Source organism: Anopheles marshallii, chromosome X (genome assembly GCF_943734725.1).
Source record: "Anopheles marshallii chromosome X, idAnoMarsDA_429_01, whole genome shotgun sequence".
Classification (NCBI taxonomy): domain Eukaryota; kingdom Metazoa; phylum Arthropoda; class Insecta; order Diptera; family Culicidae; genus Anopheles; species Anopheles marshallii.
In genome coordinates, this window is record NC_071325.1 from 17013416 (window position 1) to 17085504 (window position 72089).

The 72089-nt window shown below is 40.7% G+C and overlaps 2 protein-coding genes across 2 annotated transcripts; both read right to left on the reverse strand.

The window, feature by feature from the left end:
* Positions 1-1178: 1178 nt before the first annotated feature.
* Positions 1179-2168, reverse strand: LOC128712414 (uncharacterized). The gene has a single exon (XM_053807310.1). It carries the CDS (start codon positions 2166-2168, stop codon positions 1179-1181), a length of 990 nt encoding a protein of 329 aa, XP_053663285.1.
* A 69-nt stretch (positions 2169-2237) lies between these two features.
* Positions 2238-29972, reverse strand: LOC128710933 (uncharacterized; the record flags this gene model as incomplete). Its single annotated transcript, XM_053805800.1, has 4 exons — positions 29822-29972; positions 2917-3409; positions 2535-2842; positions 2238-2437 (listed from the first exon to the last, which is right to left on the reverse strand). Coding segments are annotated over exons 1-4 (1152 nt in total), but the record flags the coding sequence as incomplete, so codon positions are not given.
* Positions 29973-72089: the final 42117 nt, after the last annotated feature.

Sequence of the window (72089 nt, forward strand, 5' to 3'; positions counted from 1 at the left end):
TGCAACTATACACATAGTACCAGAAGTACGCTGTTGAACTGCTTGGAACAAAACTGTGTACCGCAAAGAAATTCAAGATAAATTTGATAACCCGAATAATTCTGCTAGGAAACAAAACATATTATACACTTAAATGTTTTTACTTGAAGAACGACTATTAATTGTTAGTTTTGAAGACATCCGCGTATTATACATCTATGTATATCAACAATCGCGTACTACGGGAACATACTGTATACACAACACACAACTGTATTTGTCTAAACAAGAATGTTTGCATCAAAATTCAATAGAACCAAGCGTAAAAAAGATTTTTTTATTTACGACTTTTATAAATATAATTTAAATAGTTTGTTAAAACGAAGAAATAAAAATTAATTAAAATAAATATCGATAATCATTGATTATTATTTAATTCATCGTCGGATCCATCAACCTTCACGACATAAACACACCGACATGTCACTTGAGCGACGATTGACAGCCACAGCGGCAGCGACCGCAGAAGGCCCGAAAACGTTAGCTACTTGTAGCTGTCCCTACGTCAATGAACCCCGTTGAAGAACAAAGGAAAATCGCTGGCTGTCAAATGTAGCTGGCTACTTGTAGCTAGCGTGTCCGGCTACCTTAAGGCGAAATTTTTGACAGGTGTACCGCTGTATTGGAACCGCTGTACAGTGAGTGAGCGAGAGTAGGAGAAAGAGAAGCAACGATGTGACGATGGATTATAAAACGTGGAATTTGGGTAATAAAAGGGGAAGTTGCGATCACGTAGCGGCAGCAAGACGTTCGTTGTCCAGTTGTCGTTATTTCATCATCCAGATCCGAAAACTACTCCTTTACATATATATATATATATATATATATATATATATATATATATATTCAGTTCGCAGGAACAGGAAGTTCTGCACACAACATTCCCGATATTTTGCACGACACGATGGCCTTCAAACGACAAAACTTATATATATATATATATATATAATAATATATATATATATATATATATATATATATATATATATATATATATATATACGAAAATTTTAGCGTGAACAACCTATCGGAAAAGTTTTTATTAATTTGTTAGCGATTTAGTTGAAATAGTATGGATGAATTAGTAGGCAGGAATGGAGGAATTAGTTGAAAAAGTTAGTAAGTTAATAGAAGGGTGATTAGTCAAGAATAAAAGTATGAAGAAGAGGAAAGAAGGCTATAGTATTATGAGCAGGACGTAGAAGAGGTTGTTTGGGATGAGGGCTAAGGCATTGGGTAGGTAACCGGACTGCCACCAGCTTGCACCTGATTTCAGTCCATGACACTTCCACCATTCGTGACGGAGCATTCTCTTGCACTTCATATATGTGCAAATCAGCAGACGACAATGCAGGAGAAGCATTGCCGTCCGCTGATACGTTGAAATGCTCCGCCACTGACACAAACCGGACTCCAACTACGGAGATGGGAAGCGCAGAAGATTTCTTTGCTTCCAAAAATTGAACAATGCCGTTGTCTTTGGTTAAAAACCATTGATCTCTAAAAGTTGGCATTAAGGCAAAATCGGCGGTCACGTGTACACCGGCTCCATTTGCCTTTAATCTAGGATATTGTGGAGCAATTACGTTAACAGCCCGATAGACGCGTGCAAGTTCGTCTGACCGGGCTGCCACTTGCTGCACACATTTGGTGCCCGAACGGACCCAGCGTTTAATCAATTGTAAATGATTTTCGAAGGGATACGCTGAGAACCCATCGAGCGGTCCATACAACGCAACCTCTCCATACACGTACTGGAGATTGTGGATATTGCTCGTCAAGTAGGCACGACCATATATCGAGCCAAATTCCTTCACAAATAAGCGAAGGAATTTGTCTGCTAGAGGCCAAAGGCGCTGGTGTGCCAATGAAGAAAATATTGTCACACCGCAGAAGTAGAGCAGGAAGTGACGATATGTGCGATAATTCATAAAGTCCTTCATGACCAAAATACTAACATAATGTAGAAAGGACCGCAATTCGGTTCCCTTCCAAAAGGCGACATGTTTGAGGTGCCGCATACGCCGATGCACCTTCGAAGGAAGTTGTATGCTTAACAAAAATTGCGATACTACTTCCTTTGTTCGGGTCCACTTTTCACAAACCCCCGGATAATCCCCATCCATCATACCCCGCAAAAGTTTCCGGGTTCCAGCGAATTCAATAAGATGTAGACGATCGCAGGAGACAACACCTTTGACCATATCAAAATTGTCTAAGTATTCAAATGGGGATCGCCAAGACTTATTATGGTCCACACATACTCTACTACGAAACCCTGCGTCCGTCCGCAGGGGAGCATCGATCGTATCAAAAATCATTTTTTTACGATCGGCTAAGTATTCGCCAACAGCAGAACACTTCAAACAACCGTGATATCCGTTGTAGCTCGTTGTTGCTGAAAAAGAAAACGAAAAATTCATTTATAGTTTATCTTATTATTACTGTGTTATAAATATTACATCAAAGTAGTAAAAGAATTTAAAAAATCTTACCCTTTAAAAGTGCTCGAGCTGGCGAATCAGCGATAAAAGCACGAACTCTAAACTGCACCGTTTTATCGCCGATTACCAAGCCTTCCCGCTGAATCAGATTCAGCTCATCTATTAACGGCCGAAGAAACGGGATGATGCTTCCCGGCTTTGATGGGCCGCTAAATGTAGCAACCACCATCACCGGCAGCTTTGGCAACTCTACCATTCTCACCAGTATTGGCCACAGCTCGGTTGGCCCACTATGGTGAAGTGGTAGCCCGTCGATTGACACGTCCAATGAAAAAGGTGTCACTCCGGGATTGACGTTCCTGTAATAAAATCACATACGGAAACGAAAATGAGTTTTCTACATTATGCACAAATTGGATCATGAAATACTTACTGCAAATGCTGGGTCAGGACCGGCTTAAGACCTCCATACCAAAAATCATCACCAGGGATGGGAGTGACAATCTTCCCAACCCCAGTGGGTGTCTTCACAAGCGTCCGCGCATCTTTGGGAAGATCTAAATTCAGCTTCTTCCGTAGGATCGCCAGCATCATGTTGACCGTCGAACGGGGGAGCTGATGCGATACAGCAAGGTATCTCAGACAGTCAATTAAAGACATGTCATCGAATATGTCGAACGCATCGTCCCAACCGACCGCGTCTTCTTCAAAATCGGCACAGTCGTCCCCGTCCGAATGAATGTCCTCCTGGACGGTATCTATACTAATGTTAGTAGAGTTATTAGACCCACCACCATTAATAAAATTAGAATAATTAAATATATCCATTAAGTCCCGTCCTCCGTGGTCTGCGTCGCTGATTCCTGGTTGTGGTCCTTCGCTGGTTGCTGCGCTGGTGCCAGATATGGGTAATGCTTCGATAAAATCTAAAAAAAAGAACATGAAATATTCAATCTCGTTACAATACTATCTTATATATAGTAGAAAGTAACATATGACTACGCGTACGCGTTTTTCATTCCGTTCATTCCACGCTTGCACTCGCGATTACAATATCCGGGTGTGGCAGGTAAGGTACGACTACATAAGTTTCCTTTTACGGTAACAATGCACTATAAATACATTTTCTCTTTAATTTATTTGTACGAAAACTAAATCGGTTTCCATTAAGACGCCAAAGCGCTTTGTAGCCGTTAGCCTCAGATTTTTAATTTGTTCACGGTGTCTTACTGATTAAATTATTTTGTTAAGAGATAGAGCGTAGGTTTTTAGAAGTTCTGTTTGCACTGTTCACTACATTATAGCCATCTTAATGCCATCAAAGCATTTAAGTTCGGGTTTTACATAAGCACATTAAATTATCGTAGATTTATTAAGCACATTACTTTAAAATTATTTATTATTAATCAATCGAATAAAACTCACATTTCCATTAATTTTATTCAATATTATTATTTAAAATTAATTAACATACTTTGTGATGGGTAATATATGTCGTAAAGATAACATCATTTTTTTTCCTTTTTGAAATTGTAACCACGATGGAGCCATTTATGGATTTCCTTGTGTAGTCCTGGATTTTCACTCTTGCGTGCATTCCGGCCTTTTTTATAACGTGATTTGGAACCGGACCTCCTATGTAAGAAAGCCGCAACCGCTGAACCACCTACGTAACATTATACTATCACATAGCTGTGTTTTTTCAATTTTGGAACTGTAATTTTGAGGTCTTGGCATGCTATTTCTAACATGTTGAACTTAAAGGTAGCACGATAGTCACAACGCTACGTACGGGATTACAGTACGGACGGAAATTAGTGATACTATCGTACAAAGACGGGCGCCACTACTATCTAAACCAGTGGTCTCCAACCTATGGTCCGCAGACTACTTATGATCCGTGGCATTAGTAAAAGTGGTCCGCGAAAGAAATTCTTGTTCCTTGAACCGATCACTATCACTTATACGCCATGCCAAACAAATTTGTTTGGTGGATTTAATTCACATATATTTATTCTACTGAGCAATTAATCGTAAGGTAATATGAGCCACGATAAATATATAATTATAATGCAACATCATCACCATCATTATCAACACCTTTAACGAGACTTTATAAACTGCAATAGAATAAAGACTACAGGTTGGCAGCACGGCTGCGTTGACAGGTCAACGCATAATGTGAAGCAAACCGCTCTCTTTGTGCCTAACCTTTGTCGTGTACGCATGTGCGTTCTTTTCTTTCTACATAATTGGCGCAGCCGGTAGTCGTTTGGTTTTAAAACGGAATTAAAACAGTGCAAGTGAAGAGAAGTGAAAATCTCACAATAAGTGTATCCGGAATTTGTTCCGTCTCCTAGCGATTTTTCAAAACTAGGGCGATTTGTGATACCGCCGTTCCACATCCAGACGTCAACGACCTCACGTACGTATCACAAGTGTACCACGAGGTAAGGTAAACTTTTATTAACGCTTTTTATGAGCGTACAAAAGTGAACAAAGAGCCGAACAGATCAACTGTTCGCTCCTTATGTGGAGAAAAAACAAGTCAGAAGCGACTATTTCCGACAATTCTTCAGAAGAATTATCTCTGGGATCATTGTCATACGAGCCAATCACTTTACTTTTCGAAAACCTGACGCTAGATAGCAAAATGGCAGATGTAAAAGAGCTCACCGAACAGATAAAAAACCTGACTGGTGTGATTAGCCAGATAGGTGAAAAATTAGAGCAACATGAGGTGTTGTTAAATAACATCACACCTGCTCTAAATACAGAACACTCTAGGACAAATTTAGCACAATTTAGTGATTTCGGAAGCATGTTTAAAATTCCCGATCCTATTAAAATGCTACCTGCATTCAATGGTAATAAAAAACAATTACCTTGTTGGTTAAATACAGCAGAAGAAACGCTTGGCATTTTTGAAAATGTTGTGCCACCACACATTTTTCGAATGTACTTCACCGCTGTAGTTAGTAAAATAGAAGGACACGCAAAGGACATATTGTGCGTGAATGGAAACCCCTCGAACTTTAGCGAAGTTCGAGAAATACTGACCGAAGCATTGGGTGATAAGAAAGAACTTTCATCATACAATTGTCAATTGTGGCATAATCGCATGGAAGGTAGTATTGAGGAACACTATTAAAAAAACAAAGCAAATCGTGTTCAATATAAAATCCTTAGCAAAACAAAATGCAAAGTACAACGCTCACTGGGACACAATAAATGAGTTCATAGACGAATACAGTCTAGCGGCGTACATAAGTGGATTAAAAACCCCGTATTTTGGGTACGCACAAGCTGCTCGCCCTAAAAGTATTGAGGAAGCACATGCTTTCCTCTGCAAGTTTACTTCTAAAGAAAGTAATAGGAATTTTTATACAGCTACAGGTTCAATCAGAACCAATAACACTTCAAATGATAAAACGATAAAAACACATGGTTTACCAAACTTTAAATCTAGTATGAATACAAACAAAACAGAACCAATGGAAGTTGAATCAACTAAGAGCAGATCAACTCGCCACAAAGGAATACTTCATAACAATGAAATAATTTCCAACTCAGAAGACGAAGAACTGTTAGTAAATTTTTGGGAGGGTCACGAGAATCCCGAACCAAACTAGTTAATTACATTCCATACATCGAGTGTAAAAATTCGATATCTGGTAAAATTATAAAATTATTGATAGATTCAGGTGCAAACAAAAACCTCTTGAGACCAGGTATCATTAAAATGAACCTAAAATCAAATACATCAGAGATAAACAACATCAATGGTTCTTTCAAAATCAATAAACAGGGTAAAGCAAACTTATTAGGAAATAACTTACCTACACAGACATATCACGAATTACAGTTCCATAAATTTTTTGATGGACTTATTGGGGCCGAATACATGGCAAAAACAGGAGCAAAAATTGATTTTGAAAATGAGAAAGTTTTTTTCAGAGATTGTGCTCTCTCGTTTCATAAATACCATCCTCCAGATCATGTGTACCACCACATTGTAACCATTAATACACTATGTAATGGTGATTGGTTCGTTCCGTGCCATCAAAAGCTGACTGATGGAATAATAATCGAACCAGGATTATATCGTTCAAGTAAAAATAAATCGGTTATTAGAATAATCAGCAAATCTTCAAAGCCCCCCCATGATTTAGGTCGGTTTGGTTTGAACGTCAACAATTTCGAAACAATATCTCCAATCCCTCTGAGTTCAGATGAAAAACTTGAATTGAAAGATATTAGGAAAATTATACGCTATGATCACTTATCAGAGCTTGAAATAGTCCAACTTTTGAAAATAATACATGAAAATCAAGAAGTATTGTTACGAACAAATGAAAACTTAACAGCATCTAATGTAGTAAAACACAAAATCATAACAAAAGATGAAGAACCCACATACACAAAGAGCTATAAATACCCACATCATTTGAAAACCGACGTAGAAGAACAAATTAAAGAAATGTTAGATAGTGGCATTATTTCCCCATCTTGTAGTCCATACTCATCCCCCATATGGGTGGTGCCAAAAAAAATGGATGCCTCAGGAATAAAAAAAGTTAGAGTAGTAATAGACTACCGCAAATTGAACGATAAAACAATTAACGACAAATATCCCATGCCGCAAATCGAAGAAATTTTGGACAATCTGGGAAAATCGACGTATTTCTCAACATTAGATTTAAAATCAGGGTTTCATCAAATCGAGATGGACCCTGCACATCGGGAAAAAACAGCCTTCAGTACCACGGATGGACATTATGAATTTAATAGAATGCCATTCGGGCTTAAAAACGCTCCAGCAACCTTTCAGCGAGCAATGAATAGCGTTCTGAACGAACTAATAGGGAATATTTGCTTCGTTTACTTGGACGACATAATTGTAATTGGTAAAGACCTACCAACTCATTTAAAAAATGTATCGAAAGTCCTACAACGTTTAGCTAAGTTCAACCTAAAAATTCAATTAGACAAATGCGAATTTTTACGAAGAGAAACAGAATTTTTAGGACACGTAATAACATGTGAAGGTATCAAACCAAACCCGGATAAGATAAAAAAAATACTGGATTGGAAAATTCCAACAACTAAAAAGGAAATTAAACAATTCCTCGGTTTAGCAGGGTACTACCGAAGATTTATTAGGGACTTTTCGAAAATCACCAAACCTCTAGCAAGGTATTTGAAAAAGGAATCAATAATTGATTTTGAAAATAAAGAATATAAAAAAATGTTTCGAAGAGCTTAAAATGATTATTTCATCAGACCAAGTATTAGCATACCCGGATTTCACACAAGCATTCATTTTGACGACAGATGCTAGTGATTTTGCCCTAGGAGCAGTTCTGTCTCAAATACAAGATGGAAAAGAAAAACCAATAGCATTCGGCAGTAGAACTCTAAACGAAACAGAAATAAGATACTCAACCACAGAAAAAGAAGCGTTGGCCATTGTATGGGCCGTGGAAAAGTACAAGCCTTACCTATACGGCAGAAAATTTACACTGATTACCGACCACAAACCATTAATATTCATCAAATCGTCCAATAAGAACTCTAAAATATTGCGTTGGCGATTGGAATTAGAAAATTACGAGTACGAAGTTAAATACAGAGAGGGAAAAACAAATGTCGTAGCTGACGCGCTCAGTAGAAAACAACACGAACAAATTCAGGTCAATTACTTTGTTCACATTACAAAAAAGCCGATCAACTACTATCGAAATCAAATTATTTTCAAAATCTCAAATAACACAACACAGAACAACGCAACAATTGTGAAGGAAAAGCCGTTCGCAAATTTTAACAGAGTTACTGTAACTCAATGCGGCTTTAACGAGATTGACATAGTGAGACATTTAGAAAACTTTCACAACGGCAGACAAACTGCAATTAAGGCCCCAGAACCCCTTACGCAATTGTTACAAGATGTGTTAAAAAACAATTTCGCGGTTAAAGGTCACTTCGTAATGACAAAAACGATAGTAGAGGATATATTAGATCAAGAAAGACAAGACCTTCTGATATCGATCGAACACAATAGAGCTCATCGTGGGATTTCGGAAGTTGAACAAAAGCTCAGGCGTGCTTATTTTTTCCCAAACATGCAAAAGCAAGTAAAGCATTTTATTAATGGTTGTGAAACATGTAACGTACATAAATATGAACGCAAACCATACAACATAAAAATATCTCCCCGACCAGTGACAAGTAAACCGTTAGAACGAATACACATGGACATTTATATCATTAATAATCACAGTTTTTTGTCACTAATAGACTCTTTCTCAAAACATTTACAAATGCTGCACATCAAAAACAAAAACATAATACAAGTTCAGAGAAAGCTAAGTCATTATTTCGCTCAGTACGGTATACCAAAAGAAATAATCACCGATCAGGAAACAACCTTTCGATCCGCGCAACTAAGAAACTATTTAGCATCGATGAATATCGCATTGAAATACGCCTCATGCTCAGAATCTAACGGTCAAATAGAGAAGACACATTGTACAATAACGGAAATCTACAACACGAACAAACACAAATATGAACGATGCGATACAAAATCAATTGTAAGAATAGCAGTTGCATTATATAACGACACTATTCATTCCGCTACTAAGTTTACACCTAACGAGCTAACGTTTAATCAGATAAACCATAACCCGGCACAAATATTGGAATATTCAAACGAACTCTTTTTGAAGGCAAAAAGAAATTTAGATACCACGGTAAAACGACAGTTAGTCGAAAATGTGAATAAAAAAGCAGCTCCAACTTTAAACGAAGAAACAGAAGTTTTCGTAATCCCTAATATTAGGACGAAAACACAACCACGGGCAAATAAAACAAGAGCAAAAAACATTAAGGAAAAGACATTTGAAAATATAAGAGGAATCAAGCGTCATAAATGCAAAATCAAAAGATTAAAAGGCTGATGGAAACAAGTGAGTTTTGGTGATTTTTTTTTAGCTAGGGAATAGATAGGATTAATATTAAGATTTCAATATTGTAACGTTATATGAAAAAAAAAAACAAAAACGCACATAAGAGACGACCGAGGACGTTCGTCTTCTCCCCTCGTGGAGAAATTATAATGCAACATCATCACCATCATTATCAACACCTTTAACGAGACTTTATAAACTGCAATAGAATAAAGACTACAGGTTGGCAGCACGGCTGCGTTGACAGGTCAACGCATAACGTGAAGCGAACCGCTCTCTTTGTGCCTAACCTTTGTCGTGTACGCATGTGCGTTCTTTTCTTTCTACATAATTATATGTTGAATGAAAGTCGTCCGCGGTACTTGTAAGAATTAGTTATAAAATAATAATTGAAATCTACAATAATGACCATAATTACACGGAATAGGATAACATTGCATGATATATACACCTTAAAATAGGACAACACTAGCAACCTTGACAATCGATCTAGAGCAAAGATAATGAACTATAGGATTAATCATGAATTGTAAATGGATTAAAAAGGGACAGATGAATAGACAGTTGCAAACCGGACAGCGGGAACATTAGACGCTTTGAGCACTCATATCACAACCAGTTTCGTGAATATTCCACACATTTTTTTGTCAAAATTCGTTTTTATTATTCAACATAGTTCCCTTCAAGAGTGATACAACGATTATAACGACCTTCCAATTTTTTGATACCATTTTGGTAGTACTCCTTCGGTTTTGCCTCAAAATAGGCCTCAGTTTCGGCGACCACCACCATTTCCACCGACCACCACCACAATTTCCCATGGAGACTTGTTTTCGTCAAACATTATGCCGGGCACCTCCAGCGGTACAATCTGCCGCTCCGTCTGCAGTAGGAACTTGCAAGGGAAGGATTGGTGGTATCTATCCAGTGAATTGACGCCGAAGATTCTGAGCCATATTCCATCAGCCAGTCCGGGCATGTCCGATTCCGCCACAAGCACACGGTGGCATTAAATGAATTTGCGTAACAGGAGACAGGTTTCCCGCTTAATTCGAGGTATACGAGCGTACATGCGGCCATGTACAGTTATGGCATTGTCCCGTATTTTCGACAAAAATCTGGCGCGGTGATCGACAGTGCGCGCTTGTGGAAGTTGATATGCGGATACCCATCATCCAGAATAATCGTGGCGATGGATGATACCCATCATCCAGAATAATCGTGAGGTCGCCAAATATGAATTACCACCATTGTACAACCAACCACCAAATAGAGCGACACGTACGCCGAACGGCCAACCCGGAACAATCATTTATACATTTCACTGGTTTTGAAAGAAACACGAAAAACACAACGTAGGGATCGATCGCGAACATTTGATCCTGGTCACGGCACCAAATGTTCGCGATCGATCCCTACGTTGTGTTTTTAGTGTTTCTTTCAAAACCATTATTCGTGTGGAGTATAAATAGGACCTATTTAGGACGTCCTAAAAAGGTCCCGTTTTATTCCGAAATGGCTGCGAAAAGACCGCTTGGGTAGTTCTAGAGCGCCAACCGAGTTTTTTGTATGCGTTTTGACGTTTCCAGGCTTATCCGCTTACAGCTCGCCATACAAATGGCAAGCCAAGTTAAGCCTAGGAAAGAAGGATTAGATTGGTTTCTCAAGGAAAGTACCCAAGTACCCAAAATCCAAACTCGACAAATGTCAAAACAAAGATTTTTGCTAGCTGGAATGAGCCAGGTTAGGCCAAGTTTCCCGTGTGTGAAAAGGTAAACAAATTTTTTTTAACGAAAAGAATTAAAAAAAGACTATTTTAATAATCAGACTTGTATATTATTTCAAATACATTGAAATTAAAATCCAATTACTTAACTTAAATCGATTTTTCTCAAATTTTAGTTTCACAAAAATGATCCCTTGTGTCATTCTTTATGTCAAAATGCTATGTCCGTTAAGAATCTGTACAGAATGATACAGCCCGGTACCTGGATTATTTGACAGATACAGTTCATACCCGAACTAGTTGTCGGATTGTCGTTCAATGCCGTTTGTACATTGCCCGCTTGCGGTGGAGAATTTGGGGCTCCAGATTTGAGTCATTCAGAGTGATATCTGCTATTACTACAACTGGTTCACTCGTCGGGGGCTCTGGCGGCTCCAGATTTGAGACATACAGACTGATATCTGCTATTAGTACAACTGGTTCTCTCGTCGACAGGCTGAGTAGCGGTTCCGTGGACGGCTGCGACAGATCGACGATTTCCCACGGAGACTTATTTTCGTCAAACATCATGCCGGGCACTTGCAGCGGTACAATCTGCCACTCCGTCTGCAGTAGGAACTTGCAAGGGGAGGATTGGTGGCATCTATCCAGTGAATTGACGCCGAAGATTCTGAGCCATATTCCATCAGCCAGTCCGGGCATGTCCGATTCCGCCACGAGCACACGGTGGCAGTAAATGAATTTGCGTAACAGGAGGCAGGTTTCCCGCTTAATTCGAGGTATACGAGCGTACATGCGGCCATGTACAGTTATGGCATTGTCCCGTATTTTCGACAAAAATCTGGCGCGGTGATCGACAGTGCGCGCTTGTGGAAGTTGATATGCGACCCATCATCCAGAATAATCGTGAGGTCGCCAAATATGAATTACCACCATTGTACAACCAACCACCAAATAGAGCGACACGTACGCCGAACGGCCAACCCGGAACAATCATTTATACATTACACTGGTTTTGAAAGAAACACGAAAAACACAACGTAGGGATCGATCGCGAACATTTGATCCTGGTCACGGCACCAAATGTTCGCGATCGATCAATACGTTGTGTTTTTAGTGTTTCTTTCAAAACCATTATTCGTGTGGAGTGTAAATAGGACCTATTTAGGACGTCCTAAAAAGGTCCCGTTTTATTCCGAAATGGCTGCGAAAAGACCGCTTGGGTAGTTCTAGAGCGCCAACCGAGTTTTTTGTATGCGTTTTGACGTTTCCAGGCTTATCCGCTTACAGCTCGCCATACAAATGGCAAGCCAAGTTAAGCCTAGGAAAGAAGGATTAGATTGGTTTCTCAAGGAAAGTACCCAAGTACCCAAAACCCAAACTCGACAAATGTCAAAACAAAGAATTTTGCTAGCTGGAATGAGCCAGGTTAGGCCAAGTTTCCCGTGTGCGAAAAGGTAAACAAATTTTTTTTAACGAAAAGAACTAAAAAAAGACTATTTTAATAATCAGACTTGTATATTATTTCAAATACATTGAAATTAAAATCCAATTACTTAACTTAAATCGATTTTTCTCAAATTTTAGTTTCACAAAAATGATCCCTTGTGTCATTCTTTATGTCAAAATGCTATGTCCGTTACGAATCTGTACAGAATGATACAGCCCGGTACCTGGATTATTTGACAGATACAGTTCATACCCGAACTAGTTGTCGGATTGTCGTTCAATGCCGTTTGTACATTGCCCGCTTGCGGTGGAGAATTTGGGACTCCAGATTTGAGTCATTCAGAGTGATATCTGCTATTACTACAACTGGTTCACTCGTCGGGGGCTCTGGGGGCTCCAGATTTGAGACATACAGACTGATATCTGCTATTAGTACAACTGGTTCTCTCGTCGACAGGCTGAGTAGCGGTTCCGTGGACGGCTGCGACAAATCGACGATTTCCCACGGAGACTTATTTTCGTCAAACATCATGCCGGGCACTTCCAGCGGTACAATCTGCCACTCCGTCTGCAGTAGGAACTTGCAAGGGGAGGATTGGTGGCATCTATCCAGTGAATTGACGCCGAAGATTCTGAGGCATATTCCATCAGCCAGTCCGGGCATGTCCGATTCCGCCACGAGCACACGGTGGCAGTAAATGAATTTGCGTAACAGGAGGCAGGTTTCCCGCTTAATTCGAGGTATACGAGCGTACATGCGGCCATGTACAGTTATGGCATTGTCCCGTATTTTCGACAAAAATCTGGCGCGGTGATCGACAGTGCGCGCTTGTGGAAGTTGATATGCGACCCATCATCCAGAATAATCGTGAGGTCGCCAAATATGAATTACCACCATTGTACAACCAACCACCAAATAGAGCGACACGTACGCCGAACGGCCAACCCGGAACAATCATTTATACATTACACTGGTTTTGAAAGAAACACGAAAAACACAACGTAGGGATCGATCGCGAACATTTGATCCTGGTCACGGCACCAAATGTTCGCGATCGATCAATACGTTGTGTTTTTAGTGTTTCTTTCAAAACCATTATTCGTGTGGAGTGTAAATAGGACCTATTTAGGACGTCCTAAAAAGGTCCCGTTTTATTCCGAAATGGCTGCGAAAAGACCGCTTGGGTAGTTCTAGAGCGCCAACCGAGTTTTTTGTATGCGTTTTGACGTTTCCAGGCTTATCCGCTTACAGCTCGCCATACAAATGGCAAGCCAAGTTAAGCCTAGGAAAGAAGGATTAGATTGGTTTCTCAAGGAAAGTACCCAAGTACCCAAAACCCAAACTCGACAAATGTCAAAACAAAGAATTTTGCTAGCTGGAATGAGCCAGGTTAGGCCAAGTTTCCCGTGTGCGAAAAGGTAAACAAATTTTTTTTAACGAAAAGAACTAAAAAAAGACTATTTTAATAATCAGACTTGTATATTATTTCAAATACATTGAAATTAAAATCCAATTACTTAACTTAAATCGATTTTTCTCAAATTTTAGTTTCACAAAAATGATCCCTTGTGTCATTCTTTATGTCAAAATGCTATGTCCGTTACGAATCTGTACAGAATGATACAGCCCGGTACCTGGATTATTTGACAGATACAGTTCATACCCGAACTAGTTGTCGGATTGTCGTTCAATGCCGTTTGTACATTGCCCGCTTGCGGTGGAGAATTTGGGACTCCAGATTTGAGTCATTCAGAGTGATATCTGCTATTACTACAACTGGTTCACTCGTCGGGGGCTCTGGGGGCTCCAGATTTGAGACATACAGACTGATATCTGCTATTAGTACAACTGGTTCTCTCGTCGACAGGCTGAGTAGCGGTTCCGTGGACGGCTGCGACAAATCGACGATTTCCCACGGAGACTTATTTTCGTCAAACATCATGCCGGGCACTTCCAGCGGTACAATCTGCCACTCCGTCTGCAGTAGGAACTTGCACGGGGAGGATTGGTGGCATCTATCCAGTGAATTGACGCCGAAGATTCTGAGGCATATTCCATCAGCCAGTCCGGGCATGTCCGATTCCGCCACGAGCACACGGTGGCAGTAAATGAATTTGCGTAACAGGAGGCAGGTTTCCCGCTTAATTCGAGGTATACGAGCGTACATGCGGCCATGTACAGTTATGGCATTGTCCCGTATTTTCGACAAAAATCTGGCGCGGTGATCGACAGTGCGCGCTTGTGGAAGTTGATATGCGACCCATCATCCAGAATAATCGTGAGGTCGCCAAATATGAATTACCACCATTGTACAACCAACCACCAAATAGAGCGACACGTACGCCGAACGGCCAACCCGGAACAATCATTTATACATTACACTGGTTTTGAAAGAAACACGAAAAACACAACGTAGGGATCGATCGCGAACATTTGATCCTGGTCACGGCACCAAATGTTCGCGATCGATCAATACGTTGTGTTTTTAGTGTTTCTTTCAAAACCATTATTCGTGTGGAGTGTAAATAGGACCTATTTAGGACGTCCTAAAAAGGTCCCGTTTTATTCAGAAATGGCTGCGAAAAGACCGCTTGGGTAGTTCTAGAGCGCCAACCGAGTTTTTTGTATGCGTTTTGACGTTTCCAGTCTTATCCGCTTACAGCTCGCCATACAAATGGCAAGCCAAGTTAAGCCTAGGAAAGAAGGATTAGATTGGTTTCTCAAGGAAAGTACCCAAGTACCCAAAACCCAAACTCGACAAATGTCAAAACAAAGAATTTTGCTAGCTGGCCTGAGCCAGGTTAGGCCAAGTTTCCCGTGTGCGAAAAGGTAAACAAATTTTTTTTAACGAAAAGAACTAAAAAAAGACTATTTTAATAATCAGACTTGTATATTATTTCAAATACATTGAAATTAAAATCCAATTACTTAACTTAAATCGATTTTTCTCAAATTTTAGTTTCACAAAAATGATCCCTTGTGTCATTCTTTATGTCAAAATGCTATGTCCGTTACGAATCTGTACAGAATGATACAGCCCGGTACCTGGATTATTTGACAGATACAGTTCATACCCGAACTAGTTGTCGGATTGTCGTTCAATGCCGTTTGTACATTGCCCGCTTGCGGTGGAGAATTTGGGACTCCAGATTTGAGTCATTCAGAGTGATATCTGCTATTACTACAACTGGTTCACTCGTCGGGGGCTCTGGGGGCTCCAGATTTGAGACATACAGACTGATATCTGCTATTAGTACAACTGGTTCTCTCGTCGACAGGCTGAGTAGCGGTTCCGTGGACGGCTGCGACAGATCGACGATTTCCCACGGAGACTTATTTTCGTCAAACATCATGCCGGGCACCTCCACCCAGTAAGAAAACGTGAACGATTTTATCTTTAAGCGTCGCTTAAATCGATGTTCCTTAGCGGTATAATTTCAGTCATTAAGCAGCGCTGCCCAACAGCATACAACATTTTAATCGGCGATGCTTAGCGGCAACCGTCAGCCTTAAGGATCGCTTCTTCGGCGCTGCTTAATTGAAAAGTAGAACTGAAAGCATCCAAAAATATAATTGAGAGAAAACAGAAAAATAATCTCTCTCACACTAGCAATTCTAAAAATAGAATTGAGAGAAAATGAAAAAAAAAATATTTTCTCTCTCTTATTGTATTTCCTTCCTTCTCTATCTCATTACCAGTATTTATCGATGCCGTCTTTCTCGATTCTCTTAGCATTTCTGTCTTGTTGGTGGTTATTTTTTCCCTCCTCATCCTTCGCTCTTGTTCCTAATCTTTTAACATTCGCAATTTTAGTTGTATCTTTTCGGTAATCGAACTCAGGTAGCAATTATCTCTACTGAAATTGGCTAACTTCCTAACCGTTTGAGCTGTTTGTCTGTGTTGGTATCCTCTCGTTACAATCCCAAGTAAAGCAATGATTGTATTTTCAATCGGTCAACCACTCAGCAATGTATTTTATGACCATTTATATCCGTGTGCGCGATGGACAAATGTGTTACTAGTTTGTGTGTTTTTTGACACGGCGGCGAACGTGTTGCAACAAGATGCAGACAATGCAGTTATTAGTGCTACTTGTGTTTGCTTATAAGCAAGCCTTTTTTCCTACGGTCAGTCTGTGTTCGCATTACCTGAAGAGCAGACGCGGTTTTAACAATGCCTTTTGCGGTGGTTCAAACTATCTCTGCCAATGGCAAAAAGGAAATTTCGGTGGTTCCAGAAGGATGGTTGTTAGATGCCACAAAATCTAACACAACTCTGTTGTGGCCTAATGTGAAGAACGGTCCATCAATCAACAAAATGTTGAAAGACGGAGAAAGCGTAGCGTCTACTTCTTGGAACAAAATGCTTTGTGTCGTAAAGCGCCGGCACATAGGTTCTTCGTTTTTGGCAGATGAGCTCGCAGAAGGAATGAGCGGTGAATCTTCATCCCAGGTTGAAAATGTCAAAACGAACAAATTCAAAAAACCATCGGCAAAACAGAAAATGGAAACGTACCAAAATCTGCTTATTGATGAAGGTATGTAAATGTACATCACCATGTAAACAACTCTACAAGTGATTTACCAATTGCCTTTCTGTTATAGAAAATTGTGAGCATTTATCCGCAAGCTATTCTTCGTCTAGGAATGAGGAAGCGTACGATACAGAGCTGTCGCGCAGAATTCTAATTGAAAACGAAACCACGTTTATTGAAGACGGTATGTCGTTCACATGTTTATACATTTGTTTACAACTATACTAATACTAAATTTGTTTGTTACAGATATGAACAACACCAGCAACGTTGTACCGCTAACCATGTTAGAATGCGTGAATTGCAAAGGAATAGAAAAGGAGGTGCAGGATATAAAGGCTCAAAATGAACAAAACGCAAAAAAAACTCGACACAATACTTACAAGTATGCAAATTTTACTTGATAATATCGGACCATAACGAAAAGAACAACAACGACTAAATGCAGAAGAACAAATGAATTTCACTCCACTCGAAGATCGCGTTCAACTAGAATTATTTGATGAAAATTTAAACAACCCAGAATATCAGGATAAAGTATTGTGCTAACTTAAATCGAACATCACGGAAGCGCGAAGTGAGAATAGGATGACCGAAGCAATAGACCTCTTGTTTTCTGAACAATTGTTCGCCGAAATAAGTTGGACAGGAATTGGAAAAACTGGACCGAAGATAGCGATGATGCGACATACAAGAATAACAAAACTGTTCGAAATAGTAGGAACGACTGATTTAGTGAGTGTTAATAGAGCATCAGTAGCAGAATTTTTCATGAAGAAATTGAAAAATGCTCCCAAAAGACTGCTTGCGAAGGGACTGCGAAAAATTACATCGCATTTCATCAAAGCTCCAAAGCTGGAATGAATATTTTCAAACAAAAACTCAATTCAGCTATATGTAATTTTAGTGAATTGATAAAGTTGCATGAATATTAACTAGTTACATGAAATAAAGTTAGTTACCCAAAGTTACACGAAATATTACAATTTGTATTTGTTGTTTTATTTCTCTATATGTCAAAAAATGATTGAGTACAATGAATTTGGTTTCAGGCGTGCTTATACCTATATGTTTTTATTTTTTGAAAAATGAGTGTAACAACGGAACAAATACTATTTCACCTGCCTTTGATGTTGGTACAGCAACAAGTTTACATTTAACATTTTCACTTTTAAATTTGTAATGTTTTACGGACAGATTTGACGTTTGCGTCTTATAAATGTGTAAGACGGAAGATTTGAAAGGATAAGAAAACCAGTCGGTGTTGAATTCCATTTTTCTTCCATAAATTAACGGTAAAGATGGTGTTTCTTCAGCAGTAGAATACTGCACTATGGTATTATCGGTACATAAAAACCAACCATCGCGATTGCCTTCTATTAACGTGCATGTCCTACTCAAGTGTAGTAACGTCTCATCTTGTTTTTTCTTTATCGATGGTTTGAATAGCTCTTGTTTCGACGACATCATCAGATAATTTTGTAGTTCTGTAATACGATTCATGGCTTGTTCAAGTTGATTTTTACCACCTCGAATAATTCTTTTTAAAAATTGAAGATGGTTCTCGAAAGGATATGTGGAAATCGAGCTAAGGACACCAAATCTCATCACGTCATCCAAAACATGTAGCAAATTATGCACATTACTGGTAATATACCTTTCGTGGTAGATGTTTTTAAATTCATCAACAAAATTATCAAGCATCTTACCTGCTACGTGCCAATTTTGCTCTTTCTTTGCAAATTTGCTCCTCTGTGAATTTCAGAAGGAAGCTTAATTGTACTGAGACCGTCTGAAACTTGTTTGCACTGTCGCATAGACCATTTTGTACATCCTAAATCTAGCAAATGTAATGGGTCAGATGTAACTACATCATAGATGTAGATGATGTGTATCGAAATTTGGAATGTCGATTAATGGCGTTATAACTTTATGGTATTTTCCGTAAACACCCTTACGAAATTCTTTATCAGTTCTCTTGGAAGCAGAAACTCCTTTAAAAATTACCGTGCGAGACTCATAGTTATATTCTCCTTCGCAATTGCATTTCATGCAACCATTCTTAGCATTGTAGTTAACCACTCCTAAAATTAAAACAAAAGAAAAGTTTGTGAAAACATCTGTTTTCAAATCCACTTACTTATTAGTTTATAGTAATCATTGTATATTACCTTTAATGAATGATCTAGCCGGAGAGTCTGCTATGATGGCTCTTAAATTTACGGGAATTTTCCTGAAGTTTATTAAAATCCCATTATGTATAAGATCTGTCATTTCATCAACAAAAGGACGTAGATATGCTTCTAAATCTCCTGGCTTTAATGGGCCGCAAAATATAGACACTATCATCGGCGGAACCGTAGGCATTTCGTGAATATTAATAATAATAGGCCAAAACTGAGTTTTACTACTTTTGTGTAATGGTAATCCATCAATAGATATGTTGAGCGAAAATCTTTGGGAACTGGTGGAGTATCCCTAAAATGGTAAAAAAATATTATTTAAAAAAATCTTATTTTGTTATGGATTTCTCTTTGCATAGTTACCTGAAAAAAATAGTCATATTTTTTGCAATTCCATGGTACCAATATTTTCCTCCGTTAATTGCACTGATAGGTTGGTGCGGTTTTGGTATTTTCAGTAATGTTTTAGCACTTTTTGGCAAATCGCAGTTCGATTTTTCTCTAAAAATTTTCAATATAATTCGTATGGAATTATGCGATTGATTTGTCACAAGTGCCCAGTATCGCAAACAATCCATGACTGACATGTTTGCAAAGTTTTCTTCGCCATAAATTTGGTTGTCATCATCACTCGAATCATATGAATGTTCGTCAATCGAATTATTATCGCTTTCTTCATCACTACTTCTGGATACAAATTCGTCTGCAAAGGTTGTTTCTGTTACTCTAGTCGTTGTGTCTGAAATACAATTCATATCTTAAGGAGAACTATGGTTTCAGACTGGAAAAAGTTTAGCTTACGGGTTGATGGTGTAGGTTCCTGATTATCATTTGACGATGTGAACATTGAAGCTATTTTAGCTCGCTTTCGGTAAAAAAGTCCAGATTTTCTAATTCTCTTGGAATACATTTTAAAGTTCCGTACGTAGTTTTCGGTGTTAACACTCTTTGTATGACCAAACAAATGATAATTATTGAGACACTAACACGGCAATGCAAAATGCAAAATCGGAACTATTGTGTTTCATTCCCTACCTCTTTCTCTGTCTCGCTATTTCTCTCTCATTTCTTTTTCTAACTCTATATCGTCAATCGCCTGACGAAGAATGCTCTGCAGTAGCGCGCTAGCAACTGGATGCCGTTAGGTAGAACTCCAAGTATAGCACAAGCTTAAAGGCGCTAACCTGATGCTCTGCAGTAGCGCGAGTTATCGGAACAACACAGAATCATAGATACAGTTATCAAAACTGTTCAACGGTATCAGTCCCAAACCAACACAGCATCGTCATCCGGTCAATCGAGCGTCCTGCTGCATTCTGATTCTGCATCCCTACAACGGTATCAGCCCTAAACCAACATAGCATCGTCATCCGGTCGATCAAGCGTCCGTACCTGATTCAGCATCCTTACAACGGTATCAGCCCTAAACCAACACAAGATCGTCATCCGGACGATCACCGTTATCTACGTCCTTTCTCTATATCCTTCCTTTCATCACCCGATCCCTTTTGAACACGAAACTTATATTTAAATCTGAATAAAGCAAAAGGACGGCACTCCACGTCTAACGGTCAACTGAAACGGTCATAGTTCTCTGCTCTGCAAAATCCCGTCCGAACGTCGTAACCCGAAAGAAAATCTTTCGAAAAAGTTAACTGGCGCCCGAATAGGGACCTCCAAGTCTAAAAGTGAGGTGATATAAAGTTATAAGAAACCTGCACGACGACAACGAGGAAGACGTCATCGTGACCAGCAATTCGTGGACAAGTCTCCCGAACAGACGCCGAAGGGTCCTCAGTAGGCAGTGCCAAACCGGATCAACCCAGAGCATCGAGCATCGGTCATCGGACGCAGCATGAGATTCAACATTGGCGCAGCATTGTTGATCGTATCGTGAGTCACAAATTATTATTCATAAGTGAGGAAATTAAAGTGAAAGTTAAATTTGATAGAAATCAGTTAAGAGTTATAATCAGTGTTTAGATCAGTGGAAAAAGTGAAAAGGGAACAAAAATTAACATTATTGTCATATGGTGAACGATAGGAAAAATAGAAGGTTTAATTGTTTCGAAAAAAATAGAATGACTACTCCTGCACCTTCTAGTACTATGAGCTATGACGAGTTTGTTAGCATTGGGAAAATTCCCGACTATGTACGAGATATCCCAACCTTTGAAGGGAAGGCGAATGAATTAATGGCGTGGGTCATGGAAGTAGAAAAGGTTCTGCATATGTACGCTAGAGTCCCACGAGATTCCACCTTTTTTCATATAATCGAAGGAACAATAAGAAGAAAAATTAAAGGCGAAGCAGCCGAAGTTATTAATACCAATGGAATAATAACGATTTGCAAAGTGCAATTATAACCCAAATATACACCGACCCGAAGTACTCTATCAATGCTGAAGCACACGCTTCTTACTTTAGAGAGAAAGCGTTAGATTGCTTCATTAGAGGTCTAGAAAGTCCTCTTTGCTTTTTATTAAAAAATAATAGTCCACTCAACTTAAATGCTGCTTTCAATTATTGCCTAGAATACTGCAATATGAACATGAGATCGGCACCATTTAAGGGTGAGACTCGTTCGAATCAAATACCTAGACCAAGAGATCTACACGTACCATCTCCCCAGCGGCACAGTTACCATAACAATAATGTGCATCAAACACCACCACTACCCCCAAGATATCGAAACTTCCAAGGAAACCATTATCAACAGAGAAATCATTTTCCTACAACTACCTATAATCAACCTGGTCCAAGTCAACCTCGATACAATCTTTCAGAACAGAATCTTAAACCGCAACAGAAAATTAACTATCCTCAACCGATGGAAGTCGATCCATCCCTACGATCGAATGCTATTAATTATGCCAATCGACCGGTATATGACCAAAAAGGAGCTCAATCTTCTCTTTGGCAGCAAAAGCAAACCTATTCAGTGGATGCTCCGCTTGAATATGTCCAAACGGCACCACCATTAAATGAAACAAATCTAACAAGTGTAACCCCTGCTGTCAGGAACGAACCAGAAACTAATTTTTTAGATTGGTCCGTACTGTGGTGAAACCATTTCTCTCCTACATCACATTGCGGACAACACAAGGAGAATTTCCCTTTTTAATAGACTGTGGATCAAATATCAATTTAATTTCACCCAAATTAGCTTTAGCCTACAAAAAATCTAAACCGTATGATTATTCTAGTGGTACCATTAAAAGTGCTAATGGAAATTTTAAAGTAACCTCAGCAATTGACATAGCATTTTTTGAACCAAAATCAAGCCTGAAGTTTCAATTTGTTATGTATGATTTTCATCCATTCTTTCTTGGCATCATAGGCACCAGTATGCTTAAAACACTCGATGCTAACCTTTGTTTCAAAACAGATGTTCTTACAATAATAACGGACGAAGGTTATCCTTTCAAAATACCGTTGCTTACCTATGAAAATAAAAAGGAAAATCATTTACTTGATTTTCGTACCAATCATTTAAATGAAACTAACAGGAAAATGCTGACAGATGTGCTGTGTAGGAATAAGCACGTTTTTCATGAACCAGATTTAGCATTAACCTGCACTACAAATGTCGAATGTACAATAAACACCACCGACAGTATTCCCGTCCATCAAAAAGTGTATCCTTATCCTGCGGCATACACAAGCGAGGTAAACAAACAAATAAAAACTCTTTTAGAAACGGGTATAATTAGACCATCCCGATCAGCTTGGACATCCCCAGTCTGGATAGTACCAAAAAAGGAGGATGCGTCAGGTCAGAAAAAATTTAGAATGGTAATTGATTATAGAAAGATAAATGAAAAAACTATTAGCGATCGTTACCCTATGCCCGAAATAACATATGTCCTAGAACAAATGAAAGGGCAAAAGTATTTTTCAACTCTGGATCTTGCCTCAGGATTCCATCAAATAAAAATGAATGAAGATGACATTGAAAAAACTGCATTTTCTATAAATAATGGTAAATACGAGTTCGTAAGAATGCCATTTGGTTTGAAAAACGCTCCAGCTATATTTCAGCGTGCTATAGACGATGTTCTTAGAGAACATATTGGAAAAATATGTTATATATACATGGATGATGTAATCGTATTTGGTAAGTCGGTAGAAGAACATCTACTGAATTTAGAAAAAAATTTGAAAACTTTAGATTCTGCTAATCTTAAGGTTCAGTTAGACAAATCAGAATTCCTCCACAAAGAAATAGAATTTCTAGGCCACATCATATCATGTGATGGAATAAGACCTAATACCAAGAAAATAGAAGCCATCAAACTGTTTTCAATTCCCAAAACTGTTAAAGAGCTAAGATCTTTTTTGGGATTAATGGGCTACTATAGGAGATTTATTAAGGATTTTGCGAAAATTGCCAAACCACTTACTAATATGTTACGAGGTGAGAAAATGCAATCCAGTAAAAGAATATCGCTTGTACCAGCGCAGATCGTATGTTTTGAAAAAATGAAAAATATTTTATCCTCTTCTGATGTTTTGATATATCCAGATTACAGTGAACCATTCATTTTAACAACGGATGCTTCTGATTACGCCATTGGAGCGGTTTTATCGCAAGGAGAATTAGGAAAAGATAGACCTATTCATTTTGGATCACGATCTTTAACCAGAGCCGAAGAATCGTACTCTGTTCCTGAAAAGGAAATGCTTGCCATTATATGGGCACTGAAAACATTTAGAAATTATCTGTATGGAGCTAAATTTAAGATACTGACAGACCATCAACCGCTCACATTTACACTTTCTCAAAGAAATACTAATGCCAAGTTAAAACGATGGAAAGCATATTTAGAAGAACACGATTACGAGATTTTATACAAGCCAGGGAAAACTAATGTAGTCGCGGATGCCTTAAGTCGAATGGTATACTCCATGACAGCAACGCAACATTCAGCTAATGACAGCGATGATTTCTTCATTCCATCAACTGAAGCGCCTTTGAATGTATTCAGGCATCAAGTTATCCTTGAAGAGGGAATTGGAGATATTCAGACAACTGAACCATTCCCGAACTTCAAACGAATCAAAATAATGATTTCAAATACAAGCGAACAAACATTACTCAATGTCTTAAAGGCTAATTTCGATCCTTCGAAACTTAATGGTTTATTAACCAGCGAATCTATGATGGGGAAACTACAAGAGGTATACAATAAAAACTTTGGAAGACAAAATATGTTAAAAATCCGATATACTCAAAGGATATTGGAAGACGTACCAAACACCAACGATCAAATAGATGTTATTCAAAAGGAACACAACAGAGCACATCGGGGAATAGAGGAAAATAAAGCACAAATATTTAAAAAATATTATTTTTCTAAGATGAATGCACAAATAAAATATTTTATACGGAACTGTCGTGTCTGTAACGAGTGCAAATACGACAGAAACCCACCCAATCCACCGATGCAAAAAACACCTGTGCCAAAAGCACCCTTCGAAATTATGCATTTTGATATAATGTTCCTAGAGAACAATTATTTTCTTACGTGTGTTGATAAATTTTCCAAGTATGCACAAGTGGTAAGGATTGAGTCCAGGGGCATCATCGATGTTTTCCCAGCATTAAAGGAGATTGTATTAAAACATAAACCACCAGACATAGTAGTAATAGATGGAGAGAAGTTATTTAACTCCAGGGAAGTTACTGACTTTTTTAATTTAGAGCACATCACTCCCTATGTGACCGCTACAGGAAGAAGTGAAATGAATGGTATTGTAGAGAGATTCCATTCTACTTTACTCGAAATTTATCGAATTCATAAATCAGAACATCCTCACGTACAACTATCAGATCTAATAGTTATGTCTGTGCACAAGTATAATAATTCTATACATTCTAGTACATCGTTCACTCCTTTAGAAATTATTACACCTTCTAACGAAACACCATCCATTATAAATAAAGTAAAAATTAATCTTAACAAAAAACAGGAAAAAGATTTAAAATTTCACAACAAATCTCGGAAGGACAGAAAGATATCCAACCAATCGAATGCATTTATGAAAACAAAACGAAGACTTAAACAGGCGAAACCATATAAAAAGATAGAAATAGATAAAATCAACCGAACTGCTGTAACTACGTGAAAAGGAAAAAGAATACATAAAACAGATCTAAAGATTAAATGAAACAAAACTGTTCTTTTTCAGAAGCGCTATCATATCATATAATATATATAAGAAAATTGAATTGTACGGTATAACGCATAAAGATAAGAAAGTTCATGTTCCCAACCAATTTTACCTATCCTTAAAATCACAACTTTTCATCGTCCCGAACTTTAACAAGAACATTTACGGCTTAGAACAACTACAAGAAGATAACGGAAAATGCGTACCCAGAGGACAACAAGCAACATGTGACTTCATAACAAACCCAGCAGCCAAACTGAGCTTCACGGATCGCCGTTGAATCTTCCGATTTATGGTATAAACGTCACATCGAAGAACCATATGCTGAACCTTACTCTAGAACATCTACACACAATGCATATGGATTTAAGAAGCGAAATGCATCAAATACGGCTAGAAGCCAAGATACATTGTGTCAAAAATATGTAAGAAAAGAACAGATATCAACATCAATACACAACCAGCATCACAAACATCGGCAATCTATAGACCGACAACTATGAAGGAATGCCTTCGTACGGAGCCTCAGATTTAAGGAGGGGCAAGTTATCGGAACAACACAGAATCATAGAACCAGTTATCAAAACTGTTCAACGGTATCAGCCCTAAATCAACATAGCATCGTCATCCGGTCGATCAAGCGTCCGTACCTGATTCAGCATCCTTACAACGGTATCAGCCCTAAACCAACACAAGATCGTCATCCGGACGATCACCGTTATCTACGTCCTTTCTCTATATCCTTCCTTTCATCACCCGATCCCTTTTGAACACGAAACTTATATTTAAATCTGAATAAAGCAAAAGGACGGCACTCCACGTCTAACGGTGAACTGAAACGGTCATAGTTCTCTGCTCTGCAAAATCACGTCCGAACGTCGTAACCCGAAAGAAAATCTTTCGAAAAAGTTAACTCGCGCTAGCAACTGGATGCCGTAAGGTAGAACTCCAAGTATAGCACAAGCTTAAAGGCGCTAACGGGATGCTCTGCAGGAGCGCGCTAGTAACTAAATGCTGTAAGGTAGAACTCAAAGTATAACACAAGTTTAAAGGTGCTAACGGAATGCTCTGCAGAAGCGCGCTAGCAACTGGATGCCGTTTGGTAGAACTCAAAGTATAACACTAGCTCTCAGTTGCTAAAGGTAGAATCGGAGGAGAAGTTTAAGAGTGGATAAGCTTGTATTCTGCTCGGAGGAGGTATTTTAGAGACAATAAGCCACTGTTTCGCCACTAAAGCTGATTTTTTCTTACTGGGCAGCGGTACAATCTGCCGCTCCGTCTGCAGTAGGAACTTGCAAGGGGAGGATTGGTGGTATCTATCCAGTGAATTGACGCCGAAGATTCTGAGCCATATTCCATCAACCAGCAGTCCGGGCATGTCCGATTCCGCCACGAGCACACGGTGGCAGTAAATGAATTTGCGTAACAGGAGACAGGTTTCCCGCTTAATTCGAGGTATACGAGCGTACATGCGGCCATGTACAGTTATGGCATTCTCCCGTATTTTCGACAAAAATCTGGCGCGGTGATCGACAATGCGCGCTTGTGGAAGTTGATATGCGACCCATCATCCAGTGTTGTCCGGGCCCCGCCAAGCACCAACCAGCCGCCAAGGTAACTGATCTCCCGGTGCCGCCAGACTCCGAGCAACAAGAATGCTCGCCGATTGCCGCCGCTCTACGGTGTCTTCACCGACAGGATTCGCGCTTCGCAGCGACTGCCTTCCAGCTAGTTGCCCCAAGCTTGTGGGGGCCTATGCGGACGGAAGGTGAACCCTGCCAAATGTTGAACACAGCAGGTCGAAACGCTCGGAACGAGCCCCTTGGTTGCGAAGGAGAGGAGAGTGACCACCGCCTGAACGCCTACTAGTGTCCAACCAAAATTACCTCGCGTAGGGTTTCGGTTGGATTAGAAGGCTTGCGAGGAATGCGAACGATTTCGGTAAAAATAATTCTCTGCACTCAATTTCTCCTTGCTACTGATTTATGATTTATTTTCCAATCCATAGTCATCATTTTCATACATTTTTTTTAGCGATGTTTAACTTTCCGTTAAGTAAAAACATGTCCCTTCCGCTTCCTTAAGCCACAAAAATAATTAACCTCAAAGCTCCGGGAAATTCAGGATTTGAACTTCCTTAATTCTGGATACTAAGCTTGCTCGCTGCTGTTGTGCCTACGCACCTCCGATACACTCAGCTCGCTCAGAAGCGCATAGTAGATGCGTGAGTAATCACGCCTCTTAGTATCTACGCTTGCTTTCTACCACTCACGCATCCTTTCATACGGTTACTTTTGCGATCGCGCATCGACATCCACGCTTGTCACTCACGTAGGTAAGCCACGCCCCGTATGAGTGGCGCACTTAAAACTTAGCCTGAGCGACATCCAGAATAATCGTGAGGTCGCCACTTGACGGCTTATCTAACTTCAGCATAATCGATTCCAAAAAGAATCCATAGCAATCAGACAACTTATCCGTGTTGTCTTTTTTCCATCAGGAAATAACCGTAGCCGGAATCTGCGAAATTATTGCTCTCCAAAAATGTTGCTGCACAGAAAGTTGCTTCACACGCACACACGCACGCTTCCAGAATGGTTCACAAAGGACACACAGTGGATCCAGCCTCAAGGTTGCACAGTGGATCCAGCCAACGCTTGCAGAAAAGCTTGAACCTTAATTCGTCTGGTATGTATAGGCGATTGGTACCAGTTGAACCTTCAAAATATAATTCTCGATTATTAATGAAATTTTTTTCTAATCTATACTTTGAGTTAGAAGGTTGGTTTTGAAATAAGTATTTTAGTTCCTTATCCATTCCTTGCAATGTTGCCAGAGTGTTATAATCGAATGCTTCCACACTGTTGGTGTCTCCAATTGTTGACATCGTGTTCGCGACGATGTTGCTTTGTCCCTTCAGGTACCTAATGTCAGTAGTGAACTGAGCTATATAACAGGTTGGCTGATAAGTCCCCGGTCTAACAAGTCCTCTTCATTGCAGCCAAAATTTTTTCCCTGCGAGCATCCTTTTGAGGTCTGAGAACAAGAAAAAGTCGCTGGGGCCAGATCTGGAGAATACGGTGGGTGGGGAAGTAATTCGAAGCCCAATTCATGAATTTTTGCCATCGTTCTCAATGACTTGTGGCACGGTGCGTTGTCTTGGTGAAACAACACTTTTTTCTTCTTCATATGGGGCCGTTTTGCCGCGATTTCGACCTTCAAACGCTCCAATAACGCCATATAATAGTCACTGTTGATGGTTTTTCCCTTCTCAAGATAATCGATAAAAATTATTCCATGCGCATCCCAAAAAACAGAGGCCATTACTTTGCCAGCGGACTTTTGAGTCTTTCCACGCTTCGAAGCCGGTTCACCGGTCGCTGTCCACTGAGCCGACTGTCGATTGGACTCAGGAGTGTAGTGATGGAGCCATGTTTCATCCATTGTCACATATCGACGCAAAAACTCGGGTGTATTACGAGTTAACAGCTGCAAACACCGCTCAGAATCATCAACACGTTGGTGTTTTTGGTCAAATGTGAGCTCGCGCGGCACCCATTTTGCACAGAGCTTCCGCATATCCAAATATTGATGAATGATATGACCAACGTTCCTTTGACACGTTCCTTTGATATCTTTAAGGCCTCTACTATCTCGATCAACTTCATTTTACGGTCATTCAAAATCATTTTGTGGATTTTTTTTGATGTTTTCGTCGGTAACCACCTCTTTCGGGCGTCCACTGCGTTCACCGTCCTCCGTGCTCATTTCACCACGCTTGAATTTTGCATACCAATCAATTATTGTTGATTTCCCTGGGGCAGAGTCCGGAAACTCATTATCAAGCCAAGTTTTTGCTTCCACTGTATTTTTTCCCTTCAGAAAACAGTATTTTATCAAAACACGAAATTCCTTTTTTTCCATTTTTTTCACAATAACAAAAGTTGCTTGACAAAAGACTCTCAAAAGGCTCTGTCTCACAAACTAATTGACATACAGACGTCAAATTTTGACACGAATCATTTGAAGGTTGGTACTATATAAAAATAATATGCATTTAATACTATCGGCGCCATCTATGTGTCAGACCGGGGACTTATCAGCCAACCTGTTACCACAACTGCCCACCAGTTACTCTCACAATTTCGTGTCCAACTTTAAGAGGAGTTTTTAAAAACGTCCTAGAATCTTTTGGCAGAATGAAAGTGGTGCTTTCCCGAAGCAATACAAGCAACTCGTTCAACGCAGCATGTGATATCTGATACGATAACGCCCAGGATCGTAATCTATCTGAAAATGCACTTGTATCATTTTCTTCGTCTGTCACGTTTTCATATGGCAGGTTCTCATCGAGAGCATCTTCATCATCTTCTAAAATAATCTGTGCATCATCGTCCACTATCGTATATTCCATTGGTGCTTGATCAATGTCATCAGGTCGCAAATTTGTCATCTATAACTTCTCATACTCATGTTGTTTGCGTTCTAATAATTGTACCTGCAGCATCCGCACAAGCGCTACTGCTAGTTCCTGACCGATTTTCTTCTTCCAGCTCCTTTGCACATTGTTCCCACAATAAATTCCCCACTTTGGAAACTTTATAACTCGTTTTGGCTCGTTTAGACCGTTCCATTTTATTCAGGCGCACACAAATATGTCACAATAAAACGTTTCAAATTTCTTAACAAATTTACCGCGCACCTGCAAAGAACGTAAACATTCGGACTGACGTGACCTCTCTGGCCTCTTGCACACTCACTTCTTTCCCTTGGCCAGTCAATTGAACTTCAAACTCGTCGCAGTCGCCATTTTCCACCTTTCCCATTGCCCCTTGCCCGAAAAACTGACAGCATTTGCGGGCTGGGTTGTGCACTGTTTTTAGTCCGCTTTTAAAACAATTAATTCGTTTTGATTTCCATATTAATTGTTAGACATTTTTGGATTTTCATTGCTTTTCGCTGTGTGCTCAAAGTATATATCATCATTTGTGTTTTTTTTTCAATTTTTTTTCCATTACACTTAGGAAAAGTCTAATTTACATTACTGGATAGTTTTAATTAGATTAAGTGTACTTCAGTTTTTTTTTATATTTCCATTGTTTCCTTCTTACGGTTAGTTGTAATTTGTCTTTTGCTTTTTTTTGTACATTTTTCCATACTTGCTAATTTCATTCCTAAAACATGCCTACTGTTTGCGCTGTTTTGTTGTGCAAACAAAGCAGGTACAAGGTAAAAAAACATGGGCTACACATTTCTTTCCACACGTTTCCCAAACATAATCCCATTCGTCAAGCATGGGTGAAGTTTTGTAAACGTAAAGAAATTTGGTAACCTTCCAAAAATGATGTGGTTTGTTCTTCTCATTTCGATGAAGAGGACTTTCAGATGCTTAATACAGCATCCGGCGGACGCCAAACACTGAAAAAAACTTTTCCCGAATGGTAAGCGCTCTTATGATAATAAAACACAATAATAATAAATAACAAACACACAAAAATGTAATGCTGTTATAATCATTTTAGCCATTCCAACGATTTTTCGACCGGATCAGTTCAGTCAGTCAACAGTCAGTTTTGGAGTCAACAATCGAAAGAAAATGCTGATCCTCTACCATTAGGTACAGAGATCCATGCTAGTAACGAGGATCGCTCGGGAAGAAATACAGTACACAACATTCAGACCCATTTGCAAATAACAAAAGAGAACGAATTGTTGCGAAAGGCTAATAATACTCTTGAAAAGGAAATTGAAAAGATGAAAAATTCCAGCATTTGTCCAAATGATTGGATAGGAAAAATGAAAAACTCGCTACAGACGATATTGTCATCCAACCAAATCGACTTAATTCTACGAAAAAAACAACGAGTTCGATGGACAATCCAAGAAATTAGCTGTGCCTTAACTTTAAGATATTTTGGAAAAAGGGCGTATAACTATATGGTACGTGACATGCACTACCCTTTACCATCAATTTCCACACTACAAAAATATTGTAGAAAAATGAATTTTAAGGAAGGTATTTTGGACGATGTGCTATGTTCCATGGGTCATTACATAGCGACATTGGATGATCGTGATGCAGAGTGTATTTTAAGCTTTGAAGAAATGAAGATTCAAAATGTACTAGAGTATGATTCCTCAAACGAAGCTATCATGGGACCACACAATTACATTCAAGTGGTGATCGCTCGAGGTCTCTTAAAAAATTGGAAGCAACCGGTATACATAGGATTCGACAAGAAAATGACAAAAGAAATAATGTTGAATTTGATCACAAAATTGCACAATAAAGCAATCAATGTAACAGGGATTGTAAGCGATAATTGCTCTTCAAATATCAGTTGCTGGCGAGAGCTGGGTGCCGTTAACTACACGACACTAAATTTCCTACATCCAGCATCAAACAAAAATGTTTACGTAATACCAGATACGCCTCACCTTCTAAAGCTGTTAAGAAATTGGTTAGTGGACTGTGGCTTTCATTATAAAGGCAAAACAATGAACTCTCAACCATTAGCCAAAATTATCGAAAAGAGACAAGATGCCGAAATCACCCCTTTATTTAAATTAAATAAGGGACACCTAATGTTACCTAATAATGTCAAGCCAAGAACGGCAAAACGTAAGACGCGCAGCACAGTTATTATCTCGAACCACCGCAATATCATTACGACGATATTGCAACGAACAAAGCAAGGAACTAGCGGATTTTATAGAAATGGTTGATCTGTGGTTTAATCTATCCAATTCTAATTCTCCAATGACATGTTTGGATTACAAAAAATCGTTCACTGGAAACGCAGAACAAACAAAAGCTTTGGATAACATGTTCGATGTTATATCCAAAAGGCTCGTTGTGGGAAAACATAATATGCAAGTTTTCCAAAAAAGTATATTAATGCAAATTACATCTTTAAAAATGCTTTTCAACGATATGCAGACCAAACACTGCATAAAGTACCTATCCACGCATAAGGTAAATTAAAATGTATAATTATGTATTCGGTTACTAATTTCCTTTCTCTAATTTTAGTTAAATCAAGACGTGCTGGAAAACTTTTTCTCGCAGCTCCGTCAAAAAGGCGGAGTTTACGATCATCCTTCACCTCTTAGCTGCATTTATAGAATTAGGTTGACAATTTTGGGCAAGGCACCGTCTATTTTACAAAATGTAACGCATAATCCGGAGAGAGGTGACGATAATGTCGAAGCTGAGGATGTGTTTGTTACTTCAGTTGAGTGCAGAAATGAACGTTTTGAAGAAGACGAAAACTACATTTCGGCAACAATGTTAAATGAAGCTGAAATAGATGTTTCACTTCATGAATCGCCTGAAATGGAACAAGCTAGCATCAACTGTTATCAACGAAAGTAGTCAATTTAGTATAAGTAATGACCATATTAATTTAACTGAATAGGAGCAGGATGGATTAGAATATATAATAGGTTACATAGCTAAAAAATTACATGCCAAATATCCGATACTCAATTTAGGTTTAAAAACGTATCAAGCTACCAATGACCATCCCTATTGCCAGCCTCAATCATTTGTGGACCACGTTTCAGTAGGCGGTTTATATAAACCGATATTTTATATAAAACACTTGCTAATGCTATAAAGCAACAACTTCCCGATGTTCCTTTGGACATAACACAAACTTTTGCGAAACTTCGAATAATAGTAAGAATGCGATATATTACGCAGAAACGAAAGGCAATGTTCCCAAATAGGAAAAGAATTAAAAAATTAATAAAATAGTCATGTGAGCTAGTCAAAACAATATAATTGTACGTAGGTTAATATTATTATACAAAATATTTTATTTGCCTGTGATAACTATTGGTATTCCTCTTTCAATGCTCTTAAATGCCCAAAGACAGATGCACCAATTTAAGACTCATGTAGCATATCTGCTAACATCTGTAAAACATTAAACGTTGCATACCCATTAGGCGAACACAAGAACATAACCTATCACACAGCTCAAAATGTGACACCAAGGCCACACAAGACCATAACCTACCGCACAGCTCAACCTTCAAAACATTTACATAACAGACCATAAACAAGCGTTAAGTTACAAGACCCGAACAACCAGGAAACCTTACACTAGGAGAAAACGCGCGCATAGGCAAAACACGTAGGAGTTGTGCAGAGGCACAACATGGAAAGTTTGCGCACATGCATGCCATTAAACCGTACTCAAAATTGTTTATGATGCGTCAGTAAAACAACGCATACCCAAACGTCACAAGCGCAAACCAATAGAACTCTTCCGCTTCTAGCGTGAGAAAGTAGAACAAGTGAAATTAGGCTCCGCCCAAAGCAGGCACAAAGGCGTCAAACCCATAGCACACTTCATCCCGAAATAATGATATAAAATAAAGCCAAAATCCGTAGGCAGCACGCAGACTTAATCTGGACTGTCATGAGTAAAGTCATACACGTGTCGTCTTTCATTTCCGATCATTGAGAGTCCCCCGACCCACGGTAAGGCCTCAATGTATCACTCACTGTTAAGTACGAAATCCGAAAACGCGAAGTCCGATATTATTAAAGTTCACTGAGTGATGTTCTCGCGAGTGAAAATGAACAGTTGACAAGCTGGTACTTTACACGGCCAGTACTGGTTTGTCACATGGCGACCGTGACATTAATCGGCAATCTGCGGATTCGAAAGTGAGAGTAAGAAAACAGTGAGAGTTTATCGGAAAAAGTGGAAAAGTGGAAAAGTGGAAATAACAATGAAACATTAGAGTGTTATCATGGAACAAAGGAAGAAACAGTTACATGATGTTTTATTCCATGTGATGTCAGCATTAGCCCAATACGAGGCAGTCACAACACAAAGCGGAGTACGCAGAATCAGAACCTTTCTGCGTAAAGTGGACCATACAAGCGACCCAGACATCAAAACACTGGAAGCGCTTATACTGGAAACGCATGAACACATACATTTCTTTAGGGAAGAATTGCACGTAATGCTTAACGCATTCCCTCATGAGGAAGACTACGACAGTGGCCTAGACAGCGAATAAAAGTGAAGTGAAAGTGAGCGAAGTGCATATAGACAAAAAAAAAAAAACAATTAAATCCGCAATGGGAGGAAAGGCAGCAAAACCAGAAACTAATGTAAGTGGAGACCACGATCTCACCATAGTCCAAACGCAAAATATTCACTCGGAACAGCATCTTGCGCATGAGTTAAAATTAAACATTATTTTAATAATGGTGACAATGCTATGCATTATGAAAATAGCAAAAGCTTGCTATATACACGTAAAAAACCAAGCGCAAAAGCAAGCTATAAAAGTGCTGTCGCTACCAAAATAGGGTAAAGTGAAAAAACAATAACAATTTCATTGAAACACAACAAATGTTACGCAATACAAATATCAGTACAGTGCAACGAGACATTCGTAAAAAGTGCAATGCGTAAACAAAAAAAAAAAAAAAAAATGATTCGGTTCCCATAACGATAGAGTGACAACAAATAGAGTGCAGTGAAGACATGCCATTCGAGCCCTACAACTTCTTAAGCTACATCGACGACGCACGCATCCAGAGGTATACCAGAGAAATGGTAATCTACAAAGACGGGAAGTGACTACCAACGAGCTGTACAATACCCGCAGTGACTACAGGACTACCCCTCACACGAGAGACCGCAACGTGGCTGAAGCAACAGGAGCACCTACTCTATGCTAGGAGAACATTATCAACATTTCGGTCGCTGTACGCTGTAGACTACAACCTGACACAGGTACGAAGTACTCTTAATAAACAAAATAAAACGCCAAAAGTAGCATTAATAATAATTGGTGTGACGCAAAGAATCTTCAGAATTTGAAATTTTTTCTTTAATGGCAAAAATTAAGGAAAACCTCAAAAGCTTAGAAACTATAAAAAAAACAACTAGAGGATATCACAAAAAATTTAGAACATGTCAACTAAAACAATTTACACAGCAAACTGAGGAAACATATATAAAGCTCCAACAGGAATTACTGAAATCTGAGGATAAAATAGACGAAACAGTACTTACAGAATACGTCAAACAGGGAAGGCTTCTCCATACAGACATTCTAACATTAATACAAATTCACAATAACAGGCCACAGAAAGACACAACAATGACTTCACCAGCGGGTGGAGCCTGCGGTCATCCAATGTAAACACACGTGGAAAGTGCGCTCCGTGTGAGTACGGCATATTTTGTGCAAAAGTGTCGGTATTCGGCCTTAAAATCGTCATAAACGATCAATAACGTCGTTTTCTACGGGAAGTTAGTGAAAACCGAATGGAAATCGGTCAAAAATTGATCGAAAAAAGTGATTGAAAGTTCCCCATACATTTTGTATGGGAGGTGTTTAACGCAAATATAACGGACAAAGTGATCGATCGGGACGCGGTTTTCACTGAAAACGCAAGATTCCCACCCGTTTTTGTGATTTCATACAAGAAATGGTGGATGCCGGTCGTTTTACGGTTAAAAAAAGTGTGTGCAAAATCGTGGACTATTACAACAACAACAACAGTGGTGTCAAAAATTTTTGTGCAAAAATTATCGAATTTCGGGCTAAAAAGCGTTGATTGAGGTGTAAACAGTGCCAAAAAGACGAATGCACGTGAAAACCGGACCAAAATCGGACGCCTAAGTGCTGAAAAAAGCCATTTAAAAGTGGGCAAAAGGGTGCTCCAGCGGTGTTTCGGTTTTTGTTTCGCTCATATTTTGGTGAATTTCGACCTGATCAGGCCGGAAAGTGTTGCAAACTGAGCGGGACTAGTGTCTTAACCGAAATAACATTGAAAACCGGGTGCAAATCGGTTTTAAAACGGTAAAAAAAGTGCAAAACCGGAGGTGGCAAAAGTGCGCAACATCTTGAACACCCCCCCCCACAGTGATTTTCCGTTTTTATACAAAAACGTTAATAACTTTGCCAATTCTCAACCGATTTGAATAATTCTTGCACCAGTGGTCTTGTTTCGACAAAAACTATCCGATTCAATCGTTAAAAGTGTGAAAAGTGGAAAAAAATGTGCATGACATTTTGAGTGACAGCTCAGAGACAGTGAACTACCCAAGCGGCATTTTTCGACGGCCCAGGAGGCAAAATTTTGACTTTTTCCAAAAAGTGCACCAAAAATTCGGAAAAGTGCTGGGAAAATTCGGGGATAATTTCCCAAGAATTTCGGTGCCCTCCGCGCCCCGATCCAACCACGTGTTTGCCTAGGGTGAAAGAAAATATATCAGGAAAGTGGTATAACTGGTATAATTGATTCGGAAAATTCGAATTCACGAGTGAAAATTCGAACACAATGTCACCTCAATAGGACAAATCGAGCCTGAATTTTTGAAGTGTAAATCAGCCCCACCCCCCCATCCGTTACCGCAGGAGGGGGGGAAAACTCCAAAATTCGGTCGGAAAAACTCAAAGTGGTGTCAGACGATGGACACCAGCAAGAATTTGCGTTCGCGGACGGTGTCCACTGACGAGAGGGTGGGGATAATGCGGAAACAAGTGCAGCCGCGTGTGGTGTTAACCAAATCGGCGGCAGCATCGCAGGAGACGGCAGCGTCCGCCTCGGAGGAGGAGAGACTGCGACGCGCCCTGGAGGCTTCTACGGCTCTCACCGAGACGCTGCGGGCGACAATCACGCAGTTGAACGAGGAAATGGTTGCTCTCCGGCTAATGCTAGCCAAGACGGAGGCAACAGCCCGCAGCGAGGCTAAGGCTGTCCGCGAGGAGGCAGCCAAGCGAGAGGAGTTCCTGCGGGAGGAACTGCGCCAGATGCGCGAGATCGTCGCTAAGGCGATCGCGCAGGGCGGTAGTGCTGGGGCGCAGCAGCAGCAGCAGCAGCAGCAGCAACAACAACAGCAGCAGCAGCAGAGTGGGCGTGCTCAGCGTCAGGTCGTGGCGGAGTCGGCATCCTCCGCGGCGCTCGACGGGCCAGGAACGTGGGTGGAAGTCGTTCGCGGCAAACCGAGAAAGGCCCAGCAGAATGGCGTGAATCTGCTCCAGCGGCCAGCCCAGCAGCAGCCAGCATACCAGCAGCAGCAGCAGCGACAACACCAGCGAAATGGGCAGCAGCAACAGTGGATGCACATTCAACAGCAGGAGAAGCGGCGCCCGCGACGGAAACGCCCAGACGAAATCGTCGTTGTGCCCGCCCCAGGAGTGTCCTACAAGGACATGTACATCAAGCTCCGAACCAGCCCGCTGATAGCTGATTATCAGCGGCAAATTGGGGTTGGCAGAAGAACGCCAACAAGGCCACTCGGGACGACCTGCTTATTGGTGGACGCCGGCGATCGAGGCCCTGTGTATGGACTGCCGCCTCGCTAAGGACCGCTTCGAAGCCGCAACCAACGAGGAAGAGCAGATCGCCGCAGCCAGCGACCTCCTCCAGGTGCGGACCGCCCTGGAGACAGCCATCACCGCCAGCAAGAGGAAGCACTTTGAAGATATGCTGCAGGGTCTCGCAGACGACGAGACGGGACAGTGGTTCCGTAACGTGCTTAGCCGCCTCCGTGGAAGCTGGACAGCGAGGGAGCGTGATCCATTGGTGCTAGAGGGCGTCGTTTCCACTCTGTTCCCCCAGCATCCTCCAGTTGACTGGCCATCGTCGCCAAGCCAAGTCCTGGAGAGAGGGGAGGAGGAACCAGTTCGGGCCGTTTCAACGCAGGAGCTGCTGGACATCGCGAGTTCATTGAACCCGCGGAAGGCTCCAGGACTGGATGGTGTGCCGAATTCCGCTTTGACGGCCGCCATTCGGAAGCATCCGGAGGTCTTCCGTGAGCTGTTCCAAGAATGCTTGGACAACGAACGGTTCCCGGATGAGTGGAAGAAGCAGAAACTGGCCCTTGTCCCCAAGCCGGGCAAGCCACCGGGGCTCGCTTCCTCTGTGCGCCCTATTCTGTTGCTGAACAACCCGGGCAAGGTGTACGAGCGGATGCTGCTGACGCGGATCAATGACGTCGTCGAGGATCCGGACTCTCCAAGGTTGGCGGAAAACCAATACGGGTTCAGGAGGGGCCGTTCGACAGTGCAGGCGATCCAGCTGGTGGTGGACGCGGGCCGTCGCGCGATGACATTCGGTCGGACCAACAACCGGGACAAGCGCTGCTTCCTGGTTGTAGCGTTAGACGTTCGCAATGCATTCAACACTGCCAGCTGGCAGTGCATCGCTACTGCGCTGCAGGATAAGGGCGTGCCGAGGCAGATTCACAACATTCTGCGCGACTACTTCACCGGCAGGGAGCTCGTCTATGACACCGCAGACGGGCCCGTTACACGTCGAGTGACTGCAGGTGTTCCGCAGGGGTCCATCCTGGGCCCGACACTGTGGAACATCATGTATGACGGCGTGTTACGGGTCGAGCTCCCCGAAGGGGCTAGCGTCATCGGCTTTGCGGATGACATAGCAGTCATGGCGCAGGGATGCACACCAGAGGAGGCGGCATCAGTTGCTGAACAGGCGGTGGAAGCGATTGCGGCTTGGATGGAGGATCATCATCTGCAGCTCGCTCCGGAGAAAACGGAAGGAGTGATGATCTCTAGCTTGCGTAGAGGTCAACTGAGGGTGCCGTTCCGCGTCGGGGACACCATCGTCCACAGTAAGCAGTCGATCCGGTACCTGGGGGTCCAGATCCACGACCACCTGTCGTGGAAGCCACACGTGGAGCTGTCAACGGCCAAAGCCCTCCGCGTGGTAGGCGTGGTCACCTCAGTGATGAGGAACCACAGTGGACCCCAGGTGGCCAAGCGTCGGTTGTTGGCGGCGGTGGCGGAGTCGATTGTCCGGTATGCTGCCCCCGTGTGGTCTGAGGCGACTGATTTGCAGTGGTGCCGACGGAAGCTGGCCCAGGTTCAGAAACCCCTGGCACGTGGCGTCACCAGCTCGTTTGTGTCGGTGGCTTATGAGACTGGAGTTGTGCTGGCAGGCCTTGTGCCGTTCAGGCTGCTAGTACGAGAGGACGCAAGGTGCCATCGGAGGCTCCTAGCTGCCTCGGGTACCAGCCGCAAGGACATCCGGCTGGAAGAGCGGCAGAGGACTCTCCAGGAGTGGCAGAGAACGTGGGACGAGGCGGCCGCAGCTTCAACGGCCAGTCGGTACGTGGTTTGGGCTCACCGTGTGATCCCGGACCTGCACCTGTGGATGGGTAGGCGACATGGAGAGGTGGATTTCCACCTCTCGCAGGTGTTGACGGGACATGGTTTCTTCCGGGAATACCTCCATGTTTGCGGTTTTTCCCCATCTGCGGAGTGCCCACGGTGTCCGGGGACGGTCGAGTCGGTGGCCCACGTGCTGTTCCAGTGCGAGGTGTTTCACGATATACGAGTGGAGCTGCTAGGATACGGCACCAGCGACCCAGTCAATGAAGACAACATCGGCGTGAAGCTGCTGGAGAGCCCCGAGTGGTGGAGCAACATTAAGGAAGCTGCCCGCAGAATAACGAAGGTGCTGCAACAGCTCTGGCGCGAAGATGAGCTACAGCTCAACCTTCGAGCACACCTCGCAGCGCAACCAGCGATTACATCAGAAGACGACGCTGGTGCACAGGATGGCGAGCAGGTGTTCGTCGACGGGGTGGCGGACCTCTTCCGAGCCTACCGAGGTCGAGCCAGCCGAAACAGAAGAGGTCGTCTAAGGGCGGAAGAACGGGCAGAAGTGCGCCTTGCATCAGCAATGGCAGCAGCTGAACGGGAACGTGAGAGGATCATTTTGATGGCGGCGGTGCAGGCGGAGGAAGCAGGAGAAGCGCCACCACCCATCCCCACACGAGGACGCGGACTGCCTCCTTCTCCGGGGACCTTACGAGCGCGACACGAGAGAAGGCTGTTCTTACAGCGAGTCTATCGTCAGCGAGCGAGGGAAGGGACTCTACCACCAGTCCCACTAGGAAGAAGCCGGCGGAGTCGGACAGCCCCTTCGGAGGCGGACATCATCCGGCGGCGCGTGAGGAAACGCGAGATGGAGCGGCTACGCCGAGCACGAAGGGGGCCGTCACGAAGGGAGCCGTCGAACCAGGGGGTGCGCGAAGTGCTATCCGCAGACTCCCTGGCATCGATGACGGAAGCAACCACTTCCGGCCGCTAAGTGAGGGGGATTTCGCGGAGTGTGGAAGTACAGAGGAACGGCATAATCGTATGTGATGGGGGTCAATACAAAATATGTTTGAGGTTACAATAAAGGCGATGCCATCTAGGCCTCATACTCCTGGTCCCAAGCCCCGCTAGGGAACGGGTCCAGGAGGGGGAGTTAAGGGATATTTATAATTTTAAATTTAAGCTTATGTACAAATAAATCCCTGAACGTTAAAAAAAAAAAAAAATGACTTCACCAGCAGAAATGTTAAAACTTGCTTCGGCAGTAGTACCAAAATACGACGGAAACGAAAAAGAAGCAGATAACATTATTGCAGCATTGACGGCTTTAAAAACCACCGTCAATGAACAAAATGCACAAACGGCAATATCTATTATAGTTTCCAAACTGACAGGAAAAGCAAAAACTGTAATAGGGAATGAACCGGCCACAATCGACGAAATTATAAAAATAATAAAAGAGAAATGCAAAAGGAAAACTACTCCAGAATCCTTAACAGCAACTCTCAACGCAAGCAAGCAACAGGGAAGCGCAGAAGATTTCGCTAATGAAATCCAAAACCTTGCGAAACAACTAGAAAAGGCATATATCGCAGAACAAACTGCACCGGCAAAAGCGCTGGAAAAAGCAAACAAAGCAGGCATTACTGCATTTGCAAACGGACTTAAAAGGGAACAACACCAGACCATTGTAATGTCTGGAAGATTCAATACGTTACCCGAGGCCATAGAAGCTTTGGTAGAAATAGAAAGGAAACAGACAGAAAACACAGTCCACTCGATCAAGAAAGTGGTACAATTCCCATACGAACACCTTAGGGATAGACAAACAAACAATGGGCCACCATACAACAGAAGGCCATACAATCACAACAGATATCAGGAGAATTGGCGGCATAGATCCAAATCGCCAAATAGAAATAATTTTTTAGAGCAAGGTGGTCCCCCGAGAAACCACTATACCAATACAGGGACCACATATCCAAACAGGAGACCACACGGTCCACGTTTTCCATAAACATAGAAGAAACAAATTTCATCTATGTAAAACTAGGGCTTGCAGACACCCCTTGCACGCTTCTAGTCGATAGCGGTGCCGACCTCAGTCTTATAAAAAGACACAAAGTCAAAGCAACACAACCCTTAAATCCTAACAGAAAATGCACCCTTACAGGTATAAGCGAAGGAACAGTGACATCACTGGGAGTAGCTTCTACTTTTATACAATTACAGGGAGCAAAACTTAATCAGGATTTCCACATAGTAACAGATGATTTTCCGCTACCATTAGACGGAATAATAGGAAAGGATTTCATGACGAAATACCGATGTAACATAAATTATGACCTTTGGCTATTGGGAGCATATCACAATGGTGAATACCTCGAAATACCAATAGAAGATAATCTAAGAGGACAAATATTGATACCTCCCAGATGCGAACTCATAAAAAGGATCGCTTTTCTCGAACAATGTAGAGAAGACGAAGTAGTCTGTGCCCAAGAATTGCAAAATGGCATTCTAATAGGCAATAGCATAATTAACAAACATAGTCCATACGTTAAACTAATTAATACCACTAACAAACATACTTTAGTAAAAATTAATCATATAGAAACAATACCTCTAAAATCATTTAACATAGCTCATAACACAATTAACCCACAAATGACTAGATATAATACGCTAAAGAAGTTGATACAGAAAGAGGATATCTCCAAAGACACAGAGAATTCCTTTCACCAACTACTTGTAGAATACAATGATATATTCCATTTACCAACAGACAAATTAACCACTAACAACTTTTACGAACAAAAGATTAGGTTAGAAGACAAATCACCCGTGTACATACCTAATTATAAACAAATACACGCACAAGGACCAGAAATCAGGAGACAGATAGATAAGATGCTAGAGGATGATGTCATCGAAAACTCAGTATCACATTTCAACTCACCAATATTACTAGTTCCGAAAAAGACATCAAAAGAGCAAAAATGGCGGCTTGTTGTCGATTTTAGGCAATTAAACAAAAAATTGCTACCCGACAAATTCCCACTTCCAAGGATCGACTCAATCCTTGATCAGCTAGGTCGTGCAAAATACTTTAGCACACTAGACCTCATGTCAGGATTTCACCAAATCCCGTTGTCCGAAAGTTCAAGAAAGTACACAGCCTTCTCAAGCCCAGACGGACATTATCATTTTAAAAGATTACCGTTTGGACTAAACATCTCACCTAATAGTTTCCAAAGAATGATGACTATGGCAATGTCAGGCTTATCCCCAGAATGTGCATTTGTATATGTAGACGACATTGTGGTAATAGGATGCTCAGAGAATCATCATCTAACGAATCTAAGAAAGGTATTTGAAAGACTTAGGAAGTACAATCTTAAACTTAACCCTGAAAAAAGTTTCTTTTTCAAGAAAGAAGTAACTTACCTAGGACACAAGATAACAGACAAAGGAATTCTGCCAGATGATTCAAAATTCGACTGTATCAAAAATTACCCAATACCCACAAATGTGGATGATGTAAGAAGATACGTCGCATTTTGCAACTACTATAGGAAGTTCGTGCTAGACTTTTCAGAAAAGGCAAAACCTCTTAACAATCTCTTGAAGAAAAAAGCAGCCTTCAATTGGACGGCAGAATGCCAAGAAGCATTCGAATACCTCAAAAAAACATTGATGCACCCAAAATTGTTGCAATACCCCGACTTCGAAAAGGAATTCATCCTAACAACAGATGCTTCTACAGCAGCATGTGGAGCAGTGCTCTCGCAAACACATGACGGAGTCGACTTACCAATTGCTTTTGCAAGTAGAACATTCACGCAAGGTGAAACGAACAAGGCAATAATAGAGAAAGAATTATTAGCCATACACTGGGCTATTCTGCATTTCAAACCTTATCTGCTAGGAAAAAAATTTGTAGTTAAAACGGACCACAGACCGTTAGTATATCTATTTGGAATGAAAAACCCATCATCCAAACTAACGAGAATCCGACTCGACCTTGAAGAATTCGATTTTAGGATCGAACACGTGAAAGGAAAACAGAATGTTGTAGCGGATGCTTTGTCACGCATCACAATTACGTCTGACGAAATTAAAAACATCAACGTGATAACCAGATCAATGACAAACGCCAATACTTCAGACAATGTTACGAACATTTTAGCGTCTGATCAACCAAAGATGTATCACGCTCTTTCATACGAAGAGGTTAGAGAACTACCAAAACTAGAAATGACGTACAAAGAAAACGAGAATACCATAGAACTTTTAGGAGTTTTAAGGAATAAAAAACGTACAAAGGAACTCTTATTAGTAAGAGAAATCCACAAGAAAGCAGAACTAGGAAGAAAACAACCCATTCTAGAAAGGGACTTCCGTAACAGAAAGGAAAAATCTGCATTAGTGCAATTTTTCAAGAAACTAGAAAGCAGAATCAGCTACAGATGGAAAACCATTGCAGTCTCGGGAGAAGACAATCTAATAAAACAGGCAGGAGAATCAATTATTAGAGAAGCGATAAACCGAAGCTCAATACAAACAAAAATAACAATTTATGATGCACCAAAGTATATCAATGACCCACAGGAAATTCAGACAATACTCGAAAAGACGCACAATACACCTACAGGAGGCCATATAGGACAATCGAAAATGTACAAGAAACTAAGACGAGAATTTACATGGACAAATCAAAAAGCAACGATAAAAAAATTCGTAAACAATTGCAACTTATGCAAATTAAACAAACACCAGAGAGAAACTGTTGAACCATTCGTAAAAACAGACACACCAGTACAACCATTTCAGATAATCTCAATCGACACGGTAGGACCATTCCAAAAAACATACCAAAACAATAGATACGCAGTAACCATTCAATGTAACTTCACAAAACACATCACAGCAATAGCTATTCCAAACAAAGAAGCTATCACGATTGCAAAAGCCATAGTAGAAAAATTCATGTTGACATATGGCACCAATATTTCAGAAATCAGAACCGATATGGGAACAGAGTATAAGAACGAAATATTCAGCAATATGACAAAATTACTCAAAATAGAACAGAAATTCGCAACCGCTTATCATCCACAAACCATAGGAGCATTAGAAAGGAACCACAAATGTTTAAACGAATATCTCAGAATTTTTGCAAACCAACATAAAGATGATTGGGATAACTGGTTAGACTATTATACTTTCGCATACAATACAACACCAAATTTAGAACACGGTTACACACCATTCGAACTCATCTTTGGGAGAAATGAAAAGATACAGAAAGAAATAGTTCATAACAATACACCAATATACAATCACGAAGATTACGCTCAAGAACTCCGATACAGATTAAAAATAGCTCACGAGAGAACGAGAAATTTCATGGAAAAAGAAAAAGAAATTCGAGTAAAAGAACAAACAAAAATTAATCCAATCCATTTACAAATAAATGATAAAATAGCCATAACCAATGAAAACAAACGAAAATTGGACCCAATTTTCAAGGGACCATATACAGTGACAAAAATATTAGGTACAAATATTGAAATAGAAAATGAACAAAACGAAAAACAGATAATCCACAAAAACAGAGCCATAAAATTAGGAGAATAATTCCGCTAAACTACATTATTCTTCCAAAGGGGGGAGGTGTAGCATATCTGCTAACATCTGTAAAACATTAAACGTTGCATACCCATTAGGCGAACACAAGAACATAACCTATCACACAGCTCAAAATGTGACACCAAGGCCACACAAGACCATAACCTACCGCACAGCTCAACCTTCAAAACATTTACATAACAGACCATAAACAAGCGTTAAGTTACAAGACCCGAACAACCAGGAAACCTTACACTAGGAGAAAACGCGCGCATAGGCAAAACACGTAGGAGTTGTGCAGAGGCACAACATGGAAAGTTTGCGCACATGCATGCCATTAAACCGTACTCAAAATTGTTTATGATGCGTCAGTAAAACAACGCATACCCAAACGTCACAAGCGCAAACCAATAGAACTCTTCCGCTTCTAGCGTGAGAAAGTAGAACAAGTGAAATTAGGCTCCGCCCAAAGCAGGCACAAAGGCGTCAAACCCATAGCACACTTCATCCCGAAATAATGATATAAAATAAAGCCAAAATCCGTAGGCAGCACGCAGACTTAATCTGGACTGTCATGAGTAAAGTCATACTCGTGTCGTCTTTCATTTCCGATCATTGAGAGTCCCCCGACCCACGGTAAGGCCTCAATGTATCACTCACTGTTAAGTACGAAATCCGAAAACGCGAAGTCCGATATTATTAAAGTTCACTGAGTGATGTTCTCGCGAGTGAAAGTGAACAGTTGACAAGCTGGTACTTTACACGGCCAGTACTGGTTTGTCACACTCATTGTTGATACATTATACATATAATCGACTCGAGCATACGTTATGCGTTGTGGAAGCTATAACATCGCAGCGTCTTTTAGGGAATAACATTAATGATATTGAGTAACATAACGAAAAAAAACAGATTAATTTATCAGAACACAAACAGATTAATTTAGCAATAACCATACCCCCCGTTCTTCGCAGCTGACTAACCCTAACGATAACTATACTTAGTTACTTCTCAAATATTTTCACCACCGTAACAATGAACGTTTGCGTGTTTTAACAAAAGGACAAAACCCATCTTATGTCCAAAGCTGATCAACTTCGTTTTGCGCTTAGTGGTTAACAACTAAACAATATTTTAGTTAGGCCCCCCACACGGCGACGCCTTGGCGGCCGGCTACTCCGCAAACCGTCAGATTCGCTACTGTACTTATGAAATCCCTTTTCCCTTCCTTCCTTCTTTTCTTCATGCGTATTTGACATGATAATGTTTTTAATTTTCCCGATCGTATTGCCGTACCCTTAACAGAGAGCACCACATCGATGATTACGGGCAATCACATTCACGGTATATCCAGCGCTGATTCACAGGAGATGAAATACTCTAGGACCGGCCAACACAAATACGACTTGCAGCACTTTAATCCTGCCTAAATTATATCGTATTTCAACGTATACAAGTGCTCCGCGTTCTCTATAATCATACCTGTTCATAACCTCGCAATAATTAGAGATAAACACACAAATATGTGTGTATGTGTGTGTGTGTGTAAAAACAATAACAAATCTGACAAATGCATACCAAAAATGTCGAACAGCCAAAATGACAAAAATTCACCTGGTATAATATAAACACCTTGTGCTCGCCATACAAATGGCAAGCCAAGTTAAGCCTAGGAAAGCAAGATTGCCCAGCTCGCAAAATTTGACGTTTAATCTGACAGCCTGCAGATTCGCAGACTATACGGCGGTTATGTCAATAGGGGCGAAGCCATCATTGTTTTCGAAAAGTTTATTTCGAAAAAAAAAAATGAAATGCGACATTCGAAAAATTTCAAACAATTGCTTGAAAATATTAGTATGCCATTTGAATTGCTTTGTTCGTTGTGTCGTTCGTTTTCCCGAGAACTTGCCCATTGTATTCTGTTGTGCATTCGCCTGGAGTGTTGTTCTTCTAGCACTTCCTATGATGTTGAGTTCTGTTTTCTGGCGTTGTGTTCAGTGATACTGCTGTGGAGGAGAGAAGAGAAGGAGAGAATTTTTTTTTGTTCCTGTACAAATTCTTACTTGAAGAGGTTTGAAGTCCATCAATATCAGGATCAGCTATTCCGTGCGCTACGTCTACTGCTAAATCGGTGGTGTTTTTCGTTGAAGTTGTGATCCAATAAAAGCCACCACGAACGTACCAGAGAACTTAATATCATCATCTTTGTTATCCTACATTCGGTAAATATGGCATTCAAAGACAACTTGAAAATAATTGTTCTAAATTTTGCAATATATTTTAGGAAATATGGAACAAAGCAGACAAAAACGTTGTGCAGCAGCCTCTTCTAACACACTTCCAGCAGCGTTAGACCACACATACAGTCGTGAACTAGTTTCACCGGAATCAACAAGACAAAACATGCAACCTACAACATCTACGGTAACCATCCCAACGCAGAACAATAGTCATGAGAAAATTGATATTTTGACAAGAATGGTTAAGAAAATAGGAGGTGAAATTCACCTAATGTTCAACGTCATTTGTTGCGGTCCAGGCACTATAAACAGAACCTTTAAAATGAACAAACTTAGTGATGAAGATAGTTTGAAAAGTTTCGACGAAAAGCTAGGAAACGACAGTCTGTATATGGCAGAAGTCATAAGTAACTTGCTTTTTATACTGAGCCAGGAGCATGATGTCGATCGTAGATTGAACATCATTTTAGAACTCGTTTTCGAAAGAGAATTCCTTTCTTTATGCAGCTGGACAGGGCAAGGGTTCCCTGGACCAAAGGTTCAGTTGGAAAAATATAAAAATGTATTGGGTCTGTTTAAATTTGCAGGAGGTATAAAATTCATCCAATTAACGGATGAATACATTAAAAACTTTTTTGTAAAAAAACTAAAACAAGGAAAAAGCAGATGCGCTGCTACAGGTTTGCGAATGTTCCAAACTCAAAGTCGCAGACATTCGGAATGAAAATCCAAATGTTTCTCATTTGTTTAGGTTTAGTTATGAGTGTAGTCTCATTATTATCTATTGAATTAATGTTACATCAATACCAAATGGATCCGGATATTATGAACTTCATTTTCTTCAGATGGGAATAAAACACGAAAGTTTCAACAAGAAACATTTTTTGGTTATTCAAAGCATCAGTGGTTTTGTTTTGAAAGAAATTTTACAATATAAGAAACATTTAAACCAAAGTTAATAAGCGATTAGAAATGTATTTGTTACGTTAATGTATGCACGAGAGGAGTGAAGTAATATGTACTTCCGTTATCTATTGAAACGGCTACTATTTTGCATAATATGTTTGTTATGGGAACTGCTATTGAATAAGTTGATAAATCCGCTATTCTTCCTGTGTATACGTGTATAATATTCGCATCAGGTGGATAACTTAATGATGGGTGCTTCTCTAATAACGGATGACCAATTAATATTAATGGATTTGATGATTCTTGTACACCATCGAATTTTACCAGTGTATGGTCTCGGGTTAAAAACCATCCGTCTCTGTTTCCCTGCCTTAACTGAAATTTAGCTGCTACGTGAAGTATTATTACACCTTTCTGAATTTTTAAAAATGGATATGATATGGATGGATTCTCATTTGATACTTTTTCTATTTCTCTTAATTCGGATAGTCTGCCTACAGCCTGCTCTAGGAATTTACTTCCTCCTCTGATTAAATGTTTAATGTATTGTAATCTATTTTCAAAAGGATATGCGGATATGGAAGGTAGTGGTCCAAATCTGTTAACGTCTGTATAAATATGAAGAAGATTATGAATATTAGTAGTTATATATGAACTGTGATAAATAAAACCAAACTGTTCCACAAATTTTTCCATTAATTTTGCCGCATTGCTATAATGGCATGGTTTACGGCGAACGATTGCTCACGAACGATCGTTCGTTATGTCAAGCCCTTTAAAAATGAATTGGTTTGCCCTCAGAATTGCATACATTTTGTCGATTGGGTCATCTGTTTGGTTCATGAGAGCTCATTTTTTGTTCATTTTTTGTCAGTTGGGTCTGCTGCGTAGCTCATTCAAGTTGCATGCAATAAAACACTGTAAAGGTAAAAAACTGAAATGAAAACTGTTCTACCCAGAACAGTTTGTATCGTTTTCATGTTTGTTTTTTACAGTGTACCACGATCGATCGATACAGGTTTGTATGGAGCTCTCCAGTTACTCCAAGAGTAACTGGAGAGTACCGATCGATCGATCGATTGGTTTGTTTTGTCATTGTTCCAAGTAATGGATGATATGCGTTGACAGCTGAGGAGATTTAATATAATTAAAACTTAGAAAAACATTAAATACCTAAACAATTTGATTCATTATAAAACACTACCGACTTCTATGTAAGAAAACAATTTTTGCACATCATATAACACATTAAATCATTTGCAACCGTCGTATTGACGTTCGTTTAAAATTGTGGAATACAAACATGAGGGTATGCTATATAGCATGCAAACTGGGATGTGAGTTCATCACGAACGATCGCTCGTGAGCAATCGTTCGCCGTAAACCATGCCAATGTCTTTCGTAAACTTTCGATGAAAAAATTGTAACTGCAACGTAATATAAAGCAAAATGATCAAAAGCATCCTTCGATATTCTATTTTTTAAAATTGGAATACTAGCATACATCAAAAACGAGGATAATTCCGATCCTTTCCAAAATTTAAGGTAAGAAAATGGTCTTAATTTACGGTGTATCTCAGATGGTAAAACTATGTTTATCAATATGTCTGAAATTGATTGTTCTTCTAGTGACGACCACTTTGGAAAAGGATGTAACGATCCAAAAACGTATCCCTTTAACAACGACTTGGTTACTCCTAAATCTATTAAATGAAGTGGATCGGCTACAATTATGTCCTGCACGATGTCAATGTCTAATAGGTCTAACAACGGAGAAGGGCGTTTTTGGTGACTGTTAGCGTATAAGCCACTTCTGAATTCTGTATCCGTTCTATCTTGTCCAACTCCTTCATACACCATTTTCCTTGCTTCTTTGTCGTAAACACCGATCACTTTGCATTTCATACATCCGTGATACCCATTGTAACTGGTTACTCCTAAAAATACGATATTTGTCGAACAATTTATGTGAGCAACAATTTTAATAGCTTATTATATTTACCTTTGATAAAAACTCTTGCAGGAGTATCAGCAATGAAAGCTCTATTTCGGATATCTATAAACTTTCCGTTGATAACGATGCCTTGATCCAAAATTATATTCAGCTCGTCTACGAATGGGCGCAAATATCCTTCTGCATTCCCCGGTTTTGATAAGCCGCAATATATTCCGATGACCATAATTGGAACCATTTCAACATTATGCACCTGCATCAAAATCGAGCAAAGTGCAGTTTTGCCGCTGTTATGGAGGGGCAATCCGTCGATGTTAATGTTGATTTCAAAAGTGTTAACATTAGGAATCTCTTGGCTGTAAAGTAACGTACAACAACTGTTAATAGTTAATTAACTTTTTAATATTTATATCGTAAGCAAAACTTACCCGAAATAATATTGCAGCGACTTCTGTACTCCTTGATACCACAACTGCCCACCAGCTACACTCACAATTTCGTGTCCAACTTTAAGAGGAGTTTTTAAAAACGTCCTAGAATCTTTTGGCAGAATGAAAGTGGTGCTTTCCCGAAGCAATACAAGCAACTCGTTCAACGCAGCATGTGATATCTGATACGATAACGCCCAGGATCGTAATCTATCTGAAAATGCACTTGTATCATTTTCTTCGTCTGTCACGTTTTCATATGGCAGGTTCTCATCGAGAGCATCTTCATCATCTTCTAAAATAATCTGTGCATCATCGTCCACTATCGTATATTCCATTGGTGCTTGATCAATGTCATCAGGTCGCAAATTATCTAGAACGGAAATAAAATTTGTCATCTATAACTTCTCATACTCATGTTGTTTGCGTTCTAATAATTGTACCTGCAGCATCCGCACAAGCGCTACTGCTAGTTCCTGACCGATTTTCTTCTTCCAGCTCCTTTGCACATTGTTCCCACAATAAATTCCCCACTTTGGAAACTTTATAACTCGTTTTGGCTCGTTTAGACCGTTCCATTTTATTCAGGCGCACACAAATATGTCACAATAAAACGTTTCAAATTTCTTAACAAATTTACCGCGCACCTGCAAAAAACGTAAACATTCGGACTGACGTGACCTCTCTGCCCTCTTGCACACACACTTCTTCCCTTGGCCAATCAATTGAACTTCAAAATCGTCGCAGTCGCCATTTTCCACCTTTCTCATTGCCCCTTGCCCGAAAAACTGACAGCATTTGCGGGCTGGGTGGATTGTTTTTTCAATGCAATTACCCAAGTACCCAAAACCCAAGCTCAACAAATGTCAAAACAAAGAATTTTGCTAGCTGGTCTGTGTCAGGTTAGGTTAGGTTCCGTGTGCGAGAAATGTAATCAAATTTTTTAACAAAAACAACTGAAAAAGGATTATTTTAATAATCAGACTTGTATCTTATTTCAAATGAATTGAAAATAAAATTAAAATAATAAACTAAAAACGATTTTTCTCAAATTTTACTTTACAAAAATGATCCCTTGAGTCATTCTTTATGTCAAAATGCTATGTCCTTTACGAATCTGTACAAAATAATACAGCCCGGTACCTGTATTACTTGGCAGATACAGGCTTAAAGGAGCGTCCAGACTGTAACCATAACATATGCTCGAATGGTCTTCGAGCAGAATTTCGGCGTTTCTGGCAACCAAATTGACAGCAAATTGCGTTTTATGATGATTTGGCAACACTAACGGACTGTAACAAGGGTGGACGCAAAATCTCTCGCATAACATAACAAGTTTCTATATTATTGCTAAAATATATCTTTTCCACACCCAGACCAGGAAAAAAGTTTAATTCAGTGCTTATTTGAATCGCCAATGTTTAAAACTTGCTTCCATTGCAAAACAAATCGAATGTACCGAATTCGAGCATATGTTTTGGTACGGATTCAACATTTCGCTATTCTGTTGTTGTTGCGCATAACAAGTATAACATAACAAAATGTTGTTATGTATAACTGTTATGGTCTACAGTCTGGACGCTCCTTAAAGCTTAAGTTTTCTAACTTTTGGTATGATCTACCCCAATATTAGAAAATCGTACGTCATAGAGTTTTCCGCATTATCCGGACACTAGCCGGCATCGCGAAAGAAATCGTTAAAAATTAACAGTCGTTAAAATTTAACCGAAGTCGTAAAAAATTGCTCGACTTTGGTATCGCAAACAAGATGAATTTACAGTCGTTTAATGTGAAGCGATCGTTTACGTCATACAGATTTGTGGCTAAAGTAAACCAGTTGTCAACAAAGCAGGCTTTCCGTGATACAGTGTGGGGCATATATCAAGCTGCAGAAAGACTTAACAGAGCTTTTCAACCAGAAATGACTGATTGACTGATTTGTAGAATGAATGAGTATGCAACATGCACCGAAGAATGATGCATGATTATGTGAACATTTTTAGAATAAATGTGTAATTGTTTATTTCACAAAATACTAAAAAAGCAGATTTTAAAACTACGTACGACGAAAATATTATTAAAACAGACGTTTCATCTCATTTATTTGTAGTATTGGATAGAAAATTAATAAACATATTCAGTTGTTAATTTTAACAACAGACTCAGGCTTTTTCTCAACAGGCGTCGTTAAATAAACGATCGTCAAAAGCGTACGCGATACAAATTAACAGTCGTTTATTCAACTGCTCGAAAATTTTACCCGGGTTTCCTATGTGCCTTGACGACTAGTCGATAACTTTTTTAACAGTCGTTTATTTTAACAGAAATGAACAACTAATTAGTTCTCATGAAACAACATGAACATTTAACGATTGTTAAAATTTGTTAAATGCTTCGCGATACCGGCTACTATTCAGACAGAGACCCTGCCGGCCAGATTGTACAAATAGGAGAGCTGTCAAACCGATGCAGCCTATGCTACCCTTGTGAAGATATGTGCGTGTCCGCGAGCGTGTGTGTCACCCAGCTCGTCATCGTATCTTTGCCTTGTGTGGTTTTGTACCTAGCATTGTTTGGCGTCAGTGGTGACTCTACGTTCGTGTCAAGTAGTTGCAGATTGTGAAAAGTTTATCAGGGAAAGGAGATCAACTGAACATAGATTATACAACGAATATGCACCAACAAGTAAGTACTTATCACATACATTCGCTGGAACTGTTGAGAAAGTCATAATTTCTATTAAACATGTATCATAACTACATTTCTAGGTGGTTCTATAGAAGAGAGCTCTGCTGCAGGAACCAGCATCAACCGCAGGAAGGCTATATCGACATTATTGACGAATATCGAGGCCGAGGACAATCCAACACGGATTCTGGAAAAAGATGATTCTGCTGCGATGATTATTCCGGTGGGCATCATCATCATCATGATCGCAAGTTTGGACTGCTTCGTCGTGACTGGAGGCTCCGGTCGTATGTTCCAGTTTCGTTTGAAAAGCGTCGCTAGACCTTTTTTGAATATTGTGCGGTAATGTATTGTAATGTGAAAACATTCAAGTGAAATAAAATAATGTTTACAAAAACCAAACTATTTTTATTAATATTTAATAACCTTGAGAAATAAAAATTATTATGAACCTTGGGAGAAGCATCAGAGCAGTCAATCTGAATTGTACTGATAGATCTTCTTCTCCGTACGCCTAATCGTGCACCTTGTAATTGTTCAAATCGGTATACTTTTAGCGATTTTGTGCCGCCAGGGGAAGTAGTGTAGGGTAATTCAGATTCAGATTAATTAATCTGAATGAATCTTTGAACTGAATCAATTAATCTAAATCTCTATTCCAAAGATTCATGAATCCTCAGAGATTCATGAATTCCGCCGGAAACATAGTTTTGAACAATTTTTTATTATTTTTTCGTCCGAAATAAGAAATTTTATACCGATGAAGTTATTATTAGTACTGCTAGCATTAACACTAACTTGTTTAAACTAATGGAGCTGAATTTTATTCCAGTAACCTTTGCGTTGCCCTTAAAGTAATTTCAACGTGTTAATACGTTTTTGGAAACTAAAAATATTTCAATAATTTAAAGAATAAATATAATTGAATAAATTTTTAATTGCAAAGAAAATTGACACATGCGCTCTTTTATCTGCTGCCTTGATCTCATGGCACTACTCTACCCACATACCGTACTAATTTTCTGTTATTTGTTCTATTGGAATCCCTTCAACATAGATGAATGACGGCGCTGTAAGTTTTTGTACATTAGCTTATTTGCGGATTATTGTATTGATAGTTTCCTGCGTATTGTGTTACAGTGGGCACATGGTACCAAAGACGATCGTTCGTGTGATCTGAGTGAGTGTTCCTGCGTAAGAGGATAGATCGGAATCGGTGCATTACAGTTGGTACATGGGGCCAAAAAGGATCGTTCTTACGATTCGAGTGCTGGTTTCTTGTCCATTGGATGTCCATGGAAAGAAATAATTAAGGTTCAGAATTTGCTAGCCGTGGGTTTGTCAAATTACTTGGAAAAGACTTGTGATAGTTCAATTACCGGAACAATTGTGTGACCATTGTTCAAGTTCAGTACAGGTTCGTACATGTTCGCAGAAAAGTCTGCGCGTGTGTGAATTGTTCGAAAATTCCAACAGGAATTTCGCAGAAAACTCTGCGCGTGTCTAATTGATCGAAAATTCCATCTGGAATTTCGTAGAAAAGTCTGCGCGTGTGCAAATTGTTCAAAAATTCCTACAGGAATTTCGCAGAAAAGTCTGCGCGTGTCTAATTGATCGAAAATTCCATCTGGAATTTCGCAGAAACAGTAGTTGGACTGTAGCGTTAACACTATTAGAGTGTGTAAATGCTAACTGTTGTCCTTGTTGGACAAAGTGTCGGTGTTTTACTTTATGCGCGTAGTGTGCTGTGTTAGACGGTTTCTCGGAAATCGAACAATTCGGCGAGAGCGATACAATGCCGGTAATGGGAAGTCCGACTAGAAACCAAAGTTCTGAGGAACAAGCTACGTCGTGCCTTTTGGATAAAGGTGGCGATATGGCGGCATCGGGTTCAGATTTTGCAGGGTTTGACTAATCAAATATCGATGCGCAAAATCAGCGAATGCGAAAGCATTTTGAAAAAAGACTAACCCGAATCGAAGAGACGTTGCAAGATGCAACGCTAATGGATGAATCCTTAAATAAGGGTTGAGCAGCACGTTTGTCTAAATTGGCCACAGAGTATGAATCGTGGCATACTAGCAAATTGGCGACGACGTCCGATGATACCATCAACCAAGAAGAGGAGCAGTTTGCCGTGTTTGAGAAACGCCATTTTGAGCTTGCGTTAAATGTTGAGCGGCAACTTTCTTCGAGTGTGGCACCACCTCAAGCAGCTTAAAAACCGGTAAAGCTTCCACAGATAAAACTAGCTTCCTTGGATGGTCAGATGGACGAATGAATACCCTTTAGAGATGCATTTGTCAGCGGGATCCACAATAACGCCGCATTAGCGGATGTAGACAAGCTGCAATATTTAAAGGGAGCGTTAACAAAGGAAGCGCATACGTTATTGGAAGCCATCGAGATCACTAATGCCAACTATGTAGTCGCATGGGATATGCTGAAAAGGTGTTGAGACAGCAAGAAGCTAATAGTGAAGAAATATCTCGACAGATTGGTTACCACACCGCCAATGAAGAAGGAAGATTATGACATGCTCATCGCGTTGATCGATAATTTTGACGGAAACGTCAAAATGACCCAACGAATGGGGGTACAGACTGACGTTTGGAGCGAGTTGTTGGCTCACATGATTTGTACAAGATTAGATCCGTACACCCTCAAGCAGTGGGAAATTCATCATCATAGACAAGAAGTTCCCAAGTATGAAGATGTGTTGCAGTTCTTACGTGATCTTGCAGATGTGCTTCGTGTAACACAGCAGGAGAAGGTGCGTAACGTGGACGCCTTATCCACCACAGTAAAGCCCAAACCCAAGAACAGTGCTGTTTACACTGCTCACATCGAAACTGCATCTACTTGTGTGTTTTGCAAAGAGAAGGCACATTCGGCGTATGAATGTGAGCTGTTCCGAAAGTCATCAATATCACAGCGGTACGATATGGTGAAGGAAAACAAGTTGTGCTTCAACTGTTTGGCAGCGTCGCACCAACGCAGTAGTTGTACATTAGGTGTTTGTCGCGTGTGTCGGCGGAAGCATCATACTATGTGTTACGAACGTTATCGTAACAGAACGGCTCATAAAACGCGGTGTAGTTTTTAATAGCTTTATTTTCCTCGAGAGAGGGCTAAAAAATTCACTATCGTTTCGCAAATAAAATAATGAGCGGTTTTTTCCCTTCGTCGGTCCTCTTTATGCCTTTTTTCTCGTCCTGGCCAGCCAATGACCCCTAATCGAAACGTCATTCGGCCCGATCGACTACACTTCGTGCTGGGCGACGACGCCAACGCCATCTACATGTCGTTTATCTCTGACGCTGGTTCCTAGTTTTCCTAATTTCAATCGGACCGTTGATTTGTATCAACACTATGCTTCATAGTGCTTCGCCAACAAAGAAGGCTATCGGTGCCCAACCTACAGAAGATGCTGTGGCATCAAACTGCAAGGAAAACGTATCATCGCTTAGCCACTGTGCGCAAACGTCTCCCGGACAACAAACGATTTGTTGCCTACTGTGTTGGTAAAAATCGTCACTACAGATGGAAGGATGACATCGGCACGTGCACTTATAGATGGAGGCTCGCAGATCAACCGTGTTACAGAATCGTTGAGTAAACGCTTAGGCATACAAAAGCGTCGAGATCCGTTGACGATTGGTGGCATTGGGTTGTCACAAAAGTCATCTACTCATTATGTGCACATTCTAAGCCGGTCACAGTGTAGCAGCTTCACAGCTAATTGGAAATTCTACATTATTCGAGACGTCACGTGGGATCTACCGTTACACGCGGTGGATAGAAGCAGTAGTCAAATTCCCAAAGGAAACTACTTGGCAGATCCTCGATTTGACAAACCGGGACGCATCGATTTGTTGATCGGTCGGGAGGGCTACAATGAGTTGCTTATCGGAGAAGTGATGAGATTACCCAACCAATCGGTACTATTGCAGAACACTGAGTTAGGTTGGATCGTCTCTGGTAAGGTGTTGGAAGACATCCCTAATGAGCTAAAAGACGACAACACGGTGCTCAACATCGAACCTGGTGACTACGTAAAGGCCCTTGGACTTAAATGGACGCCATCTTCAGACCAGCTTGGCTTCGGAGTTCCTACTTGGTATGACGATCAAGTCATAACGAAAAGAGTTGTTTCATCGGATGCTGCAAAGATCTTAGATCTCATTGGTTTTTTAGGATCCATAGTTGTACTCGCCAAATGCTTTATGCAGGAACTTTGGGCGCAACAAAAGCCTTGGGATGAGCTCCTGGAACCAGAGCTTCAGCGACAATGGGTTAAGTACCGTGATGAATTGAAGGAGATGTCTACACGAACTGTTCCTCGTCGTGTCGTCAGCAACTACGAAAGAATGGAGTTACATGCGTTCAGCGACGCGTCACTAAAAGCATACGGCGCTTGTGTGTACCTGCGTACTGCGTTGGCTGATGGAACTTGTGTAGTGAACCTTCTTTGCGTCAAGTCCAAGGTGGCTCCTTTAGCAAATCGAAAGGGGCAGAAAAATGTGTCATTACCTCGACTTGAGCTATCAGGTGCCCTTCTCCTATGTCATGTTTGGCAGAAGGTTAAAGAGAGTCTGAAGATGAACCTTCCAAGTTTCTTCTGGGTCGACTCAACTATCGTCCTGCATTGGCTTGCAGGGGGCCCCTCGCGCTGGAAGCAGTTCATAACAAATCGTGTTGCAGAAATCCAGCATCTAATCGAACCATTGAATTGGAGCCATGTGGCTGGAGAACAGAACCCTGCCGATATAATATCGAGAGGAATGATGCCACATAAGTTACGGGATGCTAATCTCAGGTGGCATGTTCCTGCCTGGTTAAGCCAGCCCACCACTGCTTGGCCGAAGCAAAACCCTTGCTTCGAATTTTCCAGCGATGAATTGGAGGAGCGCATTGTTGCTCACGTCGGAATCGAGCCCCCAATGAACTCTATGTTCAGCCTCCGTTCGTCGTTCATGGATTTAGTGCGATTAATCGCATATGTTCGACGATTTTGCCTCAACTGTAAACCAGCCAACAGGGATAATCGAATGGAAGGATATTTGCGTTGTTTGCATTGTTGCGTTGTTGAGTTTCAAAAAGCTTCAAATGTGTTACTTCGTATAGCACAACAGGAATCTTTCAAGGAAGATATTCGAGATATTCGATATTCTGAACGGGACTGGTGAAGTAAAAGCATCTTCCAAACTGAGGACACTTTGTCCTATCTTGAGCAACGAAATCTTGCGGGTCAGTGGCCGCCTGAGACATGCCCCCGTCTCTTATGAGAGAAAACATCCTATCATATTGTCTGCATCACACCCGCTGACCTTGATGATAGTTCAACACTATCATAAAACGCTTCTGCATGCGGGTCAGCAATTGATGATAGCGAGCATCCGAGAAATGTTCTGGCCACTACGTATTCGAAACCTAGCTAGAAAGGTAGTACACGAATGTCTGCAGTGCTTAAAACTAAAACCGACTTGCAACGAGCAATTGATGGGAGATTTGCCACCCGAAAGGGTAACTCGTGTGTTGCCTTTCCTAAAGGCAGGAATAGACCTTTGCGGACCATTCTTCTACCGACCTGGAATTCGCAAAACAGTTCCAGTAAAGTGTTACGTGGCTATCTTTGTCTGCCTAATGACAAAGGCTGTACACGTAACAGGTTGGCTGATAAGTCCCCGGTCTGACACATAGATGGCGCCGCTAGTATTAAATGCATATTATTTTTATATAGTACCAACCTTCAAATGATTCGTGTCAAAATTTGACGTCTGTATGTCAATTAGTTTGTGAGACAGAGCGTCTTTTGTCAAGCAACTTTTGTTATTGTGAAAAAAATGGAAAAAAAGGAATTTCGTGTTTTGATAAAATACTGTTTTCTGAAGGGAAAAAATACAGTGGAAACAAAAACTTGGCTTGATAATAAGTTTCCGGATTCTGCCCCAGGGAAATCAACAATAATTGATTGGTATGCAAAATTCAAGCGTGGTGAAATGAGCACGGAGGACGGTGAACGCAGTGGACGCCCGAAAGAGGTGGTTACCGACGAGAACATCAAAAAAATCCACAAAATGATTTTGAATGACCGTAAATTGAAGTTGATCGAGATAGTAGAGGCCTTAAAGATATCAAAGGAACGTGTCAAAGGAACGTTGGTCATATCATTCATCAATATTTGGATATGCGGAAGCTCTGTGCAAAATGGGTGCCGCGCGAGTTCACATTTGACCAAAAACACCAACGTGTTGATGATTCTGAGCGGTGTTTGCAGCTGTTAACTCGTAATACACCCGAGTTTTTGCGTCGATATGTGACAATGGATGAAACATGGCTCCATCACTACACTCCTGAGTCCAATCGACAGTCGGCTCAGTGGACAGCGACCGGTGAACCGGCTCCGAAGCGTGGAAAGACTCAAAAGTCCGCTGGCAAAGTAATGGCCTCTGTTTTTTGGGATGCGCATGGAATAATTTTTATCGATTATCTTGAGAAGGGAAAAACCATCTGACTATTATATGGCGTTATTGGAGCGTTTGAAGGTCAAAATCGCGGCAAAACGGCCCCATATGAAGAAGAAAAAAGTGTTGTTCCACCAAGACAACGCACCGTGCCACAAGTCATTGAGAACGATGACAAAAATTCATGAATTGGGCTTCGAATTGCTTCCCCACCCACCGTATTCTCCAGATCTTGCCCCCAGCGACTTTTTCTTGTTCTCAGACCCCAAAAGGATGCTCGCAGGGAAAAAATTTGGCTGCAATGAAGAGGCGGTCGCCGAAACTGAGGCCTATTTTGAGGCAAAACCGAAGGAGTACTTCCAAAATGGTATCAAAAAATTGGAAGGTCGTTATAATCGTTGTATCGCTCTTGAAGGGAACTATGTTGAATAATGAAAACGAATTTTGACAAAAAAATGTGTTTTTCTTTGTTAGACCGGGGACTTATCAGCCAACCTGTTAGCAGCTCAGATGTTTGCCGATGTTAATCCTTGCTGTGATATGAATGCCACGTTGCATAATAAAGTGTGCTTATTGTAATTGGATTATTGTTATAAATTGTTTGCTTTATGTCGGTCACGAAAAAAAAATTGGATTATTGTAACTGGTAGCATCTTTGCTTATGTCAACACACGTGAAGGATGGACTCGTCAACATTCAGCGCTTCAACAATTTTTTTTGTTAATGAGTTGTTAACGAAATAGTTGTTAGTAAGTTAGTGTAATAGCAAAAGTGTGTGTGTGTGTGTTTTTTTTTTTACAAGGATGGGAAACCTTCCAAAGGATGATTCGTGTAACGGATTGCGGACACGTAGTGGGGTATTCACAACTGTAAGAGTTGCGGGTCCGCCCTAAAACCTAACAAGGCTAAATAATGTGTTCAACACATTCGCGATCCGCTGGGTGTAGACTTCGCCCTGGAGCGGATCCACGAAGTTGTGAGAATGGTTGACGGTGGCGTGCTCATATCCCAAACCGGCGAGTCCGTTGTATCCCGCCAAGCAGTCGGAGAGGATACGTGTTCCGGAGGCCACATGTCGCAGGATGAGTCCGTGCAACACAGACTGTGTCCGGGTCGCCACTCGCTCGAGGAAGATTTCGCCGGTTTCCCTGCAAATACCGCCAACCAACCACTCCCGGTTGGAATTGCTGATTCGGCCAATTTTATATTTGCGGCGGACGACCTTCGTTACGTCTACCTCGACGGTCATTCCTGCTCCACCGATTTGTCGTGATGTTCGATCGAACTCGTAATCAAGCAAGAAATCGCGGAGCAGCCTGTACTCAGTACCACTCCAAGACCGCGCATCGGCTCAACCCGGTCTTCGTGATTGCGCGGCTCACTTTTGATTTGGCCGCCCACTCGTAGAAGAGACGCGTCAACGTGCTCAAACTACTTTTAGTGTCGAAGAAAATCGACCCCGTGCGGATGCTGCACGAAGCCACACATGTCTTACGGCGGCACAGCTACTTGAACCGGTCACCGGCAGTCAATTTTTTCTCGACCACACGGACAACGTGTCTTCATCGTGCCACTACATTTTGGGCACGGCTGCTCCCGCTTCAGTAGCCCCTTGCCCTGCAGCCACTCGATCCCTCGCAACGGATCACTAAATTAATTAACTAAATTAACTAAATTAAATTAATTGTCATTAGCGCACCTACACATACACAATTGCACTAGTAGAATACTGGAACGACAGAGCGAGCACTACGATAGCGACATTCAAAAGTATAAAAGACTAGTGATGTGCGCTCCGGAGCGCACCTACGGCTCCGGAACCGGCTTCAACTTCAGCCCGGAGCCGGTTCCGAACGCACGGCTTCCAATAACAATAACCCAATAAGCCGGCTCCGAACCCACGGCTCAAAATCCTGTGGCAAACGAAAAGGATCCCCCAATTTACCCCGGTCAGTGTTTGAGAAAATTATAACCATCACTTCTATCCTCCTCCTCCTTATCCCTCGTAAACCCCTCCATCCTCACCCTCTCCTTCACCATCAAAGCTCGTGGGTTCGGAGCCGGCTCCGGAGTCGTGGGTTCGGAACCGGCTCCGAACCCCGGAGCCTTGGGTACGGAACCGACTCCGAACCTACGGCTCCGAACCCATGGCTCCGGAGCCGGCTCCAAACCCGAAATTCGAAATTTTTCCTTTTGAACAAATGTTATCTTCGCCGTTTCGGCTACATGTTTATCATGTACACGCACATGTATACCCGATTTCCAGATTGCTTAATTTATGATATAGAGGTGAGTTCTGCGAATCCAATTTGAGCATTCATTTTACTGTTATGCCATTTAGCCATTTAGAATAAAAATTCAATCGCAAAACTCATCTATATTAAAAATTAATTAAGCGGGAATAGCTAGGTATACATGTGCATGTACATGATAAACATGTAGCCGAAATGGCGAAGATGACAGTTGTTCAAACGAAGTTGACTATTGTGTTAAACATTTGGACAGAGTACCTTACGCCGTCTGTCGTGTGTACAAGTGGTAGACAGTGGTGTCAAGTCTAAGAATCGGTTGTTATGATCATGTGGACAGTTGTTTTCTGGACTGTTAAACCCTGTAAGGACACCTGCACTCGTACTCAAGAGAAATGTACCCGAGAAACGCGATTTTCACGCACTGGTGGGCGGGGGGTAGGTTTAAGGTGGTGGTGTGGTGGTGTGCACTCAACTTACCTCCCCGAGACGAGTTGTTAGAGGGTCGCACATGCCGATCAGACAATGGCCGTAATCATACTCTAAGCCACATATTTTTGATGCTTTTTGACGATTCCAGGCTTATCTGCTTACAGCTCGCCATACAAATGGTAAGCCAAGTTAAGCATAGGTAACAAGATTAAGATTAGTTCCCCAATGAACGTTAGCTAGAATGAATTAAGCTCGACAAATGTCAAAATCAAGAATTTTGCTAGCTTGTCTGAGCCAGGTTAGGCCATGTAACGAACGAAAACAGCTGAAAAAGGATTTTCTAATGATCAGACCTATACATTATTTGAAATTAATTGAAATTAAAATTAAATTTCTAAACTTTAATCGATTTTTCTCAAATTTTAGTCTCACAAAATTGATCCCTTCTTCTTTTGGATTGTCGGAGGAGAGAATCTTCATAGAGAACCCACGTCCAAGCCAAGGACGCCTGCTCGTATACAGGAGGCACCACACCCAGGGAACTGCCCGATTCGCCGAAGCGCCTACGGACTAAAAACTCCTCAGGCCTTAGAACCTATGCCGGATGGTCCGTCAGCAATAGGCCTTCTGGGTACTTGAGTAGATGCCTATGTGAGTACATAGACGCTGTCAGAGCCCAGGGCACCGCGTGATGAACATTGGTGAGGTGTCAGGCGTTCGAGATGATCGCGGCCACTCCTCGTTTAATGGACCGCCGACGTATAGTCGATTGCCCAATAGTGAGAAATGGCCCACTCACCCGCAACGACAGCTCGATCCCGGGGTCCCAGGCACTTAGCACCTGGGGTAACCTAGGTTCAATAAGCCGCCACCACGGTATAACACTGTACGGTTGCCCAAGGGCTTCCGATACAATGACCCCCAACTAGACCTAGGCGCGGGTTCCAACATTACTGTCGCCGTCCACGCCTACGGTCAACTCTGATGCTACACTGTTGGAGTCGAGTCATGATGATAGCATTATGTACCAGGGCCTGGTTGGAACTCATAATGGGGATTATATTCAATGGTGAGACCCGAGTTCCTAACGCTAACTCCAGTTCAGTACGTACATCAACAAACTGCGTACACTCAACCAGTAAGTGTTCCGGACTTTCCTCGCGACCACAAGCGTCACAGTCGCTTGAGTCAGCGAATCCCATCCGCCCAAAATACTGGTTGAAAAACCCATGACCAGTAAGGAACTGTGTTAGGAAGAAGTCGGTTTCCCCGTGCTTCTTGCCTATCCATGAACCTATGTCCGGTATGAGCCTCCGAGTCCACTGACCGTGCTGCGAAGTATTCCATTCCTGTTGCCAGGCCCGGATCGAGACTTCGCGCTCGACTGCTCGCGCAGTAGTACTGAGCGCTGGGTACTCTTTCCTTCTCAGGAATACCCGCATCTCTTCATCGACGAGGATGTGCAACGGCATCATTCCTGACACCACACAAGCCGCATCGTGAGAGGCTGTACGGAAAGCGCTTATTACCTGATGCACAACAGTCTTGTGCAGGCGTCTTAGCCACTGCTTCCGACACTCGAAGCGTAGGGCTGAGTCCCATATAGGGGCTCCGTAGCGAACTATAGAGGACACTACTGAGGCCACTACGCGGCGCCGGCTGCTCCGCGGCCCACATCGGTTCGTCATCATGCGCAGAAGCGCCGTCATGACTCTAGTGGCCTTCTCAACAACATACGTGATGTGTTGGTGGTACTCGAGGCGATCATCAAAGATGATGCCCAAGTACTTCAAAGACCGCTTCGAGTGTATGACCTGATTGCCTACTGTGATGCTGGACCGCTGCTCCTTTTGATGGGAGCTGACAACGATGTACTCTGTCTTGTGCAGCGCTAATTCTAAGTCGACACTCTGCATCCAGAGTTCGATGATCGAGATCGATCGTATAGTGATTCCTGAACTTCCGTGATGGTATTTCCCCCTACCAACAGTACGATATCGTCAGCGAAACCTACCAGAGAGCATCGAGTGGGCAGTTGTAGCGACAGAACGTCGCCATACATAATGTATGACATAATGATACATACATACATAATGTATGTACAATTGTGGTGCCTTCTGCAGGGGTTCAAGTAATGGGCTAACAGTGCCTCACGTTTGATGCACAACGTCAGCGGAATTCCATTTACCTTCGATGTGCGTCACTGTCGCGCCGAAACGATACGTACATATTGCATGGGTGCAATTTTGTTGCGGACGAGGTGGAGATGTTCTACTTTCGGACACAGCGTTTTTCGGTTAGAAGCTATCGAGCCTTACCTTGGGTAGGGGGACTTCGATAGTTCGAAATGAGAATCGAGACGGATCTGACTTCGTCATGTAAAACTCTCGAGTTGCATCAGCAACACGCTTCGTCACGAGCTGTAACTCAGCACTGTCTACTTTGGCTTCTCGATTTTATTTATTTATATCAAAACTCTTTGCTGGCCAGCCTACATTTGTCAATCGCTTGTTTGGCAAATGTGTGGCTGTTTGTTTCTTCCGGGTTTGGGTTTTTCTGTGTTTACAATGGATGTTTATGCTATGGTTAGTTGTGTTTTCGCCTTGCATCGAGGTCGCTTAGTTTTTGGGTTAAGTTTTGGTTTAAATGTTTGTGGTCTATTTAATGCATGTTTTCTGTTGTTGCATCGGTATGCGGAAGTTAACGCTATTATGCGGCATGCGGAAGGCTACGGCCCTTTTCCTTATCCACCTAGTAGGTATGCAACGTTTTAATCTTCGGTTTAGCAGATGTGCTTTTGCAGATATGCTACACCTCCCCCCTTTTGAAGTATAACGTAATGAGCAAAGTGTGAATGAAGTTATTCTCCTAAGTACTTTATAATTCTATTTTTATGGACCGTACTGATTTTGCCTGTCTTTTGGTGTTGAATGTCACAATTTTTGTCTAATATTCGTGTAATTTTGAATGGTCCTATGTATACAGGGTCTAGCTTCTTTCTGTTTTCGTTACTTAGGTATACTTTGTCTCCTATATTCAACTGTATTGGGTTAATATTTTTGTTGTGAGTTAGCTGCCTATTTTCTTTTTGCTTTATGAGGTTTTCTCTAGCTATTGCGTTTGATTTTTGTAATCTGTATTTCATTTCGTTGTAATATTGTTCGATGTTATATACGGGATCTATTTTGTTTTTGTATATTTCTTGAGGAAGATTAGCTTTTCTTCCGTAGACTAATTCGAAAGGTGTATAATTTGTGTCTGTATGTATTGTTGTATTGTAAACAAAGGTGTAAAACTTAATCCATTCATTCCTATCATCATGATACTCATTTGTAAATATTCTAAGATATTCGTTAAGACATCTGTGATTTCTCTCTAATGAGCCAATAGTTTCTGGATGATAAGCTGTTCCGAATTTGTGCTCTATTTTTAGCGTTTCAGCTATTTTTTTGATTACCTCGTTGTTATATTCTAATCCTCGATCTGTTTTAAGTTGTAGGAAGTTTCCGTGTACTAAAATGAAGTTTTCTACTAGTGCTTTTGCTATCGTGTTCGCTTCTTTGTTAGGTATCGGTGCTAGTACAATATATTTTGTGAGTTCGCATTTTATGGTGATAGCATAGCGGTTGTTTCTATTGGTTTTTGGTAGTGGGCCTACTGTGTCTACTGCAATTATGCTAAATGGTTTATTCGGTGTTGTTGTTACAATCATTTCTTCCTTTGTGTGTGTGTATACATGATTCGCATTTTCTAACGAACTTCTTAATGTCTTCCTTCATATCCGTCCATTTATATTTTTCTCGGATTTTCAGATACAGTCTATACTGTCCTATGTGTCCTCCTAACGGTATTATATGAAATTTTTCCATTATCTTTTCTTTTTCTTCTTTATTTGTTATCCACCTTGGTGGCATAAACAATATGATTTCGTATTCCTTAATTGATGCGTTGGCTATTTCTTTTAGTACTTCTGACGATACATATTGAAACAAAATGTCATTACGAGACATTGCCATTTTATTACGCTTATACCTTTTTGCAATTTTGCATATTTCAAGAAGAGCAAGCTCTAATGCCTGACTTCCTTTTTTATTCTCTTTGGGTAAGCTAACCGTTCCCAGTGTTTTAGAACAGCTGTGGTTACAAACCTTAATCTCCATGGAGTCTCCTTTCATTATTGTTTTAAGCTTCAACATTTTGGATACCTCGGAAGGTTTATCCGTTGACCATACGATTGGTTTCGTTATCTTTTCTTCTGTTACTTTCTTTTCTTCGTTTCTCTTGGTTTTCGTCATGGCCCTTGTGTTAACCATGAGTACTTTATTCGCGTTTTCTTTTGTCGTTTCTGCTTTTAACTCTTCTGACTTAGTAATTATTCTAGATAGCGCGTCCGCTCCTACATTAGTTTTACCTGATACAAATTCTATATCGAAATCAAACTCCTCAAGGTCTAACCTCATCTTTGTGAGTTTTGATGTCGGGTTTTTCATATTGAAGAGATAAACTAGTGGTCTATGGTCTGTTTTAACTTTAAATCGTCTACCGTAAACATAAGGCTTAAAATAGTTAATTGCCCAGTGAATAGCGGTAAGCTCCTTTTCAATAATAGGTTTATTAGTTTCGCCTTTTGTAAAACTTCTGCTTGCGTATGCGATAGGTAAGTCATCTCCGTCAGTCAATTGAGATAATATAGCCCCGCATGCAGCATCTGAAGTGTCTGTTGTAATTATAAATGTTTCCTTAAAATCTGGATACCTTAAAATGTTTGGTGACTGTAACGCATTTTTAAGTGTTTCAAATGCTTGTTTGCATTCTGCTTTCCAATTGAACTTAACGTTTTTCTTAATTAAATTGTTCAGGGGGTTTGCTGTTTTAGCAAAATTTTCCACAAATTTTCTGTAGTAGTTGCAAAAGGCTACAAATCTGCGAACTTCTTCCGCATTTTGTGGTACAGGATATTTTCTTATTGATTCGTATTTGGAATCATCTGGTAAGATACCTTTGTCTGTTATTTTATGCCTTAGGTAAGTTACTTCTGATTTTAAAAAATTACATTTAGCAGGGTTGAGTTTTAAATTGTATTTTCTTAGCCTTTCAAATACTTGGGCTAGGTTGTTTATATGGTGTTTTTCTGTACAACCCGTCACTATTATGTCGTCTATATATACAAATGCTAGCTCAGGTGTTAGACCTGCCATAGCTATTGCCATCATACGCTGAAAGCTATTAGGGCTTATGTTTAAGCCGAACGGCATTCGCGTGAATTGATAATGTCCTGCTGTCATTGAGAATGCAGTATATCTGCGAGATTCTTTGGTCAACGGTATTTGGTGAAATCCTGACATCAAATCGAGGGTGCTAAAGGTTTTTGCTCTTCCTAGTTGATCTAAAATTGTATCAATTCTTGGAAGTGGAAATTTGTCTGCTACTATCTTCTTATTGAGCTGTCTAAAATCTACGACCAATCTCCATTTCTTTTCGCCCTTTTGAGCTTTCTTGGGTACCAAAAGTATGGGTGAGTTGTAGGCTGAAACTGAATGTTCGATTATGTTATTTCGTAGCATTTCGTCTACCTGTTTTTGTATCTCGTCTGTCTGAGAGTGTATTTGTTTGTAATTTGGAATGTAGCAAGGTATGTTGTCGTTTAAAGTTATCTGCTGTTGGTAGAAATTGTTTGTTGTTATCCTATCATTTTCCAAGCAAAATATGTCTTGAAACTTATTAATAAGATCCTTAAGATCACTTTGTGCAAATGTCGGAATGTTAGCAAATTCTATTTGCTTTAAGAGATTTGGCAACCTTTGTTGATTGCGAGTACTTTTTGCTGTTTCTTTAAATATATTGAAATGACTGAGGGGTTTGCTCTCGGGTTTAAATGCGTCAAGTTGTAAGGTGACATTTTCATTGGTAGTATTAATAAATTTCACATATTGGTTTTCTTTACTGACAATTGAATTTCCACAAAATATCCCTGGGACAATTTCTTGTGACAATATGATTGTGTCTTCTTTGATGTAATTTAGCGGTATTCGACGTATAGTTTCGCTTCGTAACGGGAGAATCAAACTGTTTTCGAAATTTTCATGTATAGGGTGTGAAATTTGTATGCCGTCAATTTGAAATTTGAGCAACCAACATTCGTAGTTGATGTTGCATTTATATTTTTTGAAAAAGTCTCTCCCTAATATTCCGTCAACGTGTATGGATATTGTCTTGGGGAGCAGATGGAATTCATGCTCCACTTTTGCATTTCCGAAATCTATGATAGTTGTAGTGGTAGCTAAGGTTTCCACCGTTTTATCTGAAATACCTGTCAGTATTGTTTTGTCGTCGCTACAGACTTGCTGTTTCGGTTTGACTTTATCTACTTTAAATAGCGAAATGTCAGCTCCGGTATCTATTATAAAATTTGCATATTGCTGTTGTGCCATTTCGACTTTCAATTTCACAAAGTTACCAGCTGAAATGTTTACGGTAAAGATTGGCAATCTCTGAGTGACCGCTGGTCTTGGTCTAAAAAATTTTTGTTTGTTGCTAAGTGTACCCGTCTTGTGCTTTGTTGTCTATTTGCGTTGTGTCTGTTTTGGTTGTTATATCTTGGCCTTTCCCAAGTCCTGTAGTTCCCTGTATGATGGTTAAATCTATTGTGTGGACGGTTATCGTATCTGTTTTGGTACCTTCGATCCTCTTGATCGTACCGTCTTCTGTTTTGGAGGTAATTTACCTCTACTCTAGGGGTTGCTCCTAATAATTCTGCTTCGTTATTTGTGCCTAGCTCAATTGCCTTTGTTAGTGAAGTGCAATTGGCATATTTGATCGTGTTTTTAGTTTCCTGATTTTTTGTTCCTGCAATTAAAGCTTTTATTCCCGCTCGTGACGCTAATTTCTTGGCCCCCTCATTTCCTGTGTTGTCTTTAATGTATGCTCTTTCGAGTCGCGATGTTAGATTGCTTATTTCATCAGCAAAGCTGGCAAAGTCTCCCTTTTGCTCAGTCACGTTTAATTTTGTCATTATGGAATCTGGTCCTACTATTTTCCTGCACGATGATTCCAATGATGTGATAATTTCATCAATCGTTGTTGGTGTTCCTATAATGGCATTTCTTGCCTTTCCTGTCAATCTCGCAAGGATTGCCTGTATCGCTATTGGTAAATTTTCTGTTGTTGTAACAGCTTTACATGTAGTTAAAGCTGAAATCACATGCTCCAATTTGTCTCCGTTGCCGTTATATACTGGCACGAAGTTGGCAATAACCGTCATTAGTTCAATAGTAGTAGCCATTTTTACCTTTTTGTAGCATCTGTTAAGGATTACGATAATTTTTGCTAATATTTTCAGAGTTGGGTATCCTCTTTTTGCCTCGTGTAATTCAATTAATCTGTGTATTTCTGCTACTATAATTCTGGACCTCTTTATAGTTTTGGTTAGCTCTATGTCTGATATCTTATGCTCGTTCTTGACGAGGTAAATGTTTAACTTCGCATTTGTTGCATTTGTTTCTTTTCTTAATACCACTAACTGGCATTTCCTAATTCTCTTTGTAATGTCTTTTACCCTTCCGTGTAAAGTTTCTAAATGTAATATTAGCGTGCGGTACGTCATTTACAGTTATTAAATCGTCGAAGTTGTTCTTCTCATACCTTATTCGATCAGATTTCGGCATTCTTCATGGTTCTGCTGGTCGGTAGCTGTTGCGTGCGCGAAGCTAACCTCGCGGCGCTTTTCTCTAGACAGGCGCAGGTCACGCCGACTAGAGATCAATGAGTTCTGACTCGTTTTCGTTTGGGTTGAAATGCCTCCGTTTATTTCATAGCTTATGGGTTTTATACCTAATTATTGCTGACCGATCGCGGTCAGCAATTTTACACATAAGTTTCTTACATCCTATTGTCGCGCCTGCCTTCGTATTTGCTTATATCTAATTACAGTGCCTTTGGGGCACCTAGCAACATATCGCTTTTTCCACCTTTAGTGCTGACCGATCACGGTCAGCAATTTTAACGTCGTTCGATTACGACTGGCAAATAGCTTAGGGTGCATTTGTTGCGGTGGCGACATCCCCGCCCCCGTAATTCCTCGTAGAGGTGTTACAATGCAAACTCTTCTGATGTTCTGAATGGGGGAGGACTCTGCGTATGGGTTAACATTTTATATATGATATAGCCTATTGAAAGCGATAGGCTGCAGGTGGCGATCGATGAGACAATAATCAAGGGTACAATAAAAGTCTGTCTCATTCCTTTGTCATGCTCTTTTTCGGGATCTGGAATAATTTTGTTTAGGGGTTTGAAATAGTTGCCGTATAACTCGTCCTTAATTACCAGTGTTGGTTGTATTTCTATTTTGGGCGTTTGGATCTTGCAATCTTGCGTTAATAGTATTATTCCAACATTGCAAGTTGGGTGAGTGAGTGTCTCATTACATTTTATGAAAATTTCGCTTGTGTTTGTTGTAAAAAAGAGGAATTTGTTTGATTGTTTGAGTTTCACAAACTCAATGATTTCTGTCTCGGTTTGCCTAACGCTACAGGTCTGATCATTATTTTCATGGAGAAATACTGACGCAACACAGTCTGGTTTTCTTTGAATGATCGTTTCGGTAGTTACGTAGTGGGTATCATTTAGTTTACTTGTTTCTTTGGGATAGAGGAAATTATTTTCATTTATCGCTATAACTTTCTGGGTTGTGTCTATAGTGATGAGTTTTTTCAAATCTGGTATCGGAATGATGTTAAACATTTCAAACTGTTGCTTGAGAATTATTGAGTTTTTGATCAGCAAAATTATTTCTCCATTTTCTATTTTCTTGCCGGCTATCTGAGGCCTGTCTAAGACGATGTGATCCTTTGATATCCTCTCATTTATTTTACGCACTATATGTTCCTCATCACTGATGCCAAAGGGGATTGTCTCTATGGCGTTATATTTGTTTATGATTTCTTGTACTAACGTAACCGTTATCATTATTGTTTCTTGGGTGAACTTTGTTAACGCGTCTCTTTTGTTAATGCTAAACTGTTTCTTTAGTTCGTCCAAACCGTTATTAAGTCCGTTTAATCTCACATGGAGTTCGTTCGTCATTTGGTCATGTTGTTTGTTTGCGCGTGCCAATTCTTCTAACACATGAATAATTTTTCCATCCTCGGAGGCTCTTAGGAGAGCTAGCTGCTCATCCACGTCATCTCCTCCGAATAGCAAGTCTTTCAAGAAACCGAAAATTCCATTGGATCGCTTCGTTCTTGATCGAACCGAATCTCTAATCAGCTGAATCGCATAACTGCATTCACGCTGGAGTGTGTTTCTTAGGGCGGTGAGTTTTGGATCGGTGTTATTGATCGATTCAAAGGCCACATGGAGATTTTTCTCGATTAGTACAATCGTGTTCGTATCGTTGTCTGGAAATGTCTGCGTGTGAAATTTCGTTTCCCATATTCCTTTTTGTAGAAATAGTGACCCGATG

What these genes read in the sequence shown, in the direction of transcription:
- LOC128712414 (XM_053807310.1), bottom strand. Translation starts at nt 2,168, where the DNA reads ATGATGGATGGGGATTATCCGGGGGTTTGTGAAAAGTGGACCCGAACA.